The 72,089-nt window shown below is 37.3% G+C and overlaps 3 protein-coding genes across 3 annotated transcripts; 2 read left to right on the top strand and 1 right to left on the bottom strand.

The window, feature by feature from the left end:
* Positions 1–31,292: 31,292 nt before the first annotated feature.
* LOC107797237 (U-box domain-containing protein 19) lies at positions 31,293–33,695 on the top strand. The gene has a single exon (XM_016620108.2). The coding sequence runs from the start codon at positions 31,438–31,440 to the stop codon at positions 33,484–33,486; it is 2,049 nt and encodes a 682-aa protein (XP_016475594.1). The 5' UTR covers positions 31,293–31,437; the 3' UTR covers positions 33,487–33,695.
* A 5,855-nt stretch (positions 33,696–39,550) lies between these two features.
* LOC107797238 (protein DELETION OF SUV3 SUPPRESSOR 1(I)-like) lies at positions 39,551–44,437 on the top strand. The gene is made up of 3 exons (XM_016620109.2): positions 39,551–39,690; positions 39,859–39,961; positions 44,066–44,437. The coding sequence occupies exons 2-3, from the start codon at positions 39,868–39,870 to the stop codon at positions 44,194–44,196; spliced, it is 225 nt and encodes a 74-aa protein (XP_016475595.1). The 5' UTR covers positions 39,551–39,690; positions 39,859–39,867; the 3' UTR covers positions 44,197–44,437.
* A 3,159-nt stretch (positions 44,438–47,596) lies between these two features.
* On the bottom strand, positions 47,597–49,840 carry LOC107797233 (UDP-glycosyltransferase 90A1-like). Its single transcript, XM_016620105.2, has 2 exons — positions 48,956–49,840; positions 47,597–48,510 (listed from the first exon to the last, which is right to left on the bottom strand). Exons 1-2 carry the CDS (start codon positions 49,563–49,565, stop codon positions 47,705–47,707), a joined length of 1,416 nt encoding a protein of 471 aa, XP_016475591.1. The 5' UTR covers positions 49,566–49,840; the 3' UTR covers positions 47,597–47,704.
* Between the last annotated feature and the right edge of the window lie 22,249 nt (positions 49,841–72,089).

Here is a 72,089-nt window from a genome sequence, read left to right as displayed (position 1 = left end):
GACGTACATCTATATTGCATGTAAGGCAATATTATTAATCGGTTTATAATTCTTTTTCTTATCAATTTGATGCCTATCTACTATCGTAAATAAATTAATTTCGCCTATTAGATTAAAACAAGTATATGAGAATGAGATGAGATATATAAACACGAATCACAACACTTTATATCAAGGATAAGTAGAAATAAAACTTGCACTAAATAGAAATAATAAAAGTTCTTGAAAAATATTCTTCCCTTTATAAATTATTTTTAGTTTCATATACAATTCATTATTGGGCATATGGATATATATGTTGTATTTGCCGAAAATAGTGTTAATCATATTTTTACTCTTTTCTTTGAATTTGAATAGTCTGGCTGAATATAATTTATATCCAGAAATTATAATCGACGGGCAACATTTAATAAATTGCAAATTCTTTTTCAAGAATTCAAGGGTATCTTAAATGGAGATTTCTCATGATATAATAAACAATTTGAGGGAAAAGGCCATAATACTATTAACAAAGATTTTGCGCAATCAGGGATGCGTTCGCGCACCCTGATTATATTAAAAAAAAAACAAATTCGGATTATGCGTACGCGCAATTTCGAGCGAATATTTTAATAAAAAGGATTTCTCCGCGGATGTCAAAATAATTTCATATAATCCGAGGTGTGCAGTTCATTGTCTAAATAAAAAGGGTGATGATGATCCTGATTTTATTTTAAATTTCGAACATATATTTTTTTATAAAAACTATAACATGGACAATTTTATTGTGTACACGTACGCGTGGCACGATCCCCGGTAATTATAAAAAGTATATAATAAGAATATACGTACGCGTAATTCGTCCATATAATTTTAAACAATAAGTAAAAAGCGGTAGTAAAATCATGCAATAAAAACGTATTTAGTAAAAATCAAGATAATTAAGCCAATAATAAAAACAGTTAAGCGACTGTGCTAGAACCACGGAATTCGGAAATGCCTAACACCTTCTTCCGGATTAACAGAATTCCTTACTCAGGATTTCTGGTTCGCAGAATAACAAACAGAGTCATATTCTCCTCGATTCAGGGATTAAAAAATTGGTGACTTGGGACGCCTTAAAATTCCCAGGTGGCGACTCTGAAATAATTAAATAAATCTCGTTTCGACTGTCCTTCAATTGGAGAAAACTCCCCACGCGCCCCGCGGGTGCGGTAAAAAGGAGGTGCGACAGTGGAGAGGCCCAACGAAGAGATGACAAGTGGCATTGGAAGTGGCTCCTCAAGCCGAAACATCTTCGAGGGGCAACCTTTCCCTGGCAGTGCCCGAAATTGATAGTGGTGCCACCCCGGCCATAGAGGCTACACCCGTTGTGAGCAGTTAATAGACTGATGTGGCAGAGAGACAGAGTCTAGAGGCTGCCGCTGCTATCTTGGGCGGCCCTTCTTCATCCCGGCCGAACCGCAATTCTTCTTCAGCCGAAGAAAGGGGAAAAGGCATCGTGGTTGATGATTACGAGTCTGAATCAGACCTTGATCCTGACGACGTTAGGATGTTCGAGGAGGGCTTTACCCGAACTGTGGTAACATCGGGAGGTCCTTCCCGAATACTCAAAATTCCATCAGACCTCAATCTTCTACGAGACACGGTGGATTTTATGTTGTAGTTCGACCTTCCATGCTCTGCCACAAAAAGCGAAGCTCTTCAAGACGTTACCGATACCGAATTATCGTGTGGTGTGGCCACGATGGGCCTAAGGGTAAGTTTCTTTTCCTTGTTTGTCCCCCCTTTTTGTGGCCTTGGCCTTTATCGACTCGTTTCTTTGTTTTCAGTCTTAAATGCTAGAGATTGAGAGTGCTTGTAGGGCTGAGACTCGGGCCAAGAGTTTTCTGATGGTTCTTAAAAAGTATTGGCGGTATCGTAACAAACACCGTGAGATGCATAAGCGTCTCAAAGCGGGTACTGGCACCTAGTCCATCAGAGAGGAGTTGGAGAAAAGGTCAGGAGCTGATGCAGTCCATTCACAGATGTAGTGAGCTCGAGGAGCTGCTCTATGCCAAGGACAAAGAGCTTGAGTTAGGAAAAGGGGTTATTGCAGAGTGCGAGCATCTTCAGGCGAAGGTGATGTTGTTGCAAGCTGAACTTGATCAGAATACCGCTAGAGTTGAAGCTTTGAGTGTAGAATGGGTGGGGAAGTTAACTGAGTTAGAGAGAAAAGTGGCCAAGCTGGAAAATGCTGAGAATACTCGGGCATCGGCTTTGGCAAGAGCGGCGACACTGGAGGACAATATTCATGTCCTCAGATATAAGCAAGAGTTTGAGAGGGCAACTTCTACATTGAGGGAGGCGAGACTCGAAGAGCGCATCGGCAAAATTGACCAGGAAGCTTCAAACTTAGGAGACCGGGTCGCGACCCTCGAGGCCGAAAAGGCGCAATTGCTGGCTCAAGTTGAATCTGCTTCCGTTGTTGCTCCTCATCACTTGCATGAGTTGTGGGTCCACATCGAGGCCCAACGAGACATAAACAAGGGTTTATGAGAGGTGAGCAATGTTTTCGAGGCTGCTTTTGAAGAAGCTCGAGCGAAGGCACGCGAGGCTCGTGTTAATTGCGGCTACGACCCCGCGACACTGGAGGTTGGCTAGAATGCTGATGTTAAGGAGGGGTTTCCTGAAGACAACGATGGGGAGAACGACGACAATGACGCTGAGTGAAAAGTTGTTGCAACTTTAGTACTCTTTTTTTGTTGTCCATTTTTGTCTTCTTTTTTTGGGCCTGTTTTGGTCTTTTGTAAGGCGTGGCTGTTGCGCACATATATTCAAATAAAACAGTTCGTTCGCCTTTGTGTATCTTTTGATTCTCTTTTTCCTTTCCTCGTTCGTTACATATCTTTTTTTTTGGCGTAGACCTTTGGATTCTCCCCCTTTTTTCGATGAGTCCCTGATTTTTTCGATTGGGAGTTCGACCCTGCCCGAATAGATCAGGATCTCGACGCATGAGTCCGAATGAAGTCACTTTGGATCTTCAGATCCGGGCGAGGCTAACTTCTGATTTACCGACTTAGGTGGAATCTTCCTTGGTTCAAACGAAGTTGAATTCAGATTCGTCATTTTGGACGAAGTCAATTTCTACTTGAACATTCGAGTGGGATTGAATTTAGACTTACCGACTTAGTCGAAGTCAACTTTTTCATACGTATTTAAGCGGGGTTGAACTTGGAACCGCCATCTCGGGCGAAGTCAGTTTCTGACTTGTGTTTGAACGATGTCTAACTTGGAGTTTCCGTCTTGGGCGAAGTTATTTTCTAACTCGTGTTCAAATGAGGTTGAACTTGGAGTTGATGTCTTGGGCGAAGCCAATTTCTGACTCATATTTGAATTAGTTCGAACTCTTTATTTTATTTGATGGTAGCCGGTGGATGTAAAGGTGTTATTCTAAGCAAGGTTGGATTGTATCCTACTTGATTCGACGATAGCTAGTGGCCGTAAAGGTGTCAATTACAGCGAGATTGAATTGTGACATATTTGCTTTGACGATGGCCGGTGGCCGTAAAGGTGTTAATTCGAGCGAGATCGAACTATGACCTATTGTAGGTTCGAGCAAGGTTGAACCCTTCTTTTGGCGACGGCCGTTGGCTGTAGGGTTGTTATTTCGAGCAAGGTCAAAATGGTAACCCGTTGTAAGTTCGAGCGAGGTCGAACCCTACGACGTTAATTCGAGCAAGGTCGAAATAGTAACCCGTTGTAAGTTCGAGCGAGGTCGAACCCTTCTTTTAGCGATGGTCGTTGTGTTATACCCTGTAAGATTAACAACCTTGATACTGTTATATATATATATTTATGGTATTTTGAGTGGAATAGTTTTGTAAACTAATTTGAGAAAAAATATAATTTTATATAGTTATTAATATTACTACTTTCGAATATTTTTTTTAATCTTCTAATGACATGTATCTATTTTTGAGACATATATCTACTTCTCTCGTCTTTAGAGACCTTACCAACATGTAATTTTCACGTGCTCGATTTTATTGAGCCTTTTGTTTAAGAGACTTTTTTGTTGATTTCAAATGTTTATGTGGTCTAGCTAAGTTGGAATGTCTAATTGATAAATCGTGTCAAGTTTAAGGTGCTATCTAGGTATTTAGCCTTGTAATTTCTAGAGTAAACAAAATTGTTTCATTTTTAAATTCTAATAAAAGAAAAAAAAATTGTTGGATTATCACGCTAACAGGAAAGTTGTAAATCTAGAAATATCCTATCCAACGAAGAATAAGGTATTACCCTTCCTCTATTTATGATTGGGGGGGTTGGGGGGGTTGGGGGAATGTATAATGGGAAAAGTAAGCAGTCTTTATTGTGCACAAAATAATTTGCTTTCTTTTATGTAAGTCATACAATAATATGCTTCAAATTCTAAGTCAAAGTTACGAGTTCTTCAACTATTTGGTGTGCTACACTTAAATAGACCAAATTGGAATGGAGTACCTAGGCAATTTAAATGTCAAGATCATTTAGATTGTACTCTTTATATGATATTAGGAAAATTATAAGTTGAGAAAATATATCAATATATTTTTACACGAATATTTTAATAAAATAATAGTGTGTGTATTGATTTTATATGGTACTACATGACCATGATAGTAAGTTATATAAAGTATATTAAAAGTGAGTAGTATTTTAGTAATTCGAGATAATTCTTAATTATATGAATAATTGGTTAATTATTGATTGGAGTGGAAAATTATCAAATTAATTAGGAATTTGTGGATAAATATTTAAGTAACATTTGTGGATAATTATGAGGGTCTAACATCCACGTGGGATGTTAGAAATTTGGCAGCAAATGCCTTAGCAAAATGTGACTCCCAAGTTCACTCAATGAGGTGGCATATTTAGGGGGGGGGGGAGTTGTAATCTGAATCCCTAGAATTAGGCCAAAAGGTACAATTTAGCTTCCCACTAAATTCAGGAACTAAACGTGGAACAAAATCTTTGTTTAATTGTTCTCCATCCTACTAAAACTTTAACTACATACACATTCTTAATCCGAACTGATAATTCCCTTGATATTGTCCCAGTTGTATTATAAATTCACGTCTTATCACGAGCCAACCACTCCTAAAGGTCTGTAAAGGTATTTTAGAAGATTAAAAACGTAAATGGAAGAAGGTATCATTATCATTCACACATACAATTTGACATCAATCGTATGTACGCAAAATCAAATCTTAAGAGTTTTAAGGAATGAGCTGAGAGTAATTTCGGATAAGGGAGTACAGTTTATTCTCTTTTAGGAGAATCGACTCAGGTATGTTAAGGCTAATCCTTCTTTCTTTTGGCATGATCTATATGATACAAGCGAAACGAGCAAATACACAACTTTCATAAATTACTCTATTCGTAGAAATGCTAGAGATGTGTATATTTTTATTTTTCCATGTGTCATTATTCTATTATCTGTTCATGGGTTTCAAAAATACGTAAGTTGGTAAAATTTATTTCATGGTATTAATCAGAGGCATAATGGTCTTATGACATACTAAGAGATTTTATTAACGTATTTCATATACATTTCATGCATTTATACATGTACATTGACCCATATTGATATATATATATATATATATATATATATATATATATATATATATATATATATATATATGTATATGTATATGTATATGGGATATGAGAAAGGTTATGGTGTTATATACGCACCACCTGATCAGCTAGTATACGTGGATGATTTTTCCCACAATGGCCGAGATGATATGATGGGATGCCCTCAGAGGCCTAATGATGTTATGAAACATGTACCTATGCATGACATGACATTCATACGCATATGCATTTCACTATAAATATTTCATAATTTACAGAGCTATCCAGACTTGCAGGTTGAGTCCTTTACTCCATGTTTCTTCCATGCTCTTTATATTATTTACATGTCTTACATACTCAGTACATTATTCGTACTGACGTCCTTTTGTTGGGGATGTTGCATTCATAAATGTAGGTATAGATAATCAGTTTGATAAACCCTCATAGTAAACGAGGTCAGCATTCCGCGAAGGATCGGTAAGACTCCACCTCATTTGGAGTGCAGTCGAGTCTATGAGTCATCGTGTCAGAGTTTTGCTACAGACTTATGGATAGGCCGGTACCCTTTCCCATTTGATATCGAATAATCTTAGAGGCTTTATAGACATATGTTCAGTTTCTACTGTATGTCAGAGGCCTTGACGGTCCATATGTATTCATGTTTTAAGAATGATGGTTCATTGATACAATATTGGCCCACTTACAATTGTACATTACTAGTTGTGGCCATGTTGGCCCATGATAGTTACAAAATAATGGGCTTTCAATGTCTTAGCCTTATACTTCTTATGTTTTGATGATCTAACAAACTTGTTATGAAGAACCAGATAGAGAACCTTGTAGCAAAGGTTATACATCTCATATGAACAAGTTAGCAATAGAAAGGAACTAAACGATCACAGAGAGGAGCACAACAGGGACCTGGTGCCCTGGTCTCTTAGGGTTCTCCGGCATAAACAAGTCAGTGACTGTATGCAATCAATATAAATAGGAACACAACAGGGACCTGCTCCCTGTAGGTTCTCTTACAGAAGTACAAGTCAAGTGCATAGCTGGAATGTGATAGAAGAAAGTGACCATCTGGCAACTGTTACAGAAGCAGAACACAACGAGGACCTGGTCCGTTGGTGTATTCTAATAGAAGTACAAAGTCCACTATCCAGCTGGAACGCAACTGCCCAGTAGTGGCTGTGCATACAGTGCAGCAGTCACTTCTCTCTGGGAAAAAGTACACCACGAGTTGACATCACTACCTATGGTGATATCTTTTGTGATAAAATAATCTGGTGCAAGACATACCAGGATTTGTGCATTCAGTGATATTCTCTCAAGAAGAAGAAGCATCGACCCAGCATTGAAATCACTGGTGTGTCAAGAACAAGAAGACAACTCCACTAAGGATCAGTTCCTAAACGAAGTCTTATGTCCATCCATAGTTGTAATCTTGTTAATTGTTATACATTGTAATTCCTATTTTGCTTTCCTAGAAGCATTGTTTTAGGAACAAACCAAATTCGTAAACTTTAGAGTTTATGTTGTGACTAGAAATAGCCATAAGTTAAATCCTCTGTAACTAGGAGAGTTAGAGAGTGGCTTGTGGTAGTTGAATCACAAGTTAGTTTAAAGTCTTTGCAATAGGGTTTTTGCAAAGTGGCTTGTAATAGGTAGATTACAAGTTAGTTGAGTTAAAAGCCTACAAGAGTAGGTCGTGATTTTTTGATCCCCTTGTGTGGGATTTTTCCACGTAGAAAATATCTGGCCTCCTTTACATTCAACCTTTACTGCTTTCTACGTATCAGTCTCGTACAGGACCAGGTACTCCATAGTTTGGTGCACTCATACAAGATATCAATTGATATCAGAGCAGGTTCCTCCTATCAGGCTAACACCTAGGAATGATCCTAAATGGCTGCTCCACCAAGCTTTGAAGAAGGACAATAAACCTATAGACCTCCTAGATTCAATGGTCAATACTACAGATGGTGGAAGACTCGGATGCATGACTTCATAATGGCGGAAGATTTAGAACTGTAGGACATTATTTGTGATGGTCCACATGTTCCTATGGAGAAACTTGAAGAAACAGGACCATTGGTGCCCAAAGGGAGAAGAGAGTACAACGACATCGATAGGAAAGCTGTAGAAAAGAACTATCATGCCAAGAAAATCTTGATGTGTGGCATAGGACCTGATGAGTACAACAGAGTATCAGCTTGTGATACTGCCAAAGAAATATGGGAAGTTTTACAAACTACACATGAAGGAACCACACAAGTCAAACAATCCAAGATCGACATGCTCACCACTGAATACGAGCTCTTCAAGATGAAGGATGATGATTCCATACAAGATATGCACACCAGATTCACCTCCATCATAAATGAGCTTCACTCACTTGGAGATGTCATTCCTTGAAACAAGCTTGTAAGGAAAATTCTCAGTGTTCTACCTGGGTCTTGGGAAAGTAAGGTAAATGCCATCACGGAAGCTAAAGATCTACAGACTCTGACCATGGATGAGTTAATTGGTAATCTGAAAACATACTAGATGAAAAGAAAGAAAGACAATGAAAGAAGAGAGCCTAAGAAGGAAAAGAACCTAGTGTTTAAGGCTGAAAGGAGTGACTCAAATGATGAAGATAGTGACATGGCCTATTTTACTAAGAGATTTCAAAAAATGGTTCGAAGAAATGGTGGCATACCAAAGTGGGGCAGTTCAAGTAAAAAAAGGAACAACGATCTCTATCACGGATGTGGAAAGCAAGGGAATTTCATCAAAGACTGTCCTCTCGCGAAACAGGAGCAGTACAAGCAAAATCCTGACAAAGCGGGAAAAAGGAACCTGGTTCCAGAGAAAAGATTCAATCGAAAAAGTGTTGCAGACAACATCGATAAGTAGGCTCTTGCTGCTTGGGGAGACTCCTCAAGTGAATCTGAAAGAGAATCAGATGCAGAAAACAGTTCCATGATGGCAGTGGAAACTGAAGCAACAAAGTACGATTCACTGTTCGCGTTGATGGCTCAGTCAGATGATGATGATGAAGAAGATGAAGACGATGAGGTAAACTTCAAGGATGTTCAAAGAAATCTGAAATCTTATTCCTCTAAGAAACTAAGGTCTTTATCAAATGTCCTAATTGACGCTCACTATAGTATTGAAAATGATAAGGAGATCCTGACTGTAGAACTAGGGGAGGCCGAACAATCTAGAGATGATCTAGTGGTATGTGTAGTGGACTTAAATGAAACTATAGCTAATCTTGAACTAGAGAAGGAGGCCCTAAATGAAAAAATAACCAATGTGGAGAATGAGAGAGACGATTTGATGGTAGTAGTCGTTGATCTAAAAGAAACAATAGAAGGTCTTAGCAATAAGAAACACTCCTTAGACGAAAAAATTGCCTCCACTAAGGAGGAAAGAGATGACCTTCTAGTGATATGCGCTAATCTAGAGGAAACCATTGAGGGAATCAATAGAGAACATAGGAATGTAAATCCTGGAAAAGGAAAGGAAGTAGCCAGCGAGTCGCACATCCTGCTCGAAAAAGAGTTAACTACTGTAAAAACTAGTCTTTGCAATAAACTCGGGAGAAATCAACAATCTCCAAGCTGAGTTGGAGAAAGTGAGAAATGATCTTTAAAAATCCTTGAAATGGACCTGGTCCTCAGATGCAGTCACTACCATGTATCTCAACAATGGTGGGAACAAGCAGGGCATCGGGTTCCAAAGGGAGAAAACTCCCTACAACCCACACAACAAGTATGTCACTGTACCTGATAACTGGCTCTGTACCCACTGTGGAAACAATGGGCATTTTAAAGAAAATTGCCAGGCCAGGGTTCAGTTTGCCCAGAAAAACAAAGTGTTCTCTGAAGGAGTGACAACTAAAAGGGGACCAGGTACTACTCTCAAAAAGAGGATGGTGCCTGCATGGACTAGGAAATCCCTCATTCATCCCTTTTATCATAACAAGAAACCCAAACTAGTTTGGGTTCCTAAATCTAACCCTTGATTTGCATGAGCAGGGAACAGTGAGAGGAAGTAGACTACGATGGACTATGGACAGTGGATGCTTCAAGCACGCAACATCATGAATCTCTTCTCACTGACAGCCCTACAGGAAGGGAATGTATCCTTAAGAAGAAAGCAAAGGGTACATTCTCAGTGAATGAAAAGGCAAAAAAGGGTTCTTCTTGACACTTGAGTGGAGACGAGCACTATGTGAATGACCTAAAAGGTGGTGTCATCAATCTGATAACTAGCCAAGCAGTATCAATGAACAAAGGATGCAAGAACAGTCACTCTTGCTAATCATCAAGTGGATAATGAGATGAGTGAAATCACAACCACGGGATGAATGAGTAGTATATGAAAATTTCTCACCTCCGAAGAAACTAACTCAGCCGAACCTGGTCCGTGGTCTACCAAACTCAAGCGTGACCTAGACATGAGTTCACAAAAATGATAGAGGAGGAGGAGAAGGGATTTCGCACAATTTCTCAAACTCCAAGGATTGCATGACCAAAATGGTGTAGCTGAAAGAAAGAACGGATCTGGAAATTACTGCAGAGATTGTGTTCATCGCCTAAGGAATCGCCAAGAAACTCCGGGCAAAAGAAACAAATATTGCTTTCTACTTTGAGAATAGGTGTCGGACCAGGTGCCTCCTAAATCAAAACTCACCAAGAGCTGCCAAATTAGAAGAAAATGCCTTGTGCTTGACAACAGGAAGGGTCAGCTTGGGAAGCTCAATGTAAAAGGAAGAGCTAACAAATTCTTCTAGAGTACAATCCACAAAACAAGACCGCAAGGTCTTCAACAAAGGAAGCACAAAATGGCAGGAAATGCTCATGGGGCTTCAAATCAGGAGGGTGATAGAGTGAGCAAGATGAAAGGAGACTGGGGAGAGACAATGCAGAATCATCTTCCATATCTCACAAAGCACCTGGTAGGTCATTTGCCACCACTAAAGCTGAAGGAAGAAGAAAAGATTCAACTCACGGCACTACACAAGAAGCAGAACATAAAGTTGCACCTGTAATAATTCATGCAGTATCTTCTGGAAGACAAGGAAGCAAGACAAAATTACTTCATCAACATCTGAAGAGAAATTGCAAACACATTGAAGGGTGAGATCCTCTCCTGAAGGTCAATATGAAGAAGGAAATGATCGGTGGAAATGATTGCAGAACAGAAGACCAAACTCAGAATATCTGTATCAAAGCCTCAAGTAGAGAATATTTCGGATAAATCAAGGTGAAGTCGGGGTCACAAAGATCTAATGAAGAACCTGATACTCCATTTGTTGGCTGTGTAAGACACCTTCAGGTAAAGATAGCTAAAGTGTTTTTTGACCAAGCCTAACTCACATCAATACCATTGTAAGTAAACACGCATGACGATCATAGAAGCCAAAGGTACAGTTATGAACTGCAAGGAGGGGAGCTGCTAAAACCTTGCTCAAAAGGTTTGCTCTGGCATTAGGTTCCTGTATCTGAGGTCAGTAGTAATATGCTTAATTTTTGCATGCCCTTTATAAACAAAAAAAGGCATATAAATATTTTATAACTCAGCTGCCACGTCATTCAACTTCTTAACGTCTGAGTTCCATGTATTGTCAATCAAATCCCGCATCTTCTCTGCACAGTAACACTTCCCCAAAAATTTACCGTCGTTTTCAGACGTTTCAGAACCTGTTTCGCTCCCCACTCATCATTAGTTCTTTTCCCAATAAGAAACTTCCCCTCTTTCTCACGGCAAGTTATGAACCTTCATCCTCTATGTATAGCTAGGATCTTCTTCCTATCTATTTCTTCCTCTTTCAACTCATATACTAAGTACTCATTCAATGGCGATCGAACAATATTCTCATTCCCTCGCCGTTAACACTGTTCCTACTTCTTCATCACTCTCGAAATCATTCCTAGAAGATCATGATTTCACGCCTTCTATCACTATATACACTTCTGGGACTTCCTCCACCCATACAGTCTTTCTATTTCTGATAAACCCTGTTTATCACTATTTTGAGAATCCTATATCTAGTCATTCCTATGATCTCATCAAGGATCACACAGGAGGTATTACTCCTCGCGCATCAGAAGCCCTTGAGGATGATCCTGACCAGTACCTGAACACCTCCATGTTGGACTTAGTGACTCTCAAGGAGTCTCCAAAAAGGAAGCAGCTCATAACATTATGGCTATATCTACTAAGAGTCTGATAAATGAAGGAGCTTATTTCTCTTCAGAATATCAAAGGGAAGACATAACATTCCTAGGGGATGTGAGAACCACAACACTCCTTGAGTCCTTGGCCCATGAGATACTTTTAGAAAAGGCTCCTGATGAACCTGATTCACTTCCATGCAAACTCACTCCTGCATCTTCTATTCATTCCAAATTCTTGGAGTCTTTCTCAAAATCACCCATCACCAAGTCACTACAGCAAGAGAATCTTGAATCCCCATTGCAGAAAAGTAAGAGAAGTGTCAAGACAAGGAAAAAGAGGAAAATGAATCCAAAAGACTTCATCAAGAGTGTGCCAGTAAATCAGATAGAGAAAGATGCTTCTAGAGAACCTGGTTCTTTGGTGCAATAGTCTGTGACGATTAAGAAAAATGTTAAGGAACAGAAAGGGTCATCTAGGAAGTACATCAGCAAGTCCAAACGAAGTAAAACTGAGATAGCTGAGTCAAATGACAAAACTGTAGAGGCAACAAGATGGAAAGGAGAATCTGTCGAAGGAACCAGAAACCAGGAAAGGGAAACCGTTAATGAACCTAGTGCATCAAAGTCTTTAACCTGTGATGGTGTTCAGTGGCAACAAAGATTAAGAACTCAAAAAGTGTTGTGGGTCGAACTTTTGATTCAACAATTTCGGAAATGGCTGGCATGAGACAAATTCTGGAGATTATGGAATTTCAACAATGGGAACACCTATTTGAAGGGAGCATGCCTCTGGTGTATGAAGATGCAATGCAAACCTTCTACTCATCTCTCTTCACTGTTGAAGGGGACCACATCTACGTGCGTGTAAACGTAGTGGATATTGTACTCGACACTTCAACATTGGGAAAAATTCTCAGAATTTCGTGTGAAGGTATGTCCTCAGTCAAGAGCCATCATGAAAGAGCAATCTATTCAATAGGGGGAACAGATCCATAAGAAAGTGTTACTTCTTGAGTACCGGCTTCTCTTTGAAATGGTCAATAAAGTACTCCTACCCCGCTCTGAGAGACGTTCCATTACCATAAAGTCAGATTTGGTCCTAATGGAAGCACTTGATGAGTTTGTAACAATCAACCTGCCAGCAATCATGATAGATCATATACAGAAGGTTGCAAATTTTAAGGGTGACAATTATGGGTTACCTTATGGTTTTCTCCTCACTCAAGTGTTCAGATTCTATAATGTTCCCCTGGGAAATCCTAGAGTGGGGACACGCAAGCAAACCTTTTCTAAGACCACTTTAGAAGAATGTGAATGCATAGAAAAAGTTGGTGGAAACATCTCGGCCATTTCTCAGCTGATAAACGCCCAAAATGTAGCCTCTGAGGAAATACGAAGGCCGAGGGATCGAAATGTCATTCTAGAAACTCAGTCAGCCAAGCAGCTAAGGGACCTAATTCTGTACTTGTGGAGATTGCCCAACTGAGAAAGGAAAATAAGAGGCTCCGGGCACAACTACTTGAAGAACAACTGGCTGCAAATGCTAGACTGGACTTGGTTCTCAAAACCATTGTTGCCTCTTCCTCCAAGCCTCCTTCCCTTAGTGCTGCCTAGGATCATCCCTAGTGTCTAGCTATTTTTGTTCCACTTTCCTGTGGCTGTTGCTTTACTGGTGCTTACTTGTTTTGTTTTTGTGTGATGGGATGTTGAAATTAACCATTACTGCTCCTGACATGGTCAATCCAATGTAAACATTAATGAAACAGCTCCCCTTTCCTTGCATATACAAAACTATGTTCCTCTGGCTTCTCTTTTTTGTCATGTTGTGTGCACATATGTGGCATGAGCTAGCTGTGTTAGACTTCTTTATGCTTATTACCTGCTTGTGCTCTTCTTCATAGTTGTTCTTTTTAATGATGCCAAAATGGGGGGAAATAAAAGTAAAATTGCAGGTAAGTTGTAACATGGCTGTTGAGTAGGGAGACCTAAGATTAAGGGGGAACTGTTGTAAACTGTTATAACATGGCTGTTGTGTAGGGAGATCTAAGATTAAGGGGGAATTGCTGACTGGGGGAACTGCTGGCTCATCTGGTTAATTAATTGTCAATCCTGATCTAACCAGATGATTTTCATCTCTAAGTTTGTCATCATCAAAAAGGGGGAAATTGATGGGCTTTCAATGTCTTAGCCTTATACTTCTTATGTTTTGATGATCTAACAAACTTGTTATGAAGAACCAGATAGAAAACCTTGTTGCACAGGTTATACATCTCATATGAACAAGTCAACAACAGAAAAGAATTAAACGATCACAGGGAGGAACACAACAGAGACCTGATGCTCTGGTCTCTTAGGGTTCTCTGGCACAAACAAGTCAGTGACTGTACACAATCAATATAAAGAGGAACACAACAGGGACTTGCTCCCTGTAAGTTCTCTTTCAAAAGTACATATCAAGTGCACAGCTGGAATGTGATAGAAGAAAGTGACCATCTGGCAACTGTTACAGAAGCGGAATACAACGAGGACCTAATCTGTTGGTGTATTCTGACAGAATTTCAAAGTCCACTATCCATCTGGAACGCAACTGCCCAGTAGTGGCTGTGCAGTCAGTGCAGCAGTCACTTCTCTCTGGGAAAAAGTACACCACGAGTTGATCTATGGTGATATCTTTTGTGATAAAACAACCTGGTGCAAGACATACCAGGATTTGTGCATTCAGTGATATTCTCTCAAGAAGAAGAAGCATCAATCCGGCATTGAAATCACTGGTGTGTCAAGAACAAGAAGACAACTCCACTAAGGATCAGTTCCTAAACGAAGTCTTATGTACATCCATAGTTGAGTTGTAATCTTGTTAATTGTTCTACATTGTAATTCCTATTTTGCTTTCCTAGAAGCACTGTTTTAGGAACAAACCAAATTCGTAAACTTTAGAGTTTATGTTGTGACTAGAAATAGTCATAAGTTAAATCCTCTGTAACTAGGAGAGTTAGAGAGTGACTTGTGGTGGTTGAATCACAAGTTAGTTTAAAGTCTTTGCAATAGGGTTTTTGCAAAGTGGCTTGTAATAGGTAGAATAAAAGTTAGTTGAGTTAAAACCCTACAAGAGTAGGTCTTGGTTTTTTGATCCCCTTGTGTGGGATTTTTCCACGTAGAAAATCTCTGGCCTCCTTTACATTCAACCTTTACAGCTTTCTACGTATCGGTCTCGTACAGGACTAGGTACTCCATAGTTTGGTGGACTCATATAAGCTATCACAAAAGGAATGAATAAATTACAGAGTGGTTCACTCGAGCCACTACGGCACTGGGTGCCAGCCACACCTCCCTAGGTTTGGGGCGTGACACGTTGGCCATAGGGGCGTTATTTCGAGCAAGGTTGAAATAGTAAACTGTTGTAAGTTCGAGCCAGGTCGAACCCTTCTTTAGGTGATGGTCGTTGGCTATAGGGGTGTTATTTCGAGCAAGGTCGAAATAGTAACCTATTGTAAGTTTGAGCCAGGTCGAACCCTTCTTTTGGCGATGGCCATTGGCCGTAGGGGTGTTATTTCGAGCAAGGTCGAAATAGTAACCCGTTGTAAGTTCGAGCCAGGTCGAACCCTTCTTTTGGCGATGGCCATTGGCCGTAGGGGCGTTATTTCGAGCAAGGTCAAAATAGTAACATGTTGTAAGTTTGTTATGTATATCTTTTAGTGAACTTTACACGTCGCCTTACTATTTATGCGTGCGTCGGGGTAGGGATAGACATATATTGGGTAAAATCGATAACCCGAGCTGTTAATTATTTATTGGTTTATCGATATCGGGTTATTGGGTTAACGGTTTAGAATTTTTTTTCATTATTGGGTTATCGGTTCGAGCCTGAGTTTGCCAATTTTGTTAATGGGTTAACCGATAACCCAATAAGAATTAATAAAATTATGACTTTACCCTTAAGTATATACATATGCTAGGGCGTTAGTTCATTCTCTCCTATTCTTTCTCAGCCTTCATCTTCATTTTTCATAGACCTTACTAGTTACTCCTAACGTAAGTCTTTAGTCTTATACATTAGGCTTTTAATTTCTATAACAAAATTCATCTTCATATATGGATTGCTCTATGGTTTCTTTTTTTAGGTTAGGCATTTGACAAACAACATCCATATTATATTGGACTGTTTGAGGGCTTCAACGCTTGTGGAAGTGCATGTATTGTGTGAAATAAAAATTCTAAATCAACTATTGTTATTATCATATCGGAGGAGGAAGCTAATGGCTTGGAACATTTTGTGGGAATTGATGCAGTTTGATAAGTATATATCTACTGATTTTTTGGTGAAGCCTATAAGGATTGAGTAGTTGTTGTTTTGTTAACTTGAATTAGAACTGTTAGTACTATATGTTTGGACTTGTTAATTTTAAGGTGAAATTGCTACTACTTTATATTATTATTAATATATTTGGACAATTGTTATTGAAGAATTAGTATTATTCCAGTTGTGGCCACTGGATAGAACGCAGAAATGGGTAGTATACTATATGTGAATTCTTCTCTTTTTTGCTTAACTCCAGTGAATTGTCTTTTCTTTTTTGCTTAACTCCATATTGAGTTATCTTATCGGGTAAACCAATTTTCAAAATGATAATGATAGATAACCGATTAACCGATACCCGATAATCGATATCTTATCGGCTCGGTTATCGTTTTATCAAATTTGTAAACCGATAATATTCATAACCGAATAGAACCGACTGACGCCCACCCCTACGTCGGGGTGAGACCCGGTGTGCTCGGCTTTGTGTTTACTGGAGAACACCAGGCGTTCCCTGGGTGAGTCCCGGTTTGCTTAATTTTTCTTTCATTGGAGAATACCATGCACTTCTTGGGTGAGTCCCAATTTGCTTAATTTTGCTTTCATTGGCGAATACTGCGTGCTTCCTAGGTGAGTCCCAGTTTGCTTAACTTTGCTTTTACTGGATTTTTATGGATAGTTGTTCTTGTCACACCTCCTTTTTCACTCGTGCCCCCATAAAGGGCGCAGATGGAGTTTTCCAATTAAAGGACAATCGAAACGGGATTTTATTTAAAGATTCAGAGTCGCCACTTAGGAGATTTATGGTGTCCCAAGTCACCGGTTGAATCCCGAATTGAGGAAAAGATTGACTCTGTATTACAGTCCGCGAACCAGAAATCCAAGTAAGGAATTCTGTTAACCCAGGAGAAGGTGTTAGGCATTCCCGAGTTCCGTGGTTCTAGCACGGTCGCTCAACTATCATATTCGGCTTGTTTATCTGATTTTAATATATGTTGAACCTATGTGCAATTTTTTTACTGTTTACCGCTTTCATCATTGTTATTTTTAACAAGAATTGCAACGTCGTGAAAATACATCTCGAACCACGTCACATCAATGCACCCGTGGTTATTGACATTTTCAACTCTGTTGAGATTTGGATTTGGGTCACATAAATGTGCACCCGAGTTTAAGAAAGTAAATTATTAAAGGCGCGCCTAAAGCGACTAGCGTATCATTATTTTGGGTAAGGCTGTGAAACTTTGCTAAACGGCCCATCCCGAAGTCTAAGCAATTTTACCAACACGTATAGAGGGCCCCACAGCTCGTGTATTTCGTTTGTCGAGGCTCGTCTCATTCATTATTTTTTAAAAGGAATTTGCAACGTTGTGGAAATGCATCTCGAACCACGTCACAATCAATGTACCCGTGATTAGCGACACATTTCGACTTCGTTGAGATTTGGATTTGGGTCACATAAATGTGCACCCGGGTTTAAGAAGGTAATGTTATTTAAAGTACGCGCCTAAAGAGACTAACGCGGGGTTATTTTAGGAAATGGCCATGAAGTTCGCTAAGCGGCCGATCCCGAGTTCTAAGTAATTAATACATACATTTGTGAGGGCCCCGCAATCTATGCGTTTTATTTGGCGAAGCTCATCTCATTTTTTATTCAAGGATATCCTAAAGCGACTATGATTTTCTATTTATTTGTCTCTATGAATAAAGGAAAATCCTAATCAATTAGTATTAAAAGTTCGGGCTTCAAGTTCAAGTCCGGGTCCAAACAAAAGGAAACACCTTCTAGTTTGAACCCGCTACCTAACTTAAGATCTACCGCCTGCCGTTGTAAATATTAACAAAACCAGCTACCATTTCGATCCCATTCAACTCTGGCTTTATTATATGAACTGGACTATTGGTATTAACTATGTGTAACACAAAGCCATTTTTTGAACTCTTTTTACAACTTGTTGAAAAATGCATCAATGCCTAAAACCTGACATCAAGCTAACATTAATCACTAACGTTTGAGAACTAACATTAGTTACTAACATTATTTACATTGCTATTTAAAAGGATGTTATTTACTTAAGTGAACTCGCAATTTCAGAATTAGACCTATTAAACCAACATATAAACTATTTGAACCTGTTTTGTGACATAAACTATTTGAAACTATTTCACGACTACTGAAGAAGAATTAAGTACAGTATATGTCATAACTAGTAATCACCAACTAAGACTAATTACAATTGATATTCACATGTTTGTAGAAATAGATTCAATCAGTCCAGTTTATGCATTCCCAAGTCATTCTAGTACATGCTATTAAATATCAAGTGAACTACTGCTTATACATTAAAGTAAACATAAAGAAAAGGGGAAGTTCAGAAATCCATTCCAACAACTCTTTACTTCTTTTCCATTAAATTTGAGAGCTTTAGAACGTGTACCTGGAAATGGAATACAATGGAGAAGAAGAAGGAATGATCAGCACAACAGATAGCACAGCACAACAGTAACAGTAACAGATATCCAGCAGCAACTCAGGAAAACCAGTTAAAAATTCCCCAGCTATACCAAACAGCAACACAAACAAACCAACACAGCAATAACAACACCCAAAATAAACCTAACTTGAAACCAACTTCAAACCAAAAGAGTAGCAGAAAGCAGTCCAAGAGTCAACTTTAACTAGACAACACACTAGTTTCAACTTCAGGAAGGAAACCAAACAGTTACAACAAATAGCACAACACAACTCTGGACCCCAATGGCACAGTAACAAACTCCATGAATGCCTAACCTTTTTTCCTTTTAAACTGATTCTCCCAAGCTAAAGAAGAAACAAGAACTAACTTAACATCTATCCTAGGCTGATTTTAGGACCCTTTTCCATTGATTTTCAAACGTGTGACTTCTTGAAAGAGTGGTGTTTTCAAAAGCCAACCCTTTTTAAACTCTCAAACAGTGATCTTTTTTTCAGATTCAAAAAAACTGATTTTTCTCTCCCAAAAAACCAGCCCCTCAATCTGTCTAAAATGACTCTATTTATAACCCAAAAACAGGCCTGCCCTCTCTGCCTTGAAACTATCAGATTTTCTGCCCATGATATTCCTCGACCACTACTACATGTTTTGTTCTCTTTTTAATTCACTTGTTCCCCACTACCCTTGTCTTTTCTTTATTTAAATTCAAATAGGTATGGGCACCTATTTCTTAATCCATTTCCTCTAAACCTTCCCCCACCATTATGTTTTGTTCCCCATTAGCACTTAAACAATTCATTAGTTTAATAGTATTTTAGTACCCTAATGTCATACCATTCAACTTAAATTACTTTCAAACCTTTTCAATCCCAAAATACCCTCCTAAAGCCCCTGAAATTACTGTCCTACCCAATCCCTTTTACCTCATCAGCTATAACCAATATCCTTAATCAGATAACTAAACTGATTCCTAATTAATTAGCAAATTACAGCAGCTATAACCAATTTAATTCAATTCCCCTAGCAGTTTGAACTTAGAACTCAGATTAGATCAAATAGCAGACTGATGCAAAGCTGCTAAGATGCATATGTACATGGGATTAACTGACTGCATTCACAATTCTAAATCAAACTTAGGCAGAAGGAATGATCACTGTAAACGTACTGAAATCGACAAACGAACTGAACTCATATGAAAAAACATGGTGAATAACAATGAGAAAAGGAAATTGGAACAATTTGAAACAAATGATACCAACAGGCTTATTTCAACACAAATATAGAATAGAAAAGAAACATGAGGGTAAACCTACTGGAATGAACCACAAATTAAACTATTATCATGTTAATCTAACATTCAAGCATACCAGACTAATCGGCTACACTTATTCAATTGATTACACAAATTATAACATATAGCAATCGATAACAAACAGAAGCAATGATAAAATTGGACCAAATAAAAGGTCTGATTGGAGAAAGAAAAGAGTAATTGATAAAAGACGAATTTGAAATCATCTTAAACAAACAAACAACAAAACATGAAAAACAAACAGAGAAACAGAAGAAATACCTCTGAACTCAGACCTATCTCTCACTCGCTCTGCTCGTAACTCCGACTTGAGCCTTTTGGGGTAAAACGGACTTTAATCGAGTGTTCTCGACTGAGAACATTCGACTAAAGTCGGTCAGGACCTCAAACCCTTAACTTCGTACATAGCCTGAAGAAGGTTCCTCTAGGGTTTGCCTTTTTTTGAGATTCGACCAACTCCGCTCTGATTCGAGCAAAACTACTAGGGGACTTGGGACGAGGGTGGGCTAGTGGTCAGAAGGTGTGAGTTTGGAGGGTTTAGGTTAGGCGCCGCCACCAGGGGATCTTGTAGCGGCGCTAGGGTTCTTGGCTCAAAATCAATATTCGAACGGCTGGGACTAGATTCGAAGGAAGGAGAGGGTGGATTTGGAGAGAAGTGGTTAGGGCAGAGCTGTGGTGTGAAATTGGGGGTCATTGGACGAACTAGGGTTTTGGCCTTATTTTCGATATAATATTCGAAGCAAACGGCTGGGATTCGAGGGATAAGGGTTAGGGGTTCTGATTGGGGAGGTCGAGGGAAATCAGTGGTGTAAAGATGGGGTCGTTTGGACCACCGAAACTGCCGTGAGGCGATTTTCGGTGGGCGGAGCACGGTGGTAAGAGGCGGAGGATCTATTTGGTCTCTGAGAGAGATGAGATAGGAACGGGGGGTATGGCTTAGAGGGGCTGTAGGGTGAGAGGTTGGACTTATATACAGGGGATGGAATTAGATCCTGGCCGTTCGATCAATTGAGATCAACGGCTAGGATTAATTCATTAATGAGAAATGGTACTATTTGGTTTAAGTGGGGGGTTGGCTGGATCGGGGTAACGGGTAGAGTTTGGGAATGGGTAAGGGAGATTAAATCTTAGCCGTTGGATCGATTTAATCCAACGGCCTTGATTAAGAGTGACCAAACGAAGTCGTTTTAAGACGTCTCTGGCCAGGCCAACTGGACCTGGTAAATGGGTGATTTGGGCCTGATTTTTTGTCCAAAAATAATGGCCCAATCCGATTTTCACTCTTTTCTTCTTTTTCTTTCATTTTCCTTTTAATTCCTAAATACCAAAATTCCTAAAATAAATTGTAAAAAAACAAAATTAACTTAGAAAATACTAATTGACCTTTAACAATAAATATTGCACAAAAATAAAATATTAATTACAAACAAAATCGGGCACTTGGACATTAAATGCCAAAAATACAAAAAATATGTATTTTTGTGATTTTCTTTATTTTAAAACCAAACTATGGTTAATTAATTCCTAATTGTAAAAATAAAAATCCTAAGTGCACATGCAACGTGTTTTTTTTTGTATTTTAATTAATTAAAACAGGATAAGCGTTCATAGACAAAAACACAAATAATTATCCAAAAATGCCACGCAAATTCTAAAAATCGTACAGCACGGAAATTTATTTTATTTTTGATTTCTTTTGGAGTAGTTCTCATAGGGCAAAAATCACGTGCTCACAGTTCTGTACCGAGCCATTTCTGTTATTAGTGATATGCTGCGGTTTGGGGGGTTTTGCTCGGTCATTACTTGTGGGGCGGTATGCTACAGAACCATCTTGAGGGTGTTTTGGAGGCATTGGTCCATCGCTCGCTTACCCATGCGAGTGCTCGCGTTCCTATTTGAACCAACAAAAGAGTGAAGATAAACCAAAATGAAATTGTATGTTACCTCGACCCAACAAGCCAGTGAAAGAAGGAGCGACGTTATAGGGTTACTCGCTCTGCCTAGTTCTCGAATAGTGGTTTTAGATTTGGCGGTCGTGTTCGGCTTCGTCGTTAACAACGTCTAGGCTTTTCATGGGTTGGGCCCACCTAACTCGCTGAAGTGTTGAAACCGAGTCCTGGTATGATCTCATCCGATTTGCACAAACCACAAGGGAAACATGTTACACTTCGTTCATAGATCATCCAGTGTGTGTGGGATGTGAAAATAGGGCAGGATGTGACCGCTCTTTCAAAAGACCACACAATAGGCTGTCGTCCCTTCCCAAAGGGTGGGAATACGAGCTAGTATATAAGGTAGACACGTCAAATGGGGTTGTGGTCATGCCAGACAATCGTGGTCCTATTTTAAACGTGCATATGTTGTGCCAAACCCATCGTTACAGGTGAGACGTGGGTTTTGCATAGACATTGGTTATAACTTCTATTTTATGTAGCAACCTGACCTAGATTGGTACGGTCGTATCCAAGGCTTACTTACCGCTCTTTCGAGTTGGTGTTAGTGCCAAGATGGTGAGGCCATGACAACCTGGTAGTGATATTTCGCTAGTTCTAGATCTAAAAGAAACTAAAAATTTTGGCTAAGAAATCCCCACTGACGGCGCCAAATTGTTTGACCAAAAAAGTGTTAAACCCTTTAGTTAAACTAATTAATAGAGAGATAGAAGGTAAATCTTAGCCAAACATAATTAACTCTAGATGCAAACATGTTGAGTACAAAAATCAAAAAGGATCAAGATCGTATAATATTTCTTAAGATGATTGTCATACATCAAATGTAAATGATAAGCTTACATCTATGACAGGTTCGCACCATAATCATAAAAACACATAAAGAGAAGAGAGAAAGCTGTTGATGACTAAAAGATCTCCCCTTGTTGATTCCATGATGATGACTATTAATGTTCTAGCCAAATCGGGGCTCTGATCCCCCTTTAATGATCTCCTGCCTATTTAACAATACCCTTTTATCCAATGGTCTTTGACCAATACGCTTTCTCACGACTGTATCCTTCATTACTTGCCCAAACATTACACTTGATCTGCGATGTAAGCTTTCTGATGGCTTGATCTCCGCAGTAACCGTGATACTCATCGCCATTACGCCTCGTGGGCACGACCATGACTGGGTCGACCTTTTACCATTCCTTTTAATGATAACCATCTTGTGTTCAGATTTTGAACCATACAACTACTTGATACATATTATCCACTCTGCATAATTTGAAATAATTATATTTGGATCATGATTAAGAGGAGTCCCATTTAATGCTAAATCCGTTTGTACTTATCCGTTACAAAAATGGACCAGTTTAGTTCAAAAGAGGAGTCCAAACCGCGTTAAGTGCCTCGATCCTAGGGAACCTCTCCAACTTCTTTTCAAAATAGAAATGCAGATTGATTAGACTTCTGAAAAGGCTGTCATTACTCAACTAAACTCCTCTACTTTATATTGATTAGACTTTTCTTGTTTCTTCACTTCTAATTCTCCAAACCGTCAAAATTCTCTCTAACTTCTCTCATCTTTCAAACACATTTTCTTTCATACCCAAGCACAGAAATGGCTAACATCTCTAACAATCCTTCATCACCACCTAAGGAAACCATTTCCACACCTTCTACCACCCTTTCAACCACACCAACCTCTAAGAAAAGTAGGGTAAGAATGATGGCTCGCAAGGTTGTCGCTGGTGGAGAGCAGATCAAGAAAATAAATGAAAAATTGAAAGCAAGTAGGGAAGAAGAACCCCAGAAATCTGATGAACCATTCAAATCTACTACTGATGGGGAAGAAACGATTTCTTCTGAGACATAACAGGTAACATTTAGGTCTAAAGTTACTCCTGAAACTATTTTTGAGGTTGCTACGAATTTGGAGAATAGGTTTGTGCTGGTAGGATCTATGGCAGGTGTTGAAACTACTGAGTCTGTAAGGGTTGGTGGTAAAAATAAAAAGAGACAAGAAAAAAAGAGTGAGTGTTCTCAGAGTACTGTGAGGGGTGGGAAAAGGAGTGGTTGGTTCTTCACCCACTCTTGTTGGTCTAACTAAAGAATCAGGTGCTATGATAATTTGGGGTGAGAAATCTGCTGGAGTAGAGGAAAGTGTGAGAGAAACAGGGGGAAGTGGGTCTGGAGAAGATGCTGAGGGGCTGGTTCAACTAGGGAAGAATGTTGATGAACATGTTCCATCTGAACAGGAAACCCTCGCAAACCTACTAAAAAGGGTGACTGAGAGTTACAATTCAAAGAAGAAAGGACGTTCAAGAGTTAAACCCATGGCACTACTAGGGGAAACAAGAAAAGGAAAGTTGCATCTTCTATCCCTGTAGAAAATTCCTCCCACAAGAGGAAGAGCTACAAGGAGTCAGAAGAAGCAAAGTGAGGCTGAACTTGAGAAGGCCATAGAAGAAAGTAAAAGAAAAGTTGCTGCTAAGGGAAAGAAGAAGGTGGTTGAGCCTGTTGAGGCTGTTGAAATTGATGAGATGGACCTGGTCCTTCGGGATGAAGATGAGACGAAAGAAGTGGAGGCTCTGACTCCTAAAGCTAAGAAAGCTAAGACTTTCACAAAGAAGTCTGCTTCAAAGTCAAAATCAGCATCCACCCACTTTGGCTAAAAGAACTAAGTCTCCTATGCAATCAAGAAATATTAAAATTATGGTGGAGCAATAATGGAGTGGATAGAAAGAAGAAGGTAATTCTGAAGTTGATAAAGACAAGATGGTCAAATTTAGAAAGAGAACTATCTTGAAGGGCAGACTCCTCAGGGACTTGGAGGAGGAAGGAATGGATATGTTTCTGAAGAAGTTAAAATTGCAAGGCTGGAAGAACATGGTCCTTCAGATGGATGGAAGGCTGGCCAGAACTGAAATTGTGGAGTTTATGGCTAATTGTGAGATCAAGGATGGTAGGGTCACCAGTGTGGTAAAGGGGGTGGCAGTGACTTTTGATGAGAAAGAGCTGGGAAAGAACTTGGGTATACCTGCTGAAGGGTACAATAATTATAAGAAGCTCAAATGGCCAAATCTAGAGAATCTCCCTACTGCTCTTACCATTACTAGGAAATTTGGTGACAATGAAGAGGAACTTGAGCCCAAGGCAATTTACAAAAGTGAGATGAAGCCACCCCACAAAGTGTTGTTCGAATTTATAAACAAATATGTGCTGACAAGGACGGAAAGGAGGCACATTTCCATATTCATGGACCTGGTCTTTATGAAGTTTAGATAATGGGAGGCAAATCAATTGGCCTAGATTTATAATCCAGCTTCTTGATAGGGTTCTAAATGGCACCAAGATTCATGTCATACCCTATGACTTTATTCTTACTGTTGTGCTTGCACATTTCAAGATACCCATCAAAAAATGGGAAGTTGGTACAAGCAAAGATTATTTTGGGGCAAATACTCTAACTGCTTGTGACTATGAAGTCCAAACCACTCCCAAAGAACCTGGTTCACCCAAGAAGGGACCAGTGAACAGCAACGTGTGAACTTTCATGCAAGAAAGTGGGGCTAAAGATACTGAGAATGATAGGCTGAAGAAGAGGTTGGTAGAGGTAGAGATTGAGAGAGATGCGCTCAGAGCTGAGCTGGAAAAAGAAAAGGAGAAGAATGATGACATTCTTCAGGATATGCTGGAATTGCTCCAAGCCAAAAACCAAGAACCGAGTCCTTCCCAGCCTTAATCCTCCTAGCCTAGTGTAGATCAAGCAGTGACCTAGTTCGGAATTTTTTTTGTTTCTTTTGCTCATGATCTAGTGTTGTTATTTCTTTTTATGCTTTGTGGTAGGATCTTATCAATCAATAAAATTCACTACCTTTTGCTCTAACTGTTTGTTGATATTTCTTAGATGGCTAATATCCTTAGATTGATTGATGATATTTGACTCCATGATTGCATTTGAAGTAGCCCTAGTGGCCATGAATAGTTTCTATTAAAATCTAGTTATCTCACATAATTATACAACTTTTCGATGATGCCAAAAAGGGGAAGATAGGTTGTGCTTTTACTTTGGACAGTGATGTTTTAAACCTATGAACCTGGTTCTTGATAATTAATGACTTTAAAAAGGAAAAATGTTCTAACCTTGTGTTGATGTTGAGCTAAGTTGAAACAGGGCCTACATTTATGAAAAGCAATGAGTTTGTCATCATTAAAAAGGGGAAATTTATTGGCCCAAGTGAAGTTTGTTTTGAAGATTGACAAAGGAACTCAAGTATGAACCAGGTCCATCCATAGTGTACACATATACGGGCAGATTCAAGCACAAGGAATGCACGTGAAGGAGATAAGCTTAAGTGCTTATATCTGATATCTCCTAATCGAAAAGGTTGCGTAATTGATAAGGAGAAGGACTCCTTACTCAAAGAGAACACTATCCAAGATAAGGGAGGAGTTAGAAGTTGAGGATAACTAGAACTCTTTCAACAAGGAAGAGTAGCATTAGTACTCTAGGTATTTTCAATTCTACTAACTCTATAAATTGCAGGATGTTCTCACTTTACATGCACGCACAAAAGCTGAAGTTAAATGTGAGTTGAGAGCAAAATAGCAAGGCATTTTGCAAGCAATTCTTGTGTGACTCAAGTGTGCGAACATGAAGCTACATGAACCAGATAGAAGAACTAGTTCCAAGTGTCTGTCTTTTATTCTAAGTTCAATTGTAGTAGGTAACGCATATTATACTTTTCAGCTTTATCTAGAAGCAACTATAATATGTACTTTGAATATTAAATTTAGAGTTAACTTGAAGTTGTCGCAACAGTTAGAGGTTGGTTGCTATAACGGGACTAGAGGTAATCCGTAGGTTTACATAGAGTTTTGTAAATGTTGTTTTGGCTCAGTGATTTAGTGAAGTGTTGGGAAAAATTTTACTTGTTTTTTTCACCTTTTGAGTCGGGTGTTTTCCACGTAAAAGTACGTGTGTTCTTTACTTTTCGTATTTATTATTTCTGCAATGGTAGTTTAAAGAAAACATAGAAGAACCATATTCTTCTATAATCAGTGCACGCAAAAATTAAACACCACACAAATCACCTTGACATTAAAGTAAAAGAATCAAGAATGTATTAGTCTAGTATACCAACAGATTATATGATTATAAAGGATAGTATAATCGTGGCAGCTTGCGACGAGAGATGACCAAAATTTAATTAAAAAGGTTGCTGTCGTTGAACAAAGACATGGCTATTAAAGAGATAGTTGCTTCAAAGTAAATCAAAACCAAGGACGCTAATGGCACAATTGTACACTTAATCACTCCTTTTAATATTCATTTTCATTTGTATTACGTACGTCCAAGCTTGATTGTCTTACTACTACATTAAAAATCAATTCCATATCGGCATTCCACATAAACCTTCAACTCTTGTACCAATAATGACTTTTTAATTCTCATTAACTAAAGATATGACCTAACGATTGACGAAGCCAGTGAAAACTAAAAAATATCAGATTCAAAAACCATCAGAAAAAAATATGCTAGGTGATTTTTTTCTGTCCGTCTAAGCAATAGTAGATATAGTTATTCAATACTTGTGCTAATCAAAACAGTAAGGTACAAGCTGACAATCTAATAAAAATAAAACATTCAGTCTTTTTGTTTGATTGACCCCTCCTCCAGTGATGAGAATACAGCTTGATTGATATCTGTATTTTACTGGCATGCTTATACATCGATTATATTATATCGTTCTAATAGTGTCATGCTTCAGTTTAATACTCCGTGTTATTACCAAATTATGAAGAAAGATTAAGCGCGTTAGATTAGTCATTTTTTGATTGGTCCACGTTCATCCCTTTCTCTAGCTGCCGTCAACCTTAATATCAGTCAATATTTAAGGATTACTTAGAGTTTAAAACCCCTAAACTACGTCCATTTCAGGTGCATCGCATTCGAGATACTTGTTAATTCTTTCTTCGTTCATTCCTAGGAACGTACCTCTCCCTCTTTAATTTGTTTTATATAAAATATGCTTTTGAAAGATAATATATAATATGCTAATGTTTTCTCTGATCTGTCATGTTTATATTGGTGATGCAACTAGCTGATGGAGAAGCAAGAAGCTGCCGGAGTACGCTCTGGCTAGTATCGTTAAATTTTAATTTACTATAAAACAACAATAATATATCCAGTGTAATTTCACAAATGGGAAGAGTAACAGTACACATAGAGAGTTTGTTTCCTATAGACAAGTGTACAAGTAAAATCGAGGCCAATGTCTATCCCGATTCCCCGTTGAGAGAATGAAGAGGAGCCCGGATCCGTGAGAATGTAATCGAGGCCAGAAACTCTATCAAGACCTTGGAAGAGTGAACGATATATCTGACATCGGACATGGTAAAGTGACGCATCCCGAACCGAATATAACTTCTAGACCTCGGAAGACGTGATGGACGATTATGCACCACGGATAGGGGGCCGTAATAATCGCGCTCAACCGGATATTACGGCGCAAATCTCGTTCAGAACAATTACTGGAAGAAGAAGATTTTTATCTGTTTAGACTTATATTAGGACTAAAATTCTCCTACTATATAAAAAGGAAGTTTTTCTTTCATATGACATATTGTAACACGCAATTCAAAGCAATAAAAATTTGTTTTTGTTTGCTAACTACTGTCAAAGGCATTATTCACTTGTTATGTTCTTCATTCACAACTAGGTTTAAACCGAGGGTCCAATCGAGGACGAGGTCACTGTTTAATCTAAGATCAGACTTGATCATAACATTGAGATTGGTTTGATAGTTTATTTTGTATTTAATTCACTTATATGGTATTCTTAATTATTCATGTTGAATTAAATCACGTATCTTTAAAACTGTGTACAAATTTAATTGTTACTCAATTCTGGGATCAACAAGATCTTCGGCTCAAAGCAAGCATGCATAAGTACAACAGTTAAAAAAAAATGCAATAGTGAAAAAGTCAAAAAATAATAATAACAACAAAATAATAGTCAAACCAAGACACAATATATATCGTCAAATAGTAATATAACTCGAGCAATATTGCAGCTTACCTAATTTAGAGTACTCCTTAACTCTTAACGCAGTTGATTCAGAAAGGTACTTTTCATATTTAAGTAGGCGATGAATACATTAAAGTGCACATCCGTTATTGGTTACAAATCCGCTAATGAGCCTTTTTTTCTTCAATAAATAGATGATATATTATTAAGTAAATATGTTGGCCAACTGATCGTAAGAATTACGTTATTATTGGTCTGCCGAAGCATTTATTTTTGGAAAACCTCTCAAATTATTGAGATAACTAGGGGTGTTCATAAATATTCGTAAAATCGAATCAAACCGTAAATCGAACTAAACTGATAAAAAAATCGATACTTTTTTTTATTTAGTTTTGAATTTTAAAAACCGAATAAATTTGATTTGGTTTTAATCAAAAAAAAAAATCGAACCAAACCGATTATAGAAGCAACTATTTAAAACTTATTATTACACCTATATATGTATATATTTTTATACAAAGTTTCTAAAATTGTATGGTACATATTACTTAGTTGTTTGCACTTTTAGTCTAATTCTTTGCTATAGTAATAAACTAATAATCTAGTTTTTTGCCTTTACATTCTAGTTGTAATTTTCTTTTGCTAATTAAGTACGATCGAGAATCTATTTCATGTTAAAAATAACCTATTTTAAATTGAGTGCTTAAATTATTCATCACTATTTGATTCAATTATCATTATCATATCTTAGTTTGATTGCTTGGTTTGATTTTTTTTTTATATAGGAAAAATCTGATCCAAACCGTTCGTAAACACTGGGGCGAAGCTAGAGTGCGGGGAACGGGTTCAGCTGAACCCAATAGCTTTGATTCAAACTCTATATTTATTTTAAAAAGATTGTTGAATATGTAAAAATTATTTATTTAGAATCCAATAACTTAAAACGATTAAAACCCCGAACTCATAAGCTTGAAATCCTCGCTTACCCTCTGAAAATATACTCTGAAAATATACTCTTACTAAAGAAAAGAATTACAACACACTGCAGACAGTTGCATGTGTCAAATATACATTGCCCAGGAGTTTTGGCATAAATCTTTTCTTTCTGGCAAAATTTACAAAATCAAAAAAACGTATGTTTGTGGTTGCCACAATAATGTCATGAAATAAATTGCACTGGCCTCCAATTTGGAAAATTTCAAGTGCAAATGATCGTTACCTGAATGGGGTCCAAATCGACATGATTCATAATATTTTTCCTGCTTGGAAATTTCTAGATGGTGCTTCAATATGAGCATTGAGCAATAAGGATATTGACATTCACATGAAAGATGCTTAATTTCTTAGGTCATGATAGTCTTTTGATAAGACTCTTTGCTCTAAGTGCCCGCCAACTAAGTTAGGCCAAGTCCTCATAACTAAAAATGACAGTAATTGAATCAATTTATTTGTCAATGAAAACCAAGGAAAAATATGCTATTTTCTTTGGGAATATTGACCAGACAATGAATGTAAGATATAAAAAGAATTTTTGACATAAAGTAAACAAGCACAAAATGCAGAAATCGTATCCTTGGCATTGAACCACTTTATGTACGTAAAGTGAGAACTTAAACTTAAAGTGTGACAATTTTTTTTAAACATATAAAAAGGAAACATTTAATTTTTTATTGGAACGAAGGGATTAAACCAAAAGGAAAAGAAAAAAGATAGAACTTGAACATTTAAGTTCGGACTAGAAAATATTCTTTTGTTCTGTTTTATTTCTTATGACTATTTGAATTAGTTTTGGAGGTGAATAGTTTTGAGTTACAATTGATCTTTTTTAGAGTTTTTTTATTTTATTTTAAGAAACAATAAAATGATTGGAGACAAGAAAACGAAACAATTATTTTTAACATTTTAATCCATGAGATAAACTAGGCTTATCTTCTTCTTCTAAACCAAATACTGCATAATAAAACAAAAAGTTAAAGTACAGTTCGTTGCTTAAGGCTTAATAACAGCACTAATGGTTATTTTCCACGTTAAAATTAATGCGGGGTAAATCTCAACTTTTAATAATTTAACTCCAAAAAGAGAAAAATCCCACGTCCCTATCAGCTCCAATTGCACACTTTCCCTATAACCATGGCAACAAGTCACCTTCATGCACATCCACGTGTACAAGGCGTCGGCAAGGTGGGTTCCACAATATCACTTCAACAAGGAAGAACCCACCTAAGTTATCAACCAACTTAGTCCAAAAAAATCTCAAGCCCGACCCTTTCGGCCCAACCCAAGGTCCAAGAAACATCAAAAACCCAATCGTTACAACACACGTGTCCAGTACACGTGTCCAATAATCCTCACATCCTAAGTACATTTCATTGTACTGATTCACTCTAGTCAAAGCAGCCAATCAGTTTACGCGTAGATATTGGTGCCACGTGTTGTCCCAGATTGTCTGGTTATAATCTTTCTATAAATGGAGCTAACGGTATCCTTAACCGACTCCAGGTCCTAATTCCAAATTGTTAACTTTCCATTTCCAATCTTGAAATGAAAACAAAGCATTTATCAAAAGCCAAAAATTGAAAAAATTAAAGAGAGAACCTTCAAATTTAAACCTTAAACGCTTTAGTTCGTTCAATGATTCAAAGATTTGATCGGAATGATCGCCGGATTTTGACTTTCCCGGCGGTTCATCCCTGTGAGAATATATCTCCGGCTACCCTTTTGGATTCTTTGATTACTCTATCTCGTAACATATGCAATTTCAAATCCAAATTCTTTGCAACTCAACGGAAAAATGTCCGAGAAACCATTAGACAAGTGGGAATCCTCTTGATTTTTTTCGAGGAAATCCGAGATAATCTTCCTAGTATTAGAGATTCCATTATTCTTTGTTTTGCTGAACTCCACACAACATTCCAAAAGCTAAAATTTCTATTAGATGATTGCACCCGTGAAGGGGCAAGAACTTGGATGCTTATGAAATCCCACTCTGTAGCGAGCCAATTTCGAGCTTTGATTAGAACTGTGGCTACAGCACTTGATGTTCTTCCTTTGAATTCTCTTAATATTTCTAGAGAAATCAAGGAGTTAGTGATAATGGTGGCTAATCAAGCACAGAGGGCAAAAATGGAGCTCGACCCTGAAGATGAAGATGCCATGAAAAGGGTAATTCTAATTATGAATCAATTTGAAAACAAGTTCGAGCCAGACACGTGTATAAGCAAGAAAGTTCTGGATTATCTTAATATTACAACTTGGGCTCAATGTCACAAGGAGACTAAATTTTTGGAGGAAGAAATTAATTTTGAATGCTCAGAGAATTACGAAAGAGAAGTGCCAATGTTAAGCAGTTTAGTAGGATTCTTGAGCTATTGCAGAGGAATTCTGTTCGAGGACTCTGTTTATGGAAACACTGATCAATCCGATGGAGCATCCAATCTTGAAGCTTTAACTTGCTTAAATCCTGAAGATTTTCGATGCCCGATTTCTCTTGAACTCATGACGGATCCTGTAACAGTATCCACGGGTCAAACCTATGATCGTGTGTCGATTCAAAGATGGCTCAAGTCAGGGAACCTACTCTGTCCCAAAACAGGGGAGATTCTACAAAGCACAGAATTATTACCTAATTCGACTCTGAGGAAGCTCATTCAACAATTCTGCGCTGATAATGGAATATCCTTAGCTAAATCAAGGAAGAAAAATCGCGATATATCGCGTACCATTTTGCCAGGAAGTCCAGCAGCTGCTGAAGCAATCAAATTCCTATCCGAATTTCTTGCGAGTAGACTTTATTTTGGTTCAGATCAGCAGATAATCAAGGCTGCTTATGAAATTCGTTTGCTGGCAAAATCAAATATTTTCAACAGATCCGTATTAATTGAAGCTGCATCTATCCCAGCACTCTTACAAATTCTTAACACAAATGATCCAATTATGCAAGAGAACTCAATTTCTGCTTTGCTCAAGCTATCAAAACATTCTAATGGAAAGAAAGTGATCATGGAAAATGGAGGCCTGAAATTGATTATCAGTGTTCTCAAAGATGGGTTAAAGGTAGAAGCTAAGCAAATTGCAGCTGCCATAATTTTCTACATATCTTCACCCCGCGAATACCGAAAGGCAATCGGAGAAAATCCTGAAGTGTTTCCAGCTTTAGTGGAACTCATCAAAGATGGAACAAGTTGTGGGAAAAAGAATGCCATTGTTGCGATATTCGGGTTACTGCTGAGTCACAGGAACCATGAGAGAGCACTTGGAGCTGGAACAGTTCCAGCACTAGTTGATCTTTTAGCTTCCTCGGATAAAGTTGAACTAAACACAGATGCACTGGCAGTTCTAGCTTCATTAGCAGAAAAAACTGAAGGGTCATTTGCAATATTAGAAGCTTCAGCATTACCAGTAATATTGAGTCAATTACAGAATATAACATCTCGAGCAGGAAAAGAGTACTGTGTTTCCATTTTATTGTATTTATGCATCAACTGTGGCGCGGAGGTATTAGCCGCTCTGGTAAGAGAGCAGGCGCTTATGCCACTTCTTTATTCACTGTTGACAGAAGGAACCAGCCAAGCAAAGAAAAGGACACGCTCTCTTATCAAAATTCTACAGAAATTCTGTGAAACAAGCACTTCTAGGTTTGTGAGTGAAGTTCCACAAGAACAATTTATTGATGTAAGGTGAAAGGTCGCAGGATTTAATTTTTGTCCCCATTGTCCGTGTAAATATATCTTGATAGTGGTAGTTATATGTGTCAAAGTTTAGCTCCTCTCTTTTTTTCAGGAGCTAAATGCAGAGTAGGTCATTGGGCTTGGGAACTTATACCTGAATAAATTTGTAATACAATTCTTTGTTGTGATAAATAATGAATTTGTTCTTGTGTGATAACAAAATGGGGTAAGACTGCAATGCGCTTCTGAAATTAGAGAGCAGAAGTCTGTAAAATGGTAGAGTTTATGTTGTTTCTTCCTAATGGGGTGGATAGATATTTATTTTTTTGTGCCATAGAAATCACTAGTAGATTAGATCCTCGAAAAGTTTGTGCTGATCTAGGTCAGCTAATGAGGACGCGGTAGATTTGATACAGAAATCAGCGTTGATATTGTTAGTATATACTATAAGTCATGCGTATTGTTATAGTATTCTTTATGAATAATTATTTATTTACTTGTTTAAATTCAATAAAGTTTCATTTTAAATAGATCATGTGTTGGTTTGTGCGTCCATTGCTTACATAGTAGATGATATAGAGTTTAGCTTATACACGGAAGATTAAATCATCGATTCTTGTAAGACATAAAAGTTAATGTTCACAATCTAATGATGGAATTGGACAAATCATCGGAATGATTGTAGCACAAGATTAAATATAATTTATCTTGATTATGGGAATGGTTTAATTCCAACTTCTTGTGCTAGTACATTTTGTATGTATTGAACGGATCAAGTAGAGATGAGTATTTTATACTGACTTTATAAAATAATTTCTCTAGTCCATTTAATGTACTTATACTCTTAATCCTGATATAATTATTATTAGCTGTGTATGTCACTTGTTGTTTTGATTTATTAAAAGGCGAGATTCTTTCGCGAGTCAATAAGCCTGGTAAATTGGATAACAATGATATACATTGGCGAAGTAATAATTAGTTGATCGAATCCATGTCTGTAGGGACTAGTACCAACTGTAAGGGAATTACTACCAATAGCAGAACACAGAATATGTGCTAGACACATTTGGTCTAACTGGTCCAAAAACTGGAGAGGTGAAGAAAGGAAAAAATAATTCTGGAGATGTGCAAAAGCATCTTATGAAGTGAAATTCAAAGAAGAACTGGAAGCAATGAATAAGCTTGGTTATAAGACATGTGAAGACTTATTGAAGTATGATAAAGAGTATTGGTGTAGGGCATACTTTAGAGAAGATTCAAAGTGTGATGTCATTGAGAATAACATGTGTGAAACATTCAATTCTTGGATAGTAGGTCCCAGGAACAAGTCTGTTATAACTATGTTGGAAGAAATTAAACACAAAATCATGAATAGGACCATTGAAATGAGGAAGTTTGCTGAGACTTGGGTTACTGACATTGCACCAATGGCTAGGATGATACTAGAAGAGAACAAAGCCCTCTCTAGGAGGTGTAAGGTTATATGGAATGCAGAACATAGATTTGAAGTTGATGAAGGTGTGTATAGATTCACTGTTAATTTTAGGACCATGAAATGTACCTGTAGATCATAGATGTTGAGGGGCATTCCATGTCAACATGAAGTATGTGCATTCTATAATAGAGAAATGGACCCAGATGATTATGTTAATCACTAGTATAGGAAGGAAACTTTCCTTAAAGCTTACCGGCATTTCATTCAACCAATTCCCAACATGAAGATGTGGCCAGATTCAACAAATCCATGTATAGAGCCTCTAGAACCTAAACCTATGCCAGGTAGACCAAAGAGATGTAGGAGAAAAACCAAGGATGAACCAAGGAAAAGGCATGGTAAACTATCAAAGAAAGGGGTAAATCTGACATGTTCAAACTGCAACAAACAAGCCACAACAAATATGGATGCAGCAATATGGTAAGTTCTGATATTTGTACTTCTGTCTTTTACATCCTTTTTTTTGCAATTCTGATATTTTTTTCTTTTACTTCTGTCATCATGTTCCAAGAAGTGTTACTCAATAAAGTCAAAATATGCCACCACCTCCACCAAGATCATCTCAGGAAATACTATCTCAACAAAGCAATCCATCATCTATATGTGAGGATACAAGCGTTGTCAAAAGACAAAGCAACAATCAATCAACTAGGCTTGGTAGGGGAAGAGGAAGAGAAAGGCTCCCTACTAGGCAGGGGAAAAGGAAGAGGAACTACACTTGGTATTGGTAGGGGTGTATTCACATCTGCTGCAGGAAGCTCTACTACCACACAACCTTCAACATTTCAATCTACAGGAGGCCCTGGACTAGGCAAGGGAAAAGGAAGAGGAACTACATTAGGAGGAGGCTCGGCTAATGCAACAACCATTGGACATAAAAGGCCAAGGCATACTGGTTTTGAGATTTTCACTGACACTATGACTGGAACTACTATCCTAAATGTAAGAGTGTATAGTTTATTGTAATGCAGTTTTGTGGGCTGGAATTGTTCTGTTTTTACTAATTAATTATATTTTACAGCCTGGTATATTATCTGAAAGAGTGATATCAGCTCGGACATTCAAGGATACATTTGCAACTAATATAGACATTGGATTTAAGCCCCCCGGATTAAAGTTTAAAGGAAGAAGTAGTGACAAGGTCATAGCTTCAGCAGATGAGTGCAACAAGGAAAAAAAGCCTTTCAAGTCAAACAAGTTCAGTTGCATCTACACTGTAAAGCAGACCAGCTTTTGTTTATGTTATCTAAAATGTCACTGCCAGTTTTTTATTTGGGCAGTTATGCTCTATTTAATACATTATGCTCTAATAGAGTTTACTAGTTTGGGCAGTTATTTGTTTGGGAAAACAATGCTTTGTTTTTGTAATTTGTAGACCAAAACAATATTCTATTTTTGAGCTTCGATGGTTGGGCAGTAATATTTTTAGTTCATGAATATGAATTTGCATTTAATTCATAACACAATATGGAAGTGCAGCTGAACTTAAATTTGCATAAAAAATTGGCCATTGTCATTTCATTCATAACAAGATAGTATACATTAACAAAAAGCCGAATTCCTAGTACTCACTTCCAACATACTAAATTGTTCTTGAACTAATGGAAACAACTACAACACCATTATCACCAATATATCATAAAAATACTACATTATTCTTCTAACCACCAATATCAGCAAAGGCAAATCCATAGAAACACCACCACCACAACAACAAATAACCACTTCTGCGCAACTATTTTCTCAGTTCTTTCGACTCTTTTTAACAGACCCCGTATAACCCTCTTAGCTTGGTCGGGCATTTCATCATCATGCCATCTAAAATATTTGCAGCTACCTTGACCCTACAAAATTAAAAAAGAAATATGGCCAAAAAAATTAAAACAGATTTTTTTTAAAGAAATTCAAGGGTCTAAGAAAAGCAATACGATTGACTTATCAATTTACAACCATAAAATTGACGATCTGGGTTTGCAGGTGACCATGATATAGTCAGTGACACATTAAATTCACAGTAAAAAATATCCATTCCATTGCGAGAAGTTGATTTTTGTGGCATGGAACTGATAAACGAGAAATATAGGGAAGATCATATAAAGATTCAAGCTTGGGAACCTAAGCTTCAGTTGAAGGAAAAAATGAAGACTTTAAAAGGGGAAGAAGAAGGAAGAGGAATTAGGGGTTTTTTGAGAGAAATAATGAAAAATCAGGTGTTTTAAAATGGGTCTAACGGGTGGTTTTTTTTTTTACCGTTAGAATATCCACTTAAGCAAATATTAATAACATTCACGTGCTTATCATGTGGGGACATAGCGCTCCTTTGGCCGGTCATGCATTGTGTTTAAATGATATAGAGCAAAATAGAGTTAAAGTGTTCAATAGGAAAAACGTTAACTTAATGTGTCAAAATGAAAACTGGAGCCAAGTTTAAGGGGTCGTCTATATATTTTCCCTTCAATAAATCATTTGGCCCTAGCCTTCCTTTTACTTTTAGAGTTGAGTTTTTTTGTCTTCTGAAATCAATTAAGATTAAAAGTGTTTAACGGGTGAGCCGGGCTAGTCCGCGTTAAGAGAAAAGGCGACCGATCGGTTTCCAATCCGGGCCAATTACCGGTTTTTTTAAATTGGGCTTAATGGGTCCGAATTTATCCGGATAAAAAATAAACCGAAACAGTTACGGGTCCAAGGGCCCGGGCCAGGTTAATGTTATTATTTTTTAATTTTTTTTGTATTTTGTATAACTATCATAATTTATTTTAATATAGAGTAAAAATATAAAACAAAAAAACGATCTTATAAAAAGAATATTTGAATAAAATGATGCAAGGGCTTTAAAATCCTTGCATTTGATATTTTGAATATTTCATTAAGAATTTAAGATAATAGACTATAATGAAGATGGAAAAAAATTGCACTTATAATTTGCAAATTCTTTTTTTATTTTTTATTTCAAACTTACAAATTAAAGTTTACATTTAACAACAACTAAATTAACGAAAAAAGAGTAAAACTAAATTTTCATTGCATAATAATACTTCAAATTAATCTAATAAACTAAAACATTAAGCATAAATACGTCTGATAATTTTAAAATAACACAAATTATCTCAAATCAACTTAAATACGAATTTTTGGAGGACGCTCATAACAACTCTTCATATGCCTCCTTATACACCTTGTGCCCACCCACTTCAAACGAAGATTTAAGACTAGACCACAGTTCTTGCACATTACTTTGTGAACTTCTTCATTTTCTTCTACCACCTCAAAGTGTTACCAAACATATGACCGCACTCTAGAAGTACGAGGCATGATTTAACTTGAATTGAGAATTTGAGCTTGAGAAATTAAAGATGAGTGAAGAAATGAAGAAGATGGGGGTGTATTTATAGTTTTTCAAAGGGCTAAATTAGTAATTACTAAAGTGTTATTTTAAAAAAAATTGCACAAAAAAGAGCTATTCTTGCAATCAACCCGTTGGGCGACGGCCAAATTTGAAGCTAACCGTTGCCAACAGTCATATCCCTTTAATTTTTTTTTTCCAGAAAATAGCCGTTGAATCGGTCCGGGCCGAGCTGGTTAACCGGTTCAATAGTGTTTTTCATTGACCGGGTTTAACCGGTCCGGTTAACCGAATTTTTTATACGGACTAACCCCCTAACCCAGCCCACCGAGCTCCCTAACAACCGATCCGAGCCGGTTGAGGTTACAATCGGTCTGGGCCGGTCTGATCCGGAAACGGGTCAGCTCGGCCCATTAAACAAGTATAATTAAGATTCGTTTGTAGTTGAGAACTTCGGTCAATTTCACATATATCTTTGCATTCTTTATGAGAGTTTTGAGTGTCTTGAGACAACTTTATTCCATATGATGTTAGGTCTTTATAGTTTATTTTTAGCTAGTGTTTGGAAATAGATTTAGTTGAAACTTGATTTTTTTTTTTGAAGTTTTGTTGAAAAATAATTTTTAGAAGTTGGAGTTGTGTTTGGACATGTAATTTATTTGAAAAAAAGGTTGAAGTTTTGTGAGTAAAAGAAAAAATTTCACGCAAAAACTGCCATAAGCAATTTTGGGAACTTAAAATAAAATTAAAAATTATAAAAATTTGATCATATTTCATTAATAAATAATATATTCATTTTTATTTTAAAAAAATAATATTCAAAATTTATGGCCAGACGAGAGCTTAACATCTTCAATCCAAAATATGTGGATGTTCAAGTGTAACTTCGCCACAGTTACAATGACCAAAATGTTTGTGCAAAATATTAAAATGGAAAAATACAGGAAAAAACATAAAACATCCTCAAACTTGTCTTTGGACCAATTGATTTAAAAATATTATTTCAACTTTTTTCATATTTGGATTGAATATTTTAGATCAATTTACTCGCCAAATCAGAATTTTGGTTCTCAATGGACAATGTTTAAATCTACGATATCACTAATAATTTTTCCCTAAATGGAATAAATTGCAACAAATAAACTAAAAGCAAAAGTTTGTTGTGAAGGAGGGGGCAAAATGCATATGAACAAAAATAGGAGGAATAAAGTGTAAAGAAGTAAAGGAGTCTCCCGAAACAATCACTATAGTTAACGACGTCGTTTAAGGTTTCGCCTCTCAGTCCCAGGGAAAACCTTGCAGATGCTTTTATAAAGTTTCCAAGTTCCCTTCCGCTACAGAAAATCTAGATTCCAATCAAAACCGCGCAACAAGCAAAAGTATAGTTCCCCATATTTCTCCATATCTCTGTAAATTTGATTTCTTGTCCCTTTAATTTTCAGTTTCCAGTTAGAATTTGTGTATGACTCCCTGTTCTTCATTGAACAAAGCTAGGGTTTGTACCTTCCATATTTTCGTTTATAGTTTATCGTTTTTTTTTTTTGTAGGAACTGGTAATGGCGACTGAACAACCTAAGCCAGCGGCTGAAGACGTGAAGATGGATCTTTTCGAAGACGACGACGAATTTGAAGAGTTTGAAATTGATCAAGGTGAGTTAAAGCATCATATGTTCTTCTACTATTTTCTTTATCTCTATATTTGAGTGTCGTGTTTTCCGAATGATGTTTTGCGTCATGATTCTGTTCTCCTAAGATTCTAGCTAAGATAGAAAAATAAAATTAAATAAAGGAAGTTCCTCGTTTACTATTTAAATTAAATTGTACTTATGATCTGATGTTGTAATATATGATGCTCTTACTTTTACCTGATTAAAAAAGCTGATGCTCCTGGTCATTGATTTCCTATTTACTTGCACTTGTGATTTGAGTTGTCGATAAGGTAGAATATCCCTTGCTATCTGCTCCATAGGATACGTTGTCGCTGTTGCTTTCGAGCTCCATGTGGTTCATTTTCAATTGCAATACCACAAAAATGTGTAGTGTACTTTGTTGATAAAAAAGTGATACTTTATCTTTAAACCATCAAATACCGTCTCCAATCAAGCCACATTTATTTTAACATTCGTTGTTTAGTGCTTTCTTTTAACAATATTGATAGGATACTGTTTTCTGAAGAAAAAAATATATGGATAAGATATTCATCAAGATGAAATCCAAAATCTCTCCAGCCCTAGTGAATTATATCATGTTTATTAGAAATTGAACACTTAAAATGTTTCCTTCTGAACAGGAAGGATTGGGTGAAGTGTGCGTATTTTTCTATGTGCTCTAGTTGATTTTAGGCCAAAACATAGATAGCCCCTCAAACTTGGCACGAAATGTCACTTAGACTGTTAGACATTTCAACTTTGCTTGTGACCATGTTATACACCTCAAGTTGGCAGTAATGCGTCCTGTGAATACAGCACACTGACATGGCATATCGCGTGTTACACATTTACAAATGAGTGCGTAGATATACTTTTTACATTATGTTAGCACCAATTCAACACCCAACACCACCCTCATCCCCATTCCCCAACTCCTAGCTTCCACCACTAACGAACAGTAATAGTAAGGACCCTTGTAGCAGTACTAACTGACCATCTAGCTTTGAACATGGTTCTCTTTATCAAACTGAATTAGCACTTTTCTCTCTTCTTTTGATAGATGCACACTTTGTCCAAGCGACTAATCCTAACCCAAATTGGACTAATCATTTCTTTCACGCCTCAGAGAATTCCAAAATCATTGTCACAAAATTGAGACCCATTTCTTTCACCACAAAAAATCTCTTCCTTCGCCATAATATTTCCTAAGAATCTGCTTAATATTATATTCCGGATATTTTGCTCCCAAATTCTGTTTTATTCATTCTGTATCAGAAGCTATGACTATTGACATAAAGTTTTTATTTTTGGATCAATTTGTTGCAACCAGATCTGAAATTGGAGTTGACTTTGAATTTGGAGTTGACTTTGAATTTGGAGTACTGAATTTTTCACTTGTTTATAGCGTCTGATATTGAGTGATATCTTCGACCTAATCATTCATATTTTCAATTCTCCTCCTTTCAATCCATGCTTGTCACTGTAAATAGAGAGAGCGGAAAAATGATAGAACACGAGGCTCAAGATCTAGTTTGAGGAAGAATAAGGTCTAGAAGGGTTCCAAAATGTGTAGGTGAAGAAGACTTGGTTTCAGGTTTAAGAATGGTGATGGAAAGAGATGGTGTGCATGAGCAATAAGATAACTTCTTCCTTTGTTTTTCAACTTGTCTTTCTTTCTTTCTTTTGCTTTTTGACGTGTGTCATTTTAATTGTTTTTTTTGACACATCGATTTGCGCTTGTGTTACCCGCTTGTGGACACCTTCCACGAGATACATTCCTGTCAAGTTGAGGTGCCTATCTACTCACTAGCAAAGTTGAGGTGTCTAAGGCTGCTGATATATCAAATTTTCTTGTGGCTCATTTAGAGCTGCATACAAGACCAAACAACCAAACAGTGACACTTTACTCTGTTACGGCTTATCCTACCTGTGTAGATGCCTCCACTACTTATTTACTCTCCTAACTAGCAAGCAGGAAAGCTTACAGCTGATATTCATATACATTTACCAAATAAACCTTTTTTTATAAGGTAAAAATTTATTGAAAATGTACCAAGATGGTACACAATAGTACAACAGGCAGCCCAGATAACAACAATCGCATACTATCCTCTCCCTCCTAATATCTCCAGAAAGTCAATATACTGATTCTGATTTACTAAATTACTACAATTACACCAAAGATACTGATTATGAAGACATGTATGCTTAATTCTAATAATGTGATTCATGTGCCCTTCAAGCAAGCCTTGTTCCTTTCAAGCCATAAGGTCCACAGAATGCACAATGGAATGGGTTCTCCATATCTGTTTCAGTCTTCTAGATACTCTTTGAGATTGCCAAGCTTCTATAAGACCCCTTACTGTTAAGGGCATCACCCAAGAAATGCCACAAATGCTGAAACATAGATCCCAGCATTGCCTAGATACTCTGCAATGGAGGAGAAGGTGATTTACTGATTCCTGTTCCTCTTCACACAAGTAACATCTATTGCACAACCCGAAGCCTCTTTTCTGCAAGTTATCCCGATTCAAACAAGCCTCCCAAATAGCTATCCATTTAAAACATGCTAACTTAACTGGAGCTTTGGTTTTCCAAATCATCTTCCAAGACCAACTAGCATCTCTGTGATTTGACTTCTTTACAATCATGCTATAACAACTTTTCACTGAAAAGTTTTATCCTTGCTGATACTCCACGACATAGTATCCACCTTGCTCTGATCAATGGAAACAGATTCAATTTGTTGGAGCAGGTGACAGAAATCCCCAACTTCCCAATTATCCAAATTTCTTCTAAAAACTATTTGCCATCCTGTACCTGAGTAGAAATCAACTATGGATCCAGCCTTATTGATAGAATGGTTGAACAAATTGGGGAACTTCATTGTCAGGCTTTCATCCCCTATCCATAGATCTGTCCAAATTTTAATTTTCTGACCATTCCCAACTTCCAAGTTCCAACTTTGTATATTCTAAAAACTCCCCCATAGTCTACTTATGTATTTCCAAACACCCCCTCTTGCATTTAAGTGTAAACAGGGAGGTCTCCACCCTTTCTTCCTACCATATGTAGAATTGATCAAGCTCTACCAAACTTCATTACCTTCCAGCATGTATCTCCATAGCCACTTGAAGAGTAGGCTTTTGTTTTCAACTTCCTTATACCGAGACTTCCTCCTTTTTAATCATTCAGCACCACATGAAATTTGACCAAATGCATTTTCCTTTTTGTAGCATTTCCATCCACATAAGAACTGACTCCTTATGGAAATTAGCTTTTTTTCTACTGCTGCAGGCAAATAAACTTCTCTTGCCCCACAGTATTCTATAAGAACCATTGTCTTCCTTAAGAACACAACTGCTGCCATTCTTTTGCATATATTGATGAATTCTTGTGCTTGCTAATGTAAAATCAAATGAGGTAATGGAGCTGGAAGGGAGACTTATTTTCAATATAAATCAAGTAATTTTACTCGGCTTTCCTCAAAGCCTTGCACTTAAACTTTGGCAACTTTTCCCGGAATGGCCTATCTTTGAGGAAGCTTTACAATTTTTTAGTTCTCTTGACAAATTCAAAAGTGGTTGCAATAGAACTTTTGTGTACCACTGCATGGAGCAGCATCTGCTGGCAGCTAAACCAGTTACAACTTCTGATCTTGTCCTTTCCCTTTTATCTATAATATTTCTCACCAAGTTTAGCATGCTTCAATCTTGTTGCATGTCACTATTTGAGATTCGAGTAGCTTAAGTTAAGTAATTAACCTTGTTACCCAGATACCTTCCATGTTGAATAAGCTCTTAGATGCCTTGTGAATCATCGTAGCATGTCTTATATGTTGGAAAGTATTTAATGCTCACACTTGAGCCCTGATAACCTTGGTATTTGAACTTTTTGTATCGGCTTCTCAATTCTGGAGTAGCTTTATCCTTATTTATCCTTTTGTTTTGTTCCATTGAAAGACGAAGGGTCCTATATTCTCTTTTTCCCTTTAATGTATTAGTCAGAAAATCTATTATTCTAGGACCACTTTGTTGTTCATCCTCTTGCTGAGTTTTATTTGTAATATCTGGTCATGACCGTCATATAAATACAAAATGTTCAGAATGGGAGGACAAAGAGGAAGGCAAAGAAGTAACACAGCAATGGGAAGATGATTGGGATGATGATGATGTTAACGATGACTTCTCTCTGCAGCTAAGAAGGGAATTGGAGAGCAACACTGAGAAGAAATGATTACACTTGCATATGATTGTTTCTTCTTTTCAAAATTAGACCGTGTACTGGATTCAGGTGTTTCCATATGCTTGTACTCTTTATTTTCCTGAGCATGCACCACCTGTGCCCGTGTTCCCGAAGGCAACATGAAACCTTAATATCACCTTTTTGTTCACATTATGAAACTTGCGATGTACAAACTTAAAAACAGTTCCTGTGAGCTTAGTTTGAGCAGAAGTGAGTATGTTTATCTTTCAAATTTGATTGATTTTCCTGTATTGGGGAATGCATTTCTTGTGTATGTCCTTTGGAGAGGATTTGGGTTTGGTGGGAGAGAGCTAGAAAAATGTGTATACACTGGACACAGTCTACCTGTCACAAGTAGGTTAATTCCTTTTTCTTAATTTTTTTTTAAGGTAGGTTAATTCCTTTTCCATAGTTTGGAGTTCCCTGAACTACTTCCATTCAGATGGTTTATGGTGTGCAAGGCATTTGCTGGAATTCATTTACTTCTTTGATCTTCTGCTGGGAATGACTGTTTATATGCAAAACATCATCGTGATGCTGTATTTTGTAGTGGATGAAAAGGAGTGGAATTAGGGCGTGTTTTTTGAGTGTGAAAGGGAGTGAAACTAGGGAGTTCCAAGAAGGAAACTAGCAGGGAAGTGAGAACATTTTCCTTGCATTCCTTTCGTTTGCATTAGCAAGGAAAACGAAGGTGGCTAATCTTATGGGCGATAGGTAGGAATTAGGACATGTTAAGGTATGAAGAGCAGATTAAAAGAATGTATTGTGTTGGCAATAGGTTTTAGCTTAACCACTGTCGTTTGGATTTATATTTCGAGGCAGGTATTATTGCTTGGCTGCTTGGGCGATTGCGCACGCAATTCAGTGGTTTGTGGTATCCACTGTGTCTGTCGATGGCAGATTATAACTTAGAGGCATATATGCTATATTTCATTAGCATTTGATTCTAGCTTTGCCCCGTCGTCTGGTTCTGTGTTGGGAAGATACCGAATTGAATAACTGCGCGTTCAGTATTGCATCATCCTTTATTTCTAATACGACATATTAGCAACATAACATACTACTCCGTATGGATCAGTGATAGCTGAAAGACGGCACTATTAATGTGTGTATTGTTTACACATTGCGTAGAATACCCAGATCTCCTTCAGTACGCGCTAACTACAATGTTGATGATTCGTTTCAAGGCTAAAGTGGGAAAATCATTTTAGCGATCGACTACAATCTATATTTGTAATTTTACTTCATTCATGTGATACATAGCTCCTGTTTAATAATCCACCATTGCATTATCATATCATCGAACTTATATCCTTATTTTTACTGTGTTTTGGACAATTGTTTCATCTATTTAGACAAGAGGGGTTGCTCTGATGGTAAGCAACTTCCGCTTCCAACCAAGAGGTTGTGAGTTTGAGTCTCCCCAAGAGCAAGGTGGGAAATTCTTGGAGGGAAGAATGCCGGAGGTCTATTTGGAAATAGCCTCTCTACCCCAGGGGGGTAAGGTCTGCGTACACACTACCCTCCCCAGATCCCACTAAGTGGGATTATACTGGGTTGTTGTTGTTGTATCTAGACGGAGAACTAGCTAGGGTCCTTTCGTGAGCTGACACAAACTCGACTCCTCTCACCTATATTTCCCTTCCCAAGCTCTGCCCTTATTGTAGTTTTTTAATTCAATAATGTTACTAATTTCTCCCAGCTATTGTGGGATTCTAACTGGTTTTTAGCTGCTCTTCGATTTTGTTCTAGTGGTGCGAAGCATGTGTAAAGAAACCATTTTAGGAGAAATTACAAATGAAATGAAATAATTTTAGATCTAACACAATCAAAACGTTATGACTTATAGGGTCTACATGTAAAGATAAATAAATAGAGACTACATTGTTCTTACTCTAGGGGACACTAGAATTCATCATCCCTTCATGGATCTTAGCACCTCATTCATGTCCGTACTAAATACTTTAGGGTCTCTTTTCTGCATGGTATTAGTACAATATGATAACGTTGCCCAGCGTATGGTGCAATGCCAGATTTGATTATTTTATATTGATCCAATGATTCAGACGGACTTACAATACATTGGTCCATGCAGAAAATATTTTGTCCGAAGTATGAACGGATCTATACGGCCTAGAAGACTTCACTCTTCAGAAGGCTCCGCACGAGAAGTTTTATTTTGTGTCTCATATAACTTACACTAGTTGTATGAGACTCTTTTTTATCTCGTAAATTTGTGGACCCCAATCTTAAACTTCTGGGTCCACAGAAATTTGGGTCCATAAAACTGTGAGACAAAAAAGTTGCCTCATACAATTGACACATGAGACACAAAATAAAATTTTCCGCTAATATAATATTTTGTCATTCTCAGTGGTGCCTAACATAAATTTGCAGACATTGAACGTGGTAAAGTGTATCCCAGTACTACTGCTATTGTTATGCACATACATGGGGAAATGTTCTTTCCAGAATTTTTTAGTCAATTAGATCTTGCGAGAATGGGAAACTGCATTAATTGAGAGAGTGACGAGGTTAATATATTATTACATCCGGTCCACAATAAGTTTACTTTTTTATTTTAGTTCAAAAGAAGTGTTTATTTATATAATTCAGGAAAAATTTACCAAAATTACCCTTATGTACGTATCCCTAAAAAATCATTTACTCTTCATATTTGAGAAGATAAGTAAGTACTACTATACCTATGGTGCAACATTTAATGAAGGATAATTTAGTCAAACTAACTATTTTCGTAGAATTTAATATTTCCTTAATGGGTGTACCAAAAATAAATTGATCACTTATTATGAACCGGAAGGAGTACCTTATTAGTTGTATCCAAAAATATCTCTTTCCCATTAATTATTGGGAAGCAACTTGCAGTTCGTCAACTTCATGTCTTTAATCGCTTTGGCGCTTGTGAATGATCAAGTGGCAGTATTCATGACTCCGATCCTTTGAAACTTTAAAAAAAGTCTGCTCTTGACTTAATACAGCAACCAAAAATAAATTATTTAAAGAAGTAGAAAGATAAAGAAAAATAGACAAATTGAGATATTGACCTTCCGCGCCACCAATAGAAGAACGTTGACTAATAAGGATTGATGTAGATGACTATTTTATTATTAAGTAGAATCTTGGATTTGAACTTTAGTCTAATCTAATCAAGTCATTTTTGTTGGGAGTACTTTACCACCAATATTATTATATTTTTCGATGCGAATTTAAATTTAGTTGAGTTCCATTGCGATACAAAATATCAAGTGGAGCAGGAAAAGAAAAAACTAGGAGAAGGTTGGAACCCCTATTGGGACATTTCCATATCTAGTAGGAATAAGATTTACACAAGACGTGCTAAAAAAGATTCTTAGCTGCAAGTCCACCTATATGTTGTAGAATAAGTGATCAATTGAATTTTACCATAGCATATATAGAACATTAATAAACTTAAAGGAAACAGCTTATTATTGAACACAAATATGCCCAAAGCTGGCTTTTAAACATCAATTAAAACTTGTTTTCCGCCGCAAGCATCATCAATAAGGAGGCCTAGTGTTGACCAAGATGAACCACCTTCTTTCATAGTTTCCCATGCATTTTCTCCCATTTCCTTCACTTTCTTCCTCACTCCTTCTCCTTTTTCACCTTCCATTAACTCTCTCACCATTTTTTCAACCTCTTCTGCTTCAACAAAGCCCCTTACTGATCCATTCCTTGGCATAATCCTCAATCCCACACCGATTTCCTCAACCACAAATCTTGCATTTAAGTGCTGCTCAGCCATGAGGGGTAGTGCTAAAATAGGCACTTTAGCACATATACTTTCCATAACAGAATTCCATCCGCAGTGACTTAAAAAACCTTTGATGCTTTTGTGTTTTAACACCTCACTCTGATCCACCCATTCTTTCACTATCAATGCTCTATCTTTTACCCTCTCTTCAAACCCTTTTAGATGATCCAAAACTTTTGGTCTTGTCACCCATAAGAAACTCGTGTTTGATAATTCTAGTCCTCTGGCAATTTCTTGTATTTGCTCGGCGGAAACTTCGGCCTGAGTACCAAATGCGACGTACAGAACAGGTTGTCTGTCGGCTAACTTACAGTTGAGCCATTGCATCCATGTTTCATGTTTGTTGTCGGGGTGTGTTATGTTTGCTATCATGGGCTGATTGGCTAGGCAAAGAGGCCCAACACACCAGGACTTTGGTCCGAGGTGTTGGCTCCAATAGTCTGCAAATCTTGGTTCCAATTCGTAAAAGCTGTTGGTTATCATGCCACGGCTCTTTGCTAGGGAAACAGCTGTTGACACATAAATATATTTAAGTACTCAAAGTTTAATACTCTGTAACTGAGAAGGACATAATCTCAATTAATTTGGAATAATCCGAGCCGGTAAATTCTAAGGGAATTTTAAAACATTACATTAAAAGTTTTTTTTTTTATATAAAAGGGGTTCAAGAAATTAATTATATACATAAAAAATATTTTTTTAATATGCATCACAATTATCCGGCTAAGGGGATCATTCATTTGGCCCCCTTCACCATACATAGCTCCGCTATTGGAATCATCGCAGTTAAGTTAATCCTGCATTCAAATTTCACCACGACACAAAAAAAATATATTATCACATGCTTGGCTCATAAAAAAGATTCTGATCCACATGTGAAGGGTTAGGCATATTGAGACACAATTAAATAAATATAAACGAATTTTAAACTTTATGAGATGATCAGAAAAGTACCTTGCTCTAACATAAAGTCCACGGCTGGACCTTTGGGCTCAAGATCTCCAAAAGGAGGCTCAAAATCATTTCTGGTGAGCTTCAACCATGGAAAGCTTGAAAACGTAAAAGGCACGTCTGGTGAAATAGCTTCGGCATGAGGACGTTCTATGCCAAGAACTTGGTATAGGGTCGTGGCGAAAATACTCATACCAAAGAAAAAGTACCTCGGAATGCTAAATTTTTCAGCAGATTGTTGAGTCCATCCAAGAAATGCATCAGATATTATACATGTAGGTGGCTGCAAACCTAGTAAAGCTTGCTCGAACAGCGGCTGCATCAGCTTAGTAGCTCTCGCAAATTGACCGAAAGAGGACATGGAGGGAAGCTTCTCAGTAATTTCAACACCAGGAGGAATACCATCTATGCCTTTTGGAAAAGGGAGCTCAATAACGGAGATGCTTTCATCTTTTAGAAAATCACGAATGGAGGGGGCGTTTGCAGGGGTGGTGAAAATGGTGACGGCGACGAAACGGTGGCGTAAAAGGGCGGCGAGGTGGAGAAGAGGAATGGTGTGGCCATGAGACATGAAAGGAAAGATTACAAAGTGTGGTGAAGGAACTGTGCCCATTTTTTTTTCTTCTGGAAAATGAAATTTGTCGGTGCTGTGGAGTTGATTGATATGTAAGCAAAGAACGTGGTCTTACATATATAGCAGTCCCTGCCTTGACCTGTAGTCAGGAGGCGGCTATATTTGGCACAGGGATACACTTGATTGGGCTCATCCCAAACTTAAATGTTTAGACTAAATAAATCTATCTGTTATAAAATAAAAGTAATGCAGTAAAATGTAAACAAGAAGAGATAGAGAGAATGGAGAAGTGTTTTCTTTTTTCACTTTGGTGTAATTTTTCATTGCAATTACATGGCTTTTTATAGGTATAAAAAGTAAAGATGATGGACATAAAATAGGAAATTTAATATTTAAGTTATTCACAACATGGACATCCAATGTAGTATCCAATGTAGTATCCAAAGTAGTATCCAATGTACAAACTATTCATAACACACCCCCTTGGATGTCCATGTAAGATAATGTGCCTCATTAAAAACTTACAAAAAAAATATTGGGATGTACATAGTTATTTATAATATGCATTGCTTGTTGCCTCATTAAAAACCTTACCAGGAAAACCTAGTGGGACAAAACCTTGGTTAAGGAAAAGAGTGCAGCGTGTAGTTACTCCCCTGATGAAAAATCACTTAATGTCTCGAAGACGACGCATTCCAATCTTATATATCAGCTTTTCAAATATTGAGGTTGGTAATGCCTTAGTGAACAGATCAGCCAAATTATCACTTGAACGAACTTGTTGTACATCTATTTCACCATTCTTCTGAAGATCATGAGTGAAAAAGAATTTCGGTGAAATGTGTTTTGTTCTATCTCCTTTGATATATCCTCCTTTCAATTGAGCTATGCATGCAGCATTGTCTTCATACAATATTGTTGGAATATTCTCTTTCGAAGAAAGACCACATATTTGCTGAATGTGTTGAGTTATAGATCTTAACGAAATGCATTCTTGACTTGCTTCGTGAATGACTATTATCTCTGCATGATTTGAAGAAGTAGCAACCATAGTTTGTTTTGTCGAACGCCATGATATGGCTGTACCTCCACTTGTAAATAAATAGCCTGTCTGAGATCGACCTTTGTGTGGATCAGACAAATATCCTGCATCTGCATAACCAATCAATGATGGCTTGGATTCATTTGAATAAAATAAACTCATATCAATGGTCCCTTGGAGGTATCTGAATATATGTTTAATACCATTCCAGTGTCTTTGTGTTGGCGAAGTACTAAATCTTGCCAATAAGCTTACTGAGAAAGCTATATCTGGTCGGGAATTATTGGCAAGATACATTAATGCCCCAATTGCACTAAGATATGGTACTTCGGCACCAAGAAGCTCTTCATCATTTTCATGAGGTCGGAATGGATCTTTCTTTATATCAAGTGATCTCACAACCACCGCGGTACTCAATGGATGTGCTTTATCCATATAGAATCGCTTTAAAATCTTTTCGGTGTATGTCGATTGATGGACAAATATTCCATCTTTCATATACTCAATTTGTAGACCAAGACAAAATTTTGTCTTTCTAAGATCTTTTATTTCAAATTCTTTCTTCAAACAATCTACTGTTTTTGGAAGCTCCCCAGGAGTTCCAATGATATTTAAATCATCAATATACACGGAGATTATAACAAATTCAGATCCAGACCTTTTTATAAAGACACAGGGACAAATTGGATCATTATTGTACCCTTCTTTCAACAGGTATTCACTCAGGCGATTGTACCACATACGTCCTGATTGTTTCAATCCGTATAAAGATTTCTGAAGCTTTATTGAACAATTTTCTCGAAAATTTTTATATGCTTCTGGCACTTTAAATCTCTCAGGTACTTTCATAAAAATTTCGTTGTCTAATGATCCATACAAATAGGCTGTAACAACATCCATTAGATGTATATCAAATTTTTCTTGCACTGCCATATTTATGAGATACCTGAAGGTGATAGCATCCACTACAGGAGAATATGTCTCCATATAATCAATTCCAGGACTTTGGGAAAACCCTTGTGCCACAAGTCGCGCTTTATATCTAACGACTTCATTTTTATCATTTCGTTTTCGCACAAAAACCCATTTATACCCTACTAGCTTTATGCCTTCAGGTGTTCGAACTATGGGTCCGAAGACTTCACGTTTTCCAAGTGAAGTTAACTCTGCCTGGATAGCGTCTTTCCATTTTGACCAATCATTTCTCTGTCTATCATTCATTGACAAATTTTGGTTCAAGATCCTCATCTTATTGCATTATTTCAACAGCAACATTATAAGCAAAAATGTTATCGATAACAATATTATTTCGGTTCCATCTTTTCCCGGTTGAGACGTAACTTATTGATATCTCTTCATTTTCATTATTTTTAGGTACCTGGACCTCCCCTAAGGTCTTATCATTTGTTACGTCTTGGGGCTCTTCTTGAGCCACTACCTCTGTGTTATGTTCACTTTGATCACTTGCTCCTTTTCTTCTTCGAGGATTTTTATCTTTAGAACCGATTGGTCTACCACGTTTCAAGCATGACTTAAACTCATTTGCTTTAATTAATTGTTCTGTCGGGATATCAACTCGAATTGGAGCATTAGCAGCTGGAATATGTGACTTAGTCACCCTTGGTAGGTTAGTGAATGCATCTGGCAATTGATTTGCAATATTTTGTAAATGAATAATCTTTTGAACCTCTTGTTCACATTGATTTGTTCGAAGATCTAAATGAGACACTGATAATGTATTCCAATCTATCTTCTTTTTCAGCTGCTTATTTTCTCCCCCTAATGTTGGATATACTGATTCATTAAAATGGCAATCAGAAAATCTTGTCGTAAATAAATCTCCAGTCATCGACTCTAGATATTTTATAATAGAAGGAGATTCATATCCAACATATATCCCCAACCTTCTTTGAGGACCCATCTTTGTGCGTTGTGGTAGAGAAATTGGAACATATATCGCACAACTAAAGATCTTAAGATGGGAAATATTTGGCTCCTGACCAAAAGCCAATTGCAATGGGGAGACTTTATGATAACTTGTGGGCCTTATCCGCACAAGTGCTGCTGCATGCAAAATAGCATGACCCCATACTGAAATGGAAAGTTTTGTTCTCATAAGCATTGGTCTAGAAATTAATTGGAGGCGTTTGATCAATGATTCTGCTAGACCATTTTGTGTATGAACATGAGAAACCGGATGCTCAATTGTTATCCCAGTTGAAATACAATAATCATTAAAGGCTTGGGATGTAAACTCACCGGCATTATCAAGACGAATTGTCTTAATTGCATAATCTGGAAATTGTGCTCTTATCTTTATTATTTGAGCCAACAATCTCGCAAATGCCATATTGCGAGTTGATAGTAAGTACACATGTGACCATCTAGTAGATGCATCTACCAAAATCATATAATATTTGAATGATCCACATGGAGGGTGAATGGGCCCACATATATCACCCTGTATACGTTCCAGAAATGTAGGGGATTCCATCCTAACTTTAAAGTTGATGGTCTAATAATTAATTTTCCTCGAGAACACGCAGCACAAGAGAATTCCTTAAATTGAAGAATCTTCTGATTCTTCATTGCATGTCCATGTGAATTCTCAATTATTTTACGCATCAGATTAGAACCAGGATGGCCCAACCAGTCATGCCAAATAATAAAATCATCTTGATTAGTAAACTTCTCGTTTACTACGGCATGTGTTTCAATCCTGCTAATACTTGTGTAGTATAAGCCGGAGGAAAGATCAGGTAACATTTCAAGCACATATTTCTTACCGGACATTATTGTAGTAATATAAAGATATTCAATCTTTTCATCATTTGTAGTTTCAATATGATATCCATTTTGGCGAATATCTTTGAAACTTAATAAGTTTCTTTGAGATTTACTACGATATAGTGCTTCATCAATAACCAAATTTGTTCCTCCTGGTAGTAATAAATTGGCTCTTCCAGAACCTTCAATTAATCTTGTACTACCGAATATTGTATTAACATTCACTTCTTTCATTACCAAATAAGAGAAATATCTCTTATCTTTTAAAATAGTGTGTGTTGTAGCACTATCCAGAAGACATATATCATCTTTATTATTCTTGAGTCCAACTAAAGACTGGGGAATTTTCATATTCTTCATAAAAAAGACAAATAATACATCATAAGAAATATGAAAGACAAGCAGGAAAAAATATTAAGAAATACATTAGAAATGTAGAAACTAGCAACACATGATGCATTAGGAAAATACACTCAAGAAAAATAAACTAGTTGCAAACATAAACATAACAACTTTTATAGCTTCATTCCCCAGTAAGATGATTAGTTCTTCAGTCAGTATCCTCAAAGAAGTCCCCAACTTCTAAATGAGTAATATTTGTTAGGCCTTCAAAATCATCATCTTTATAAGCAAGATGTGCCTTAGAATCATATTTATTTGAGGGACCTGCTTCATCATCATTATTTTGAAAGGTCAAATGTGCCTCCACATTATTTTCTTTTTTCTTGAGGGAGGCTTGATAAAGTTTGACAAAATGTTCTGGCGTACGACAAATGCGTGCCCAATGACCTCTCATACAACATCGGTGACACATACTAACTTTACCTTTTGAATGATTAATTTGAGAAACCTTATTGTTCTCCAATTTATTTCCACCATAATGACGATAATTATTTCGCCCTTGCCACGTCCACGTTTACGACCATGTCCACGACCATGGTAATTATTTTGTTTTCTTTCAAACTTATCATATGTTGCTACAGCATGCACTTCCGGAAATGGAGCTGACCCAGTGGGACGGGCTTCATGATTTTTCACTAATAGAGTATTATTCTGCTCAGCCACAAGTAGGCATGTGATTAACTCAGAATATTTCTTAAAACCTTTTTCACGGTATTGTTGTTGTAGCACCACATTTGAAGCGTTAAACGTAGAAAATGTTTTTTCCAATAAGTCCTCATCTGTGATAGTGTCTCCACATAATTTTAATAGAGAACTTACTTTAAAGATAGCAGAATTATACTCACTTACGGTTTTAAAGTCATGCAACCTTAAATGTATCCACTCATACCGAGCTTTCGGTAATACCGTAAGTTTTAGGTGGTCATATCGATCCTTCCAATTAATTCATAATTCAAGTGGATCTTTTACGGTTAAATATTCAGTTTTTAACCCTTCATGTAGATGATGACGAAGGAAAATCATGGCCTTCACTTTATCCTGATTTGATGCTTCATTTCCTTGTATAATAGTATTTCCAAGACCTTTAGCGTCAAAGTGAATTTCAGCATCAAGAACCCATGATAAATAGTTCCTCCCGGTGATGTCAAGTGCCACAAATTCAAGTTTTGGTAAATTTGACATAGTGAAAACTATCATAAAAGATGAATAAGTTAGAGAAATAATTATAAAAATAAACAATTAATGAAAACAAAACGATTAAGGTAAAAGAAATGAAAATAGAGCTATATCATGTTAACAATCTACTATTCCATTTAATTCTTCCCATAAAGTAGAAATTACATACTTGTTTCATTTCACTTTATATTATTGATATATATATGTGTTAATAGAACTGAATGTGACTAACATTATTTATATGTTCCAATAAATATAAAGTAATTAAACTATAAAATTATTGCTTGTCAATTTATTTCTCACAGTTCTTCAAAATGCCTTAAAGATATGTTTTGATCTAGGGAGTCCATGAATATTATAAGTATGACATTAGTGCATAGCTAGTTTGATGACTTTGAGGTCCTCTAAGAGTTGAGCACGGAAGGAAATAGTTATTTTATCACTGCAATGTACTTAAATTATTTAAGATGCCCAAGCGCACAAGTGATCTGCAAACAATGAGCATATGATATGTACTGCCATAAATAAAATGATTATAATGATACATACCTTAATAAAATATGGCTCAACTTAGCGGGAGTTAAGAATAAAATTAGAGCTTCTTGCTGATAACGTGTTATAAAATAAAAGCAATGCAGTAAAATGTAAACAAGAAGAGATAGAGAGAATGGAGAAGTGTTTTCTTCTTTCACTTTGGTGTAATTTTTCATTGCAATTACATGGCCTTTTATAGGCATAAAAAGTAAAGATGATGGACATAAAATAGGAAATTTAATCTTTAAGTTATTCACAACATAAGCATCCAATATAGCATCCAATGTAGTATCCAATGTACAAACTATTCATAACACTATCAAGATTTTAACCATAATTAAGGAGATAAATTTTGTGGAAGTAATCTCCAACTTTGATAAGAAAGTGATTGACATTCCTCTAAAAAAATCAAAACTTTCTTTGAAGTTAATTTATAGGTCATCTCCAATTTTGATAATCTTGCAAAATAATTTAAATTGTTGACTGTATTTCTAAATTATCGCAATAATTTAAGTCACATACAACATTCTCATTAATGCTGTATGGTGGGCCGGGCTGGGACCGGGATCGGGCCCGCGGTCCTAACGGGCTAAACGGGCCTGGTGGGCCAGTCCTGGTGGGCCTGTCCCTAATGGTGCAAAAAGCCCATGGCGGGCCGGGTATGATAAAAAAGCTCACGAGCCCGGGACCGGCTGGAGGGCCTGGGCCGGTCTTACCGGGCCTAACGACGGTCAAAAATTAAAATTATAGTCGTTGGGCTGCAATTTTGACCGTTTGGAAGTTTAAAAAATAGCCATTTGGTCCCCAAACTTTATTTTAACCCCAAACTTTATATAATTACACTTTTTTCCAATTCTCAACTATAAATACCCCTCATTCTTTCATTTTTACTCACCAATTCATCAATCTCTATCAATCTCTCTACTATAATTGCTTATTTTATTGTTGAAATTTCGTGAAAAATTGTGAAGTTGGTGAATTGAAGTATTCAAGTCTTCAACGATTTTCAATTTTCAAGAAGTTATTCGGCAATTCGGTAAACTCGTTCCAACTCTTAAGTTTTAATATTATAGTTTTGTTAGTTTTATTTAGTATAATTAAAATTAACATGGCATTTTCTTTGAAAAATATTTTTGGTGGTAAGGGTAAAGCTAAAATTGGTGAAAGTAGTGGCCAACCTACTACCCTTCCCCCGGCTCCCCGACCCAGACCTGGTAGACGTCCTGCTGCTCCTATTATTCTTGATAGTGATTGATAAGCCCTGTTTTCAATTTTTCGATAGTCAATTTTGTCATAATGTTGCACCAGGTAAAAATTTAGATGATGAAACTATGAATGCTCTTTATCCTAATGAAACTATCTTTGAAAATGAGGATGAAGATGAAACCCAACCGGATTTAGATGATACACCTACTAGTCCTTTTAATAACCCAACTGATGTACCGCCTGACCCACCTGTCCCTAATTTTAATAGACAACCTCCTAAACGCCTAGAAACATCATTAGTTTGAAATTTTTTTACTCAAGTAAGAGAACAAAATAAGGTTAAGTGTAAAACATGTGGGAAATTACTGGCGCATAAATATACTGGAGATCGTAGTGGAACGGGTAGTTTGACTAGGCACATAAAAACACACCCTAGAGATAAAGCTAGATATTTACAAATGAAAGCGCAGCTAGAGGGAACACATGAGCTTCAAGTTTATTTGTCGCAGGGACTTGAAAAGGAGAATCCAGACGGTACTTTTGATCTTTTGGAATGGTGGAAGGCAAGGGAAAAACATTTTCCGGTTCTTGCAAAGATGGCTCAGGATATTTTATCTATTCAAGCTTCAACTGTTGCATCAGAGAGTGCTTTCAGTCAAGCAAGACTTCAAATAGGTGATCATAAAGCGTCAATGAGGGAGAGCTTGAAAAAATCTGCACTGTTTAGAGATTGGATCTGCTCGGAAAGAAGAAGCTTTGGAATTGCGGAATCACAACCGGCGGTAGATGAAGCTTATGAAGAAATGATGGCAGAACTTGCGGAGGATGCTGCTTCGCCCGGAAGTGGTGATGAACAAGCTTCTTTTCCACCACCACCAACGCAACCTCCTCCGAACCTTGAAGGATTTATAAAATTTGTTAGAGATACAATGTAGATTATGGTGTACCTTGTACTTTTTGGCATATCTTCTTTTAGTTTTTTTCCCTTTTAATGGTGGTATTAGTACCTTGTTGTGCTCATTCCATTGGGGGGAGGAAGACTAAGAAAGATATACCATTTTTGGTAATAAAAATTATAAGACATGCCCTTGAATATCTTTTTGCAATATTTTTTTGTCTTTAACTTGCAATTATTTATAAGCTATAATATATATACATAACATACAATATATACTACAAGAAAATATATAAGGTAATATATATACATAACATACAATATATACTACAAGAAAATATATAAGGTAATATATATACATAACATACAATATATACTACAAGAAAATATATAAGGTAATATATATACATAACATACAATATATACTACAAGAAAATATATAAGGTAATAACATACAATATATACTACAAGAAAATTTATAAGATAATATATGCACATAACATACAATATATACTACAAGAAAATATATAAGGTAATATATATACATAACATACAATACATACTACAAGAAAATCTATCTATCTATCTATATATATATATACTACAAAACATTATAAGAAATTATATTTGGAAATATATATACATAACATACTATATATAGTATACTATACTAGTATACTATATATACTACAAAATAAGATATACTATATATATTATACTATACTAGTATACTATATATACTACAAAACAAGATTTTTCAAAATTCAAAATGAGGGCCCCACCCCCAATGACCACCAACGACCATATTGCACAAATAGCCATTTTTTTTAATTTACAAAACTAACCTTCTCTAACACTATAAATACCCCTCTCCCTCTTCTTCATTTCAATACTCAATACTCATTTCTCAATCTAAATTTCTCTCAATCTCTCAATCTCCAATTTTTAAGACTTCAAGTCTCAATCTTAATTTTCAAGTTACATCATGCCTCGTTCGGAAAGAGTGCGCTTATTTGTGTCGCACTACTATGAAGTGCTTGAAGAAAATGAAGAAGGCCAAATATTAAAATGCAAGAACTATGGAAGAGCCTTAAATTTTCGTTCAGGGTTTACCACAGGCATTTTAAGGAGGCATATAACGTATTGTGTTGATGGTATTTATCCGCAAATTTGTCTTTAAGATATTTCAACAATTTGTGTTATTTTAAAATTATTAGACGTATTTATGCTTCATGTTGTACTTTCTTATTAATTTATTATGCATGACAATTTAGTTTTACTATTGTTTTGTTATTTTACTTTTTCGTCAAGCACTTTAATAATTAGATTTCTACATATATATTACATATATATATTTATATAGCCATGATATGGTTTACAAGAAATTGCCTTAAACAAAAAAAATTAAAAAAAAACCCGGAAATAAAAAAGCCCTTTAGGCCCGCTAAGCCCACGAGCCCGACCCGTTTAGCCCAGGACCATATGGGCTTAGGCCCGTCACGGGCTGGTTCCACCTGTTGAGCCCACGAAGCCCGGGACCGTGAGGCCCGGGACCGCCAGAGCCCAGGCCCGCTAAGCCCAGGCCCGGGGGCCCGGGCCCGCCCCAGAATACAACATTAATTCTCATTTAATCAGTTTTGTGGAGATAAGAGAATCAATTTTGTGGAAAATGTCACACATAAATGTAAAAATCAACATTCTGACACACAAACCTCAGTTTAAGTGTGAAGTCAATACCAAATAACTTAATGATGGTAAATGGTCGTTATTGCGAAGACCGTAAAGGAAAAGTGATCCACGTCAAATCCGCACTCAATAGTGAGTGAAAATAGTAGTTGGAAGAATAGTATCCAACAAGAGCCGGAGTCGATTTCCATAGGGAGTTACATTGGGTATTAGGAGTATATACTTGACGAGAGTAAATGGATTAACTAAATTTGCACTTCCACAAATGGTTTTGATTTCTATTTCTACTTTTACTCTAACAATTGTAAGCTAAGACAAGAATCTAGAAACAAATGATTGTTTTTGGTCTTTTTCAAATAGTTAAAAAGTCTAGGGATGTGACCATAACTTAGGTGTTCACCTAATGGGTTAAATACGCTAATACTTGTTTTGTAGATTGGGGTGTATTATAGCTCTCAATTCTGCGTTACCCACTCAATACCTCTCGATCAAAGAGTGATTTTGCGCAATTTGACTTTCTCAAGTCCAAATGGGTATCAAATAAAATAGGTGATATGAGTCAAGTCGAGTTCTCAGTATCTCTAGTTTGAACCCTTTAATTAGGCTAATCAAACTCTCAATTAACCCAATTCCTTGTTAGCCAAGTTATCCTAGACTAGGTCCCTCTTTCTCAAGTGGAGACTAAGTCAAAAAGGCATGAATCAATATTTGCAACCATTAATTCTAAAATTGAAGCATGAACTTAGCTAAATAATCAACACTCAGTCATAAACAAACATTAGATTAAGTACCCATAAAGTTTACCCACTAGGGTTGGATCACAACCCTAGTAAGACTCTAGCTACTCATAGGGGGAATTGAAGAAAATAAAGAAGAAAAGCTAATTAAACCCATAACGAAAGATTAAATTGATAATATATAATGTTTAAACACTAAAATAATCACAAACTTCCTAAAATGGCAAAATTTAATGGCTACAACGGCTCAAACTTCGAAACTTGACCTAAAATTGAAGCTGGCAAAAATACCCCTCTGGACACTACTAGAAATCCGGAATTTAGCGACCAAAATTGGTCTGTCCAGATTAGCGACCAAAGTTGGTCGGTAAAGGGGAGAAAAATATTTTATATTTATTTTATATAAATTACCGACCAACGTTGGTCGGTAAAGTGGTCAACAGGTTGATCCAGATGGTCAGCATTGTGTAATCAAAGAAAATTTCACATTACCGACCAACTTTGGTCGGTAATGTGGGACCCAGTTAAATTTTTTTAATAGTTATATTATTATTTAAAATATTTTATCAAATATAAAAAAATCTTATTTAAAATTACCGACCAAAGTTGGTCAATTAATACAGGGGAAGCCTTTAGCGACCAACTTTGGTCGCTAATATCTGGAAAGTAACCGGCCAACTTTGGTCGATTATGTGGTCAACATTGGTCAAAATTTAAATTACTTTTATATTTACTATCTAAATAATATAAAAGTAATCCGTTAATACTTTGTAATACAAGGGATGAATATACTAACATATACTATAACATACTATATATGTAGTTAAAGTAGTACAATAGAGCGTGTTATATATAGGTGAGACGTTTTGTTTTTAATATTCAACGATGCATCTAAGTAAGTTATAAGTCGATGAATCAATTTACAAATAGATATATTTGACGATAAATTATATATACTAACTAGGATCTTCACAAGTCTATCAATCCCTAAAAGAGCCTGACCTTTATCTATATAGATATAGATATAGGTGAGACGTTTTGTTTTTAATATTCAACGATGCATCTGAGTAAGTTATAAGTCAATGAATCAATTTACAAACAAATATATTTGATGATAAATTATATATAATAATTAAGATCTTCACAAGTCTATCAATCCCTAAAAGAACCCGGCCTTTATCTATATAGATATAGATATAGGTGAGACGTTTTATTTTAATATTCAACGATGCATCTGAGTAAGTTATAAGTCGATGAATCAATTTACAAACAGATATATTTAATGATAAATTATATATACTAATTAGGATCTTCCCTAAATTATGTGGAAGGGTCAGGTTCTTTTATGATACTCCCTCTTTTCCACCCTCTACAGAGATGCCTATGTCTTATCCTCCACCCCACGGCTATACTGAGCTGCCACACCGTCATGAGCCCTACACCTTCATGTAGACACCAGGTCTTTCATCACAGGGCCATAGGACTGTACGTCCGACATACAATCCAACTACCTCACGACCACGTGGATCGCAGCCATCTGCATCGCATGGATCACATCCATCCATGTCACAACCACATGGATCACAGCTACTTGGGTCACAACCATCAGTATCACAGCCACTTGAGGTCCATCCAGCTATGTCGCATTCACAGGGTTCACAGCCATTTTCATCAGCGACTCCATCTATTTCAGGCCTTCACCTGTGAGGTAGTAGCTCTGACCCCCCTATACCGTCCACACATGCCTCTAATATACATGGTTCAGACGATGGTGCTGATGATGACGAGGAGGTACATTATAATCAATATGGCAGGATCATCATAGTCCGTGAGGGTGATGGGTACGAGTTATTTGTTATTTTTGTGTTTATTATTTTGTAAAGTTTTTACTAAGTTATTAATGTATTTTTGTTGTTAAATTACAAGTTCAACCCTACTAATAGGACTATGAGGATAATCACCAAAGTCATCAGAAAGCTTTATGATGGCCTTTATGCGGCTTGGTCGGATTTCCCATTCTCGTTGAAGGAGCAAATTTTCAATCAATTTAAGGTATAAATATTCTTTTAAGCAGTTTAATAATTTATATTTATGATATTTCTTGTTTAATATTTAAATTTTAAAATACAGAGCAAGTGTGTATGGGAACACCACTATTGCGCGGAAGTGGCTGCAAATTTTAATCACAAAGCTCGCAAGCGATTGTCGCATACTTTCTCCGTAGCTAGAAAGAAGAACAAGAAGCCTGAATGGTTACTTCAAAATTTATGGAAAGATTTGCAAAAGCAATGGCTTACCGCAAAGTTCTTGGAGAAGAGCGAAAAAGGAAAGAAAGCTTGCACATCTGAGAATAGAGGCTCCTTGCACACTAGAGGTGCGATCAGCCTAGGGACAATAAAAAGAAGATTGGTACGTAATTGATTAAATATTTTAATTTTCAAAGTATATCTATTCAGTTTATTAACTAAATTAATTTATTTTCAGGAAAAGAGGTTGGGGCATCCAATGAATCATGATGATCTATTCAAGGAGACGCATATTGTAAAGAAGAAGAAAGAGACAAATTAAGAAAGGTGGGTCGAGGACCGGGCCTTGACTGTATATGTAAGATTTCACTTTTCTTTAAGTATTTTAATTTACTTTTATATAAATTTTGAAATTTTTAATTTAAATTTTCGTATAGGATCACTACCAAACTTAACGTGGAGGAGTTCATCCGCACTCAGCCAACTAGTGAATCGGGCGAGCCAATCCAACCTTCGGACGAGGATGCTGAAAGAATATGGATGGAGTCTGCTGGTGGTCCAAAATGGGGGAAGGTATACGATCTTCCTATTAAAAAGTTTCATCGATATAAGTGTGGAATGCAAGAAATAGGGACTTCCTTGCAAGGCGAGCAACTTGATGGGGAGAGCCTCTCTGCTATGCGGGAGACTGTGACAAAGCTCACATCCGAGCTAGAATCGGCCAAGGAAAGAGAAAGGGTTAGAGATGCTCAATTCCTTGGCATGCAAGCTTAGATCAGAACTCTCCTATCTACTGGAGCTTTTTCGTTGCCCCGGTTTCGTGAGTCATCGCGAGAGGCTCGACTTGAACGTGAGCGTTCCTTTCGTCCTCCCCATGATCGTTCCTCCCGTCCTCCTCATGGTCATTCTTCATGTCCTCCACAAGACCCTTCTTGATACCGTCTTTTAGATGAAAGTTCATCAGACGGTGACGATGAATTTGTACAAAACACTCCTTGACTTGTATATACTTTGAACTAGACAAATAGAACTGGTTCTGAACTAGTTGTAATAAGTATTAACTTGGTTTTGGATTTTTTAGTTCTATTGAACTTTAATTTATTAGTTTTAATGTATTTATTGAATTGTTTTGTTGTTGGCATAAAATGCCTGTTTAGGAATTTTGGTATGCTGGCAGGTGGTATAGCTACCAAAACAGACATTTTATGCCAAAATTAAAACCCAAAAAACTGACCAAATTTGGTTGGCATTTAATTAAAAAACATTTCTTCTGATTAGCGACCAAAGTTGGTTGCTTAATCTTAAAAAAAATTAATAATTACCGACCAAAGTTGGTTGGTTAATGAACAAGGATTATCCAGATTTCACATTTACCGACTAATTTTGGTTGCTAATTCTTAAATTTTAATTTTAAAAAAAATATATATTTTAATTTACCGACCAACTTTAGTCGCTAATCTTTAAATTTTAATAATTAATAATATAACGTAATTTACATACACCGACCAACTTTGTTCGGTAAAATTAAATTATTAAAATATGTTACCGACCAAAGTTGGTCGGTATGTGCTTTAAATTGCACAGTTGGTCCTTTTACCTGTGCGACCAACTTTGGTCGGTAATTTGCGACCAACTAAGCGACCACTAAAATAGCGACCAAGCCTGGTTGGACGGGTTTTGGTCGGTATTTTGCATAAACAGGCCAACGTTGGTCGCTTTTGTTGTCGCTAAAATCTGAATTTCTAGTAGTGGGAAGTTCTGCGGCCGCACAATTCCATGTGCGGTCCGCAGAATTCTTCAGTTGGCTGGAGTTTGGCTTCTGCGGCCGTAGATTTCTAGATTGCGGTTGTGAAACATCTTCTGCGACTGCATAATTCTTGCAGGGCCCACACTTCAGCAAGGTTTCAAGACCTGGTCTTTTGCACACTCTATGAACTTGGAACCATTTGTCAGTGCAGACCCTGTTCTTCATGTGTGGTCCGCACATTGGCTAAGTCCTGTTGGGTTCTTTCACTTGTTTTACGATCACATATGGAATTTTGCAGTCCGCACTTTCTTTTGCGGACCGCACTTCTTTGATTTTGCGCCCTTTATTGCCTTGTGATTCAGAATACTCTTTTTGAGTTGGATTTCATCATGAGAGACCAAACTTCCAACATTCCTGCAATTTGTATATTTTCATTAGTTTTGGGAGCATAATTCAATTCTATTGGACTAAAACAAAAGAATAAAAGGTCTAATAAGTAGTCAAAATTCCCACTTATCAACTCCCCCAAACTTAAGTCTTTGCTTGTCCTCAAGCAAATAAATTAGTTCTCACCTCCTAGAGTTAAGGGTCATTTCAGTGAGTCAAAGGTGATCCATTCACACATCACTTGGGACCAATAATTACCCACACTACTCATGCATTATCGATAAAGTGACAAGTCAAATATTCATGCACATATAGTTCTAATATGATATTTGAGCTTCAAGAATTGACTTTACTCATCAGTGACTCTTGTTCTATCATGTAGGTCATGGTGGAATACAAACTCTTCCTCCTCTACTTTCCATTTTCCAAGCTCACTTAAGAAATTAGCACTCAATCTTAGGATTCATGAAAGGTTCACTCGTCTCTCACAAAAGAATGTTACAAGTATGGCTTCAAGTACCATCGGCTTGCCCCTTACGTTGATCGCCACTAATATAAGTTCACTCGGTTTGATATCAAGTAGGACTTCTTTCGGGTTGTAATGAAGACTTTTGGATTAGGGTAGGATACCATATGGGTAAGTGGTTACACATTTACTTAAGCACTCCACACTTTCATTTCTCGGTTCAAATTGCCAATTCTTAGAGGCATTTCTTTTCATTAGAGATTAGAGAGACTTAACATCACTCTTTCTTGTTTATTTTATTCTTTTTTTCTCCCTTTTTGATTTCTCAATGCTTGGTATCATTACCTCTTTTTGAATCCATCAACCCTTCCACTTATTCATGTTTTGTATTTTTTTTTGGTTCTTTTCTTTTCTTGATTTTTTTCCTTCATAAAGATCATTTCTTTTCTCTTTTTGTGCCTTGATACCTTTTTCAAATTCGTCATCTCTCCCCCAAACTTATGGTTTAAGCCATTTATTTCACAAGAGTGTTAAGGAAAGTTTGAGTGCTAAGAGAGAATCACGACAAAACAGGTAAAAGCTTATAAAATGGTTACTAAATAGGAAAGGCTAGAGGCTCAAAGGGGTTGACTAGGGATAAAGACATTGGCTGGCAATAGAAAGATCAAATAGGTCGAGGAAAGCCTACAATCACTTCTCAAACCAAGCAAAACTTAGGATTTCGCCTTGAAACACATTTGGGGCAAGTTCTAGACCCTTTGCACGGATACTTAGACTAGCAACAATTCATCCCAACCCTCACGCAACTAGATTTTAAAAGAGGATATAGTCGAGAGCCTACAACGACCACATTCAAGTTTAACTAAACCAGTCGATGATTACCAAAGTCAACTCAAAAGTCCCAAAGTCACTAACTAGAGCTATTTCTTTCAAAAACCTTGTCTCTAACCATAAGCACGTAGTTAAATGTATTAGTACCAATTGAAGCATGGTTGACTCTTAGAGCATGACTTGATTAGTTTTTTTATTCATTACTACTACTATAATTACCTAAATACAAAAACAAACTCATTCCCTTAAGAAGGTTTTCACGCCATCCGTCGCTGGGACGAGTCACCCGGTTCACACAACAACTACCTTTGGAAAGAAATATGGCGTTAAGAAAACCAAAGGCTTATTATCTACTAAAGCATAAAAAGAAACTACTTAACAAAACTAGAACTAATATAGAAAAGATAAAGAAGCTAATAATAAAAAAACAAAGATAAAGAAGCTAATGAGCAAAAACTACTAAATATAGAATGAATATATACACAATAAGAGAGAAAAGATAGATAAATACAAATAAGAAAAGAGAGACTATCATCAAATTATTACAGACTAAATGTATCAAAGTGTACAAATGTGTCAAATAAACTCCACCCTTTCCCCCCAAATAAAAGTAAGCATTGTCCCTAATGCTTAGTAAAATAAGAGTAACAGAGGAGAGGGTGAAGAAAACATCTCCAGCAATGTCATCTCCCTCAGGATAAACCAACTGGATCTCATCATCGTCAAATCTAGGTGTGGCTAGGTTGGCGAACATCTCACGCACTGCCTCAGCAGAGTCAGCAACAAGGTCTGGCTCATCAGACTGGCCAGCTGGTGCTACCGGTGCAAATAGTTCTGAAGGATCTGGGGCAGACTGGTGTGGGTCAAGCAACATGTAAAAGGGAAGGTCTCCAGCTGTAGCAAGTCTAGTCACCTCCCTCTAGAGCTTGTCCACTGATTTCTTGCTGACCTGGGACATCCTCATTTTCTTCACTTCCTTTCCTAGCTCTTCAATAACTAACCCATGTTGTACTAAGGTGTCCATGATAGTCTTCTGATTCTCCAAAATCTTTTTCAGTGTCTCTTCAATGTCAGAAGGAACCTGTGATTCCTGTGAGGTGGACTACGCTGCAATAGTAGTGGAAAGGTCAGACAACTTTGTAGTAGCTATCTGCATCTAGTTGTTGAGACTCGCCAATATTTGAGAGACTCACAAAAAAGATAGTTGCAGTGGGCATGGGCACTGGTCTCGGAGCTGTAGTAGGAACTGTGGATGATGGTGGAGGCATAGAAGTGGTACTAGTGGAAGGCTCAGCAGAAGTGGATGGAAGATCAACCACCTCAGAGGCTACAAATGTTGGCTCATCAGACTAGCCTGCGGTGGTAGAAGGCTGAACTTTTTTTTTGGGTTTCTCGCATCCATCAGAGAGTACCAGTCGAAGGTCTTCTTCGCATTCACCTTGGTCTCAAAGTCCCTCAGTTGTATCTTTGCATCAATGAGATATTCTGTAATAGTGTTGGGATAGGGGTAGGCCGAGTTGTCCTACCGTGCAATCACTAAAATATTGGCTGATATCATGACACCCATATTGATTGGGTAATCGGCCATGATGGAGGCCACAAGAACTACTCAAGGAAGAGGAAGGTGAGTCACATTCTTGCATGGATCTAACCCACTACAAACAAAGGTCTGCCACCCTTTTGCCTCAAAACTGAGAGTGCTCCAGTGGATGGGAACCCCAATGGTAATCCATGGTGGTGGTGGGCTTGGTGGTACCAGAATCTCAACTAGCTAAGGATGGACTTCCTTCTTCAGTACACATTTCTCCAAATACTCTGTCGGGTCAACATCCTCGAAGCCCAAGTACTTGTTGAGTGTATGATGATTAAACCTCAGCTTGAGGTTGCGTACTTTAGTCACCTTCATCCATTTCTTTATATGAGCTACATTTGCATAAAATTGATGGACGAGGTATTCTTTGGCATCTTCTACACTCTAGGTGAACCACATCCACATTTTCGTGCCCTGAATTGTCTTAATATGGCTGGGTTGTACTTCTACATATCTCTCAACAAAAACTTTCACTTAAGAGTTAGAGACCTCACAGGCCACCACATACAAAAGCTGGTGAAGGTGGCCAGGATGACAAAGCAATCCTCCCAAACCTCTTTCTTCTTTGATCTTTCAAGTCCTGAAGTTGTGGCATCACCCCCTCTGCCATCATTAGGGATATCATGTGTGACCTGTGCCTCAGGGACTGGTGTAGCCGATGATCCCCTACCTCAGGGATGGCTTGTCCACGAGCTGGTATCTCCCCTGCAGCCTTGGTTGTGTGGCCGGTTGCTCCTCTTGAATAGAGGTTGAGTTGCCCTATGAGACTTCCCTAAATGGGACATATGAGCTAGATTCGGAGAGGTCTGCACCTCTCCCTTTGTATGTTGGTACTTTCTTTCTTATTGTCTTTGGCTGGCCAAGGGGCAAGGCACTTTTCCCTCGTCCCCGAGAAGATTCGCCTCTCCTTTTTGACGTGTCACCTCATCCTTTTGATCGACCAATTGTCTGTATTAAGGAGAATATATTGTTAGTTGCAATTCGATATTCAAACACATATATGAGACATGTAAGTAAAGGAGAAACCATAAGATATAATGGGGTTGTACATTAAGTCATGCATGCAGGGAAAAGGATTTGTAGTCTACACTATTTCAGTTACGGCCGCAGATGAAGACTCGTGGTCCGCACATTAGTGATTGTAGCTGCACTTTTGAGGCTAAAAAATGCTAACTCTCTGATGACAGAGGATTGACTAATCTGTGGCCGTGAGAGGATTTGCGGTCCGCAGAATTTGAATTGCGGCCGCACATTAAAGTCTCAAAGTGAGCATTCTCTGATTATAGAGAATGGGCTGATCTGCGGTCTCAAAGGAAATTATGTGGTTCACACATTTTAACTTACGCCCACAGATTTTCACTTCACCGAGTTGCCCAAATTCAACATTTGTGGACCACACAAATTCAAGTGTGTCCGCAAATTTTAAAAGTTACGTACAGACCAAATTTTTCTACTTAGGTTTTTCAATTTATCGCACAATTAGACATGGTAATATTGTAAAAACATGAAATTGTACTGACCCAACCCCATTTGAGCATGTATCAAGTTTACCCATTTCAGACCTACCCCACATGGACACACAATTGAACTCTAATAATAAATGGCCTAAGAACTAAAAGTCCAAAAATTATGCTAACACAAACAATTTAACATGAAATTGAAGCATACCATATAGAATGAGTGTAATGAGTGAATGATCAAGGTGGTGGTGTGTGAAGACAGTTAGAAATCTCCAAGAAAATTCAATAGAGCAAAGTGTTATGTTCAAAGAGGGAAAAAGTGTAAAATAGGCCATGTTCTTATATTTATACCAACTGTTTGATAAGGGGAAGGAGGACGAGTGCAGCTGTACATTTTCATATGCATTCCGCACTCTTTCACCTCGGGGCATTGTCTCAGAACTTCATCTGTGGTCTGCACATTTTCAGGTGCGGTCGCATATTTCACGTGCGGTTGCAGATCGACCTCCGTATTGAAAAGCTTAAACTTCAAAGAGTTGGTATTTTTGGCATTTCAATTCTGCAGTCTGCAACATAAATGTGCGGCTGCAATGCTCATATGCTATGGCATCTAAAAATGTGTGGTCCGCACTTTTTTGAACACTTAGCCATACTTTCGTCCTCAGTTCCTGTAAGTCACACTCATCCCTATAGCACACTTCAAATCAAGTTAGAACACAATTAACACCTAACTACAAAAGGAAAAGGGAAAAAACATGGGTTGCTTTCCAAGAAGCGCCTGATTTAATGTCGCGACACGACGCAGAATACCCTCAAGTGAAATGAATGACTACCACCACGTGGCCATTTACAACCTTTCCAAGTAGGGCTTCACCTGGTGACCATTGACTCAGAATACTTTATTTTTTTTGTTCTTTAAGTCTAATACACCAAATCACACCCACAAGTTCAAAAGGACCGCTCCATTTAGATTTTAGCTTCCAGGAAACATCCTTAACCTTGAGTTAAACAACAATACGAGATCGCCCACCTTGAACTCTTTGTTCCAAATATATTTTTCATGAAGGTATTTCATCTTTTCTTTGTACAAGGATGAATTCGCATAAGCATGGTACCAGAACTCATCCAATTCATTCAAATGTGCAACCCTCAAGTTAGCGGCTACATCCCACATGGCCTTGTGCTCTAGTTCTTTATGACAACTTCTTTAGAGCCCCCATGGCCTTGTGCTCTAGTTCCACCGAAATATGACAAGCTTTTTCGAACACCAACCGGTATGGTGACATTCCGCTAGGAGTTTTGTAAGTTGTCCGATAATCCCATAATGCATCATCGAGCTTCTTGGACCAATCCATCTGATTAGCATTCACCGTTTTCTACAAGATACTCTTAATCTCCTAGTTAGAGACTTCCACTTGCCCACTAGCTTATGGGTGATAGGGAGTCGTGACTTTGTAAGCAACACCATACTTTCTAAGTAAAGTGTCGAAAGCCTTGTTGCAAAAATATGACCCCCCCATCACTTATAATTGCATGTGGAGTACTAAACTTTGTGAAAATATTCTTCTTCAAGAAAGCTACCACACTTCTCGCCTCATTGTTGGGTAATGCAACAGCCTCAACCCATTTGGACACATAATCCACTGCGACCAAGATGTAGGTGTTTCCACAAGAACTCACAAAAAGGGCCCATGAAGTCAATACCCCCACACATCAAAAATATCAATCTCCAAAATGGTTGTGAGAGGCATTTCATTATTCTTTGATATTCCACCGGCCCGTTGACATTCATCACATCTTTTCACTAACTCAATAACATCTTTGTAAAGAGTAGGCCAATAGAACCCGCAACTAAGCACATTGGCCGTTGTTCTTACTCCACCATGATGACCACCATATGGAGAAGAATGGCAAGCCCCAAGAATTTCACCATGATCTTATTCCGGTACACATGTTCTAATCACCCCATTCGTACAAATCCAGAAAAGGTATGGTTCATACCAATAATAATCTTGACAATCCCGTTTGAGCTTCTTCCTTTGTTTTGAAGAGAACTTATCCGGAATGATTCCACACACAAGAAAATTTGCTAAATCCACGAATCATTGCACCTCTTTCATTGAAATAGCCAAGAGTTGCTCATCGGGGAAGGAGTCATTGATTTCTAGGCTATCATGCGGCCTCCCCTCCTCCTCCTCCAATCGAGACAAGTGGTCTGTCACTTGGTTTTCATTACTTTTCCTATTTTGGATGTCAATATCAAATTCTTTCAACAAGAACAACCTTCTCTTCAACCGAGCTTTGGAGTCCTTTTTGCTCATAAGGTAAAGAGGATCCACATGATCTGTGTGGACAATGACTATTGCACCGATCAAGTACGTGCGAAACTTCTCAATTGAAAACACAATAGCAAGGAGCTCATTCTCCGTAACAGTATAGTTGACTTGGGCACTATTCATGGTCTTACTAACATAGTAAACCGAATGAAAGATTTTGTTGGTGCGTTGCCCCAAAATATCCCCAACCACTACGTTATTTGCATCACACATGAGTTCAAAAGGGACACTCCAATTTGGAGCAGTGATGATGGGGGTGGTTGTCAACTTGAGCTTCAATAATTCAAAAGCTCTCATGCAATCATCATTGAAGTGAAACTTAGCATTCTTCACAAGAATCTTGCACAACGGGTTCACCACCTTAGATAAATCTTTGATGAAGCGCCGGTAAAAATCCCCGTGGTGTAAGAAACTCCACATACCCTTCACTGAAGTTGGAGGTGGAAGCTTAGAAATCACCTCAATCTTTGCCTTGTCAACTTCAGTTCCATTCCTTGAGATTTTGTGGCCAAGGACAATACCTTTCTCGACCATGAAATGGCATTTCTCCCAATTGAGTACCAAATTTGTTTCTTCACATCTAGCCAACACTTTGTCCAAATTTGCAAGACAATCATCAAAAGAGTCTCCAAACACCGAGAAGTCATCCATGAAAACTTCAAGGTAGTCCTCTACCATGTCCGTGAAAATAGCCATCATACACCTTAGAAAAGTCACTGGTGCATTACACAAACCAAATGGCATCCACTTGAAAGTGAAAGTACCATAGGGACATATAAAGGTTGTTTTCTCTTGATCTTCCGGAGCAATGCAAATTTGGTTATAGCATGAGTACCTATCAAGAAAGCAGTAGAAAGCACGACCAGCCAATCTATCGAGAATTTAATCTAAGAAAGGAAGTAGAAAGTGATCCTTCTTTGTGACTTTGTTGAGCTTTAGATAGTCCATACACACCCTCCAACCAGTCACCGTTCTTGTAGGAATCAACTCATTCTTGTCATTGGTGACCACCAACATGCCCCCCTTCTTATTAT

The sequence above is a fragment of the Nicotiana tabacum genome, chromosome 6 (genome assembly GCF_000715075.1).
Source record: "Nicotiana tabacum cultivar K326 chromosome 6, ASM71507v2, whole genome shotgun sequence".
Classification (NCBI taxonomy): Eukaryota; Viridiplantae; Streptophyta; class Magnoliopsida; order Solanales; family Solanaceae; genus Nicotiana; species Nicotiana tabacum.
Note: the sequence above shows the minus strand (reverse complement) of the source record. Positions and strands in the feature narration are given on the sequence as shown.

What these genes read in the sequence shown, in the direction of transcription:
- LOC107797237 (XM_016620108.2), top strand. Translation starts at nt 31,438, where the DNA reads ATGATTCAAAGATTTGATCGGAATGATCGCCGGATTTTGACTTTCCCG.
- LOC107797238 (XM_016620109.2), top strand. Translation starts at nt 39,868, where the DNA reads ATGGCGACTGAACAACCTAAGCCAGCGGCTGAAGACGTGAAGATGGAT. An exon ending in AGAGTTTGAAATTGATCAAG is followed by an intron (nt 39,962 to 44,065) that starts GTGAGTTAAAGC and finishes CAAAATGTTCAG; the next exon opens with AATGGGAGGACAAAGAGGAA.
- LOC107797233 (XM_016620105.2), bottom strand. Translation starts at nt 49,565, where the DNA reads ATGGGCACAGTTCCTTCACCACACTTTGTAATCTTTCCTTTCATGTCT. An exon ending in GGACTTTATGTTAGAGCAAG is followed by an intron (nt 48,511 to 48,955) that starts GTACTTTTCTGA and finishes ATGTGTCAACAG; the next exon opens with CTGTTTCCCTAGCAAAGAGC.